The sequence below is a fragment of the Zea mays genome, chromosome 9 (genome assembly GCF_902167145.1).
Source record: "Zea mays cultivar B73 chromosome 9, Zm-B73-REFERENCE-NAM-5.0, whole genome shotgun sequence".
In the NCBI taxonomy this organism is placed as follows: domain Eukaryota; kingdom Viridiplantae; phylum Streptophyta; class Magnoliopsida; order Poales; family Poaceae; genus Zea; species Zea mays.
This window is the reverse complement of record NC_050104.1, coordinates 145,970,002-146,042,090: the sequence shown is the minus strand read 5'-3', so window position 1 is coordinate 146,042,090 and position 72,089 is coordinate 145,970,002.

Genomic DNA, 72,089 nt, shown 5'->3' with positions numbered 1-72,089 from the left:
GCCTAGCACGCTTTCTAATCAAGAAATCTGCCTCCTCAATAGACATGTATTGAATGGCCCGTCCATGCTCATCAAATACCTGACCATCTACAACGCAGATAAGTTTATCTGCCTCCAAGGCTAAAGCACATGCAGTAGCAACCTCGTTGGTGCTGAATTATTGCAAACAACACAAATCAATTTTGTTTAGTATGGTAGCTGCAATATATGCAAAGGAACAAGTTTCAGGAAAATTATTTGCATTCATATGATATTGTGCTTGACTTGGTAGCAAGCATACAACTACACAATTTTGATGTATACATTGTACAATCATACGAAAAAACATAAAAATAATTAAGAAAATATACTTGCAATTTAACACATCTCCTGATGAACTGAAGCCCATGTTGCTGATAACAACTATGCTATCACTATCAAGCCTTTCTCTTATCCGTGAAACGTCTATTTTCGTAACTTCCTCGGTGAATCCGTAGTCAATACCATTAACCACCCCTCTTCTCTGCCAAAGACATACATATATTCAGTATTGTCGTTGTGCAGTCGAGTAAAGTTCAGCAGAACTAATAAATAGCAAAAACAAAGGAAGGAAATGAACACAAACAATAAGCATATTCCTATTTGTGGAGCATCTGGTTTCACTATTGTATGATTTATTATGATGTAATGAAAAGGAAGGAAAGAGAAGTAAGGTTATCTTTCTTCTGAAGAGACATCTGCAAACATTGAAATTCACAAAAATATGCTATAAAAAACGATATAGTAACTACATGGAAGCCAGATATTCAAAAGCTCATGTACTTATCAATACTCACCTTAGCACCAAGGAAATTGCCACTTGCAATGCTATCCACAAGACCATGCCAGCGTCCAATAACACCATGCCTACGAAGATTTAACATTGGAGGACCAGGAGAAAGTTTAGCTTCTATTGTCAATCGTATTCTACCAGCTGCATCCATTGCAGCCTTTCTTGCATCTTCATCAGTAATTCTGTACTGACCAACATACTTGGCCTTATTCCCTACACAAAATTTAATAAGCTAAACACATGCTTTACAGGAAAGTAAGAGACATAGAGATGCATTAAGAATCATCAAACCAACAGATTTTAGCAAAGCAAAAAAAAACAGGATAGTGTAAAAAATAACTCTGTGTGTAACCAAAAGCAACTGGAGGCCTAACAAAGCTTCAGATTTTGGCTAATGTACTTCACCAAAAATTCAAACTATAGCCATGATAGTCTGCAAGCATATTAAATATACTTCCTGGAGCTCTGAGGGCCAAATGTCTAAGACAACTATATGCCAGCATGCCACAACAACTAAATGATTCTCTAACTTTCTTATAATAGGTTTTATATGATTAGTAGCCATCCTATATACTGGTTTGTTTTAAAATCTGGTAGATTTTTATGAGCACAAGCAAGTGCAAACAGAGTGCTTGCTTAAGGATGAATTGTGAAGCTGCCCCATGAGGGTGTTGCACAGCAGCTAAATGATTCTCTAACTTTCTTATAATAGGTTTTATATGATTAGTAGCCATCCTATATACTGGTTTGTTTTAAAATCTGGTAGATTTTTATGAGCACAAGCAAGTGCAAACAGAGTGTTTGCTTAAGGATGAATTGTGAAGCTGCCCCATGAGGGTGTTGCACAGAACTGACCTATTTCTGACAACAGCTTATCAATTTGAATATGTGTTCCTGGAACAAGAACAAATTTAATCCCCAGACCATGGAGAAGTGATATGTTCTGCGTATTTTTAAAAGAAAGTGTGGTTAGGAATGAGGAATCCATGACAACATAAATTCCTCATGACAACAAAATAATATAAAAATGTGGCAAAACACTATAAGCTCATCCTTAGAATAACAGACTGCAGGCAACCCTTTGATTCATGGAGAACATGAAGATTTTTTGCAGAAGCATATATTGTTCATTTAAAATAGCCGAACCAAATTCCTATGAAATGGACATAATTCTTGATTTAATTATTGAAATCTAGAATGCAGGAACATAACCTATGCTGCATATGCTACCATGTGAGAATGTGATCCACACACGTACATGAGTTAGCTTGAAGAGATTAGCAGAAAAAAGGTAGATAGAAACCTATAAGAGGAACATACTTTTGTTATCAGGTCCAAGTACTATACAGTGTATTTTCAATTGATTTAAAAGGGTTTGAAGGAAGCAAATCAATCAATAGTTTTCATGCACAGCTCAGGAAATTGCAAGTTCATGGAAGCGAGCCCCATCCCAAACGCCCGCACGAATCGAGCAGGAGCAGCCCACCACCACCGCACCGTCCACTCCCGGAGACTGTTGAGCCAAAAAAACTCGCAGACGCAACATCGCAATCCAAGGTACCGAAAGATTCTTGCAGGTGCAGCAGAGCAGTGCAGCGAAGAAAGTGGATTGCTGCCAACCCGACTCAAGCGAGCACACCAAAGGACAGGAGAGGAGGAAGAAGCAGCAGCAGGGAGACGTAGAGGGCGCAATTCGGGGGGAGAAAAACACAGCTGGAGGTAGTACCTGGAAACAGCGGCCGCAGCCGAGGCCCCCGCGGTGCTGCCTGGGCCCGCCGGCGGCGAGGAAGCCCCCATTGATCTCGGCGGCCATGGCGTCGTACCCGCACGCTCCGCTGCTACCTGCTTCAGTTATCCATGCCCAACAATTAACCGGACGGACCAATCAAGTGAAGGAAGAAGAAAGGCAGGCACGACTGAGATCTGCTACTACTGTGGCTCCATCGGAGACACAGGCAGAGGCAGGGACCGCTCGATCTGTGCCGGCAGCCGAAGGTACTCGTGCATCAACGCTTACCGTGAGGGGGCGGAGAGAGCGAGGGCGAGCCATGCCGAGTGGGGCCCACGTCGCCGGCGCCGCGGACCAGATGCAGGTGGACCAGCCGCTCCCCGCTGCGGCCGCACACGGCCCCGCGGACGCCAAGGTGAGCGGGTTCCCCCCCTTTTCCGCCGCTGGCGTGTGGCTTCGTCGTCCCGGAGCGGTCGCGCAGGCCTACTGGATCTCTCCGCTCCGGCCCTACGTGCCCCTGCTGCGCGATTTTCTCGTGGGAGAAGGAGCGTCCGGGGAGGAGACACACTGCCTTCCTGATCCTTGCGTGCGCGCTATGCAAGCTTGTCGCCGCCCCATGCTTTCTCCATACCGGGTCTTGCGCGTGGAGCGGAATCGCGGCGGGGGTGGCGGGCGTGCGCGTGATCCGCGGGCGTGTAGCGGAATCGCGGCGGGGGTGGCGGGCGTGCGCGTGATCCGCGGGCGGGAGGGGAATAGGGGCGGGGGCAGTCTACACTCTACTCTTAATAGATAGTAGAGACTAGAGAGGGGAGCCAAAATAACCAACCTGCTCCCCACTCTTCAAACCCTCAGCAATCACTTCACAGACTATTTGTCAAACAGTTTTCGTCAAAATAGCTTTCGTCAGATAGATTCACTTCTGCTAGATAATTATTTAGAATCACTATATTAGAGAATCAACTCTCAAAGCTAGAGAATCATGGAGGTCTGCCAATTGAGCCCTAAATAAGGAACACCAGATTTGCTCCATTCCCTCCCGTCAGTATTAGAGGCGCGAGGAGTCGTAAAAGCCTATTTCCTTCCCAGCAAATCACACACACAAGAACACACGAGACACATGATGTTGGTTAAACCTCTATACTCTTTTTATCTGTCTAATGCAAAATGTACATGTTCCTTATATAGAGATGTGAAACCTCTTAGAGATAATTCGGTATTTGTCGTGGACCATAATTATGGGTACCCTCAAGACTCCTAATTCTCAGCTGGTAACCCCCATCAGCACAAAGCTGCAAAGGCCTGATGGGTGCGATTAAGTCAGGGATCGGTCCATTCGAGGGACTCGATCACGCCTCGCTCGAGCCTAGCCTCGGGTAAGGGCAGCCGACCCCGGAGGATCTCCGTCTCGCCCGAGGCCCCCCTCCAGCGACGAACATACTTCCGGCTCGCCCGAGGCCCAGTCTTCGCCAAGAAGCAACCCTGGCCAAATCGCCACGCCAACCGACCAAATCGCAGAGGCATTAAATGCAAAGGTGGCCTGACACCTTTATCCTGACGCGCGTCCTCCAGTCGACAGAGCCGAAGTGACCGCAGTCACTTCGCCGCTCCACTGACCGGCCTGACAGAAGGACAGCGCCGCCTGCGCCGCTCCGACTGCTGTGCCACTCGATAGAGCGAGGCTGACAGGCAGCCAGGCCCGGCCTCGGGCACCATAGGAAACTCCGCTTCGCCCGACCCAGGGCTCGGACTCGGGCTCAGCCCCGGAAGACGGCGAACTCCGCTCTGCCCGACCCAGGGCTCGGACTCGGGCTCAGCCTCGGAAGACGACGAACTCTGCTCCGCTCGACCCAGGGCTCGGACTCGGGCTCAGCCCAGGAAGACGACGAACTCCGCTCCGCCCAACCCAGGGCTCGGACTCAGCCCTGGCCTCCGCCGACGGTCTCCGCCTCGTCCAGGGGCTCGGACTCGACCTCGGCCTCGGAAGACAGACTCGACCTCGGCCTCGGAGGAGCCTCCACATCGCCCAACCTAGGGCGCGGACCGACCACGTCAACAGGAGGCGCCATCATTACCCTACCCCAAGCCGACTCAGGCTACGGGAAACAAGACCGGCGTCCCATCTGGCTCGCTCCGCTAGACAAGCAATGATGGCGCCCCGCACGCTCTATGACGATGGCGGCTCTCAGCCCCCTTACGGAAGCAAGAGGACGTCAACAAGGACTCAACAGCTCCGACAACTGTCCTTCCGCCAGGCTTCAGCGCTCCTCCGACGGCCACGACACCACACGAACCGGGTGCCAAAACCTCTCCGGCTGCCACAATGGCATGTACTTAGGGCGCTAGCTCTCCTCCGCTAGACACGTTAGCACTCTGCTACACCCCCCGTTGTACACTTGGATCCTCTCCTTGCGCCTATAAAAGGAAGGACCAGGGCCCTCTTACAGAAGGTTGGCCGTGCGGGGAAGAGGACGGGACAGGCGCTCGCGTGAGGCCGCTCGCCCCCTCTCCCGCGTGGACGCTTGTAACCCCCTACTGCAAGCGCACCCGACCTGGGCGCGGGACAAACACGAAGGCCGCGGGATTTCCACCTCCCTCTCTCGCTCCGGCTGCCCTTTCATCCCCCCTTCGCGTTCCGTCTCGCGCCGACCCATCTGGGCTGGGGCACGCGGCGACATTTCACTCGTCGGCCCAGGGACCCCCCGGTCTCGAAACGCCGACAGTTGGCACGCCAGGTAGGGGCCTGCTGCGTGTTGACGAATAGCTTCCCGTCAAGCTCCAGATGGGCAGTCTCCAGCAACCTTTTCAGCCCGAGACGGTGCTCCGTTTCGGGAGTCGTGAGTTCATGTCCCTCGACGGCAGCTACGACATGATACTCCTTCCCCCGTCGTGCGACAGCAACAATGGCGGCCGACAGCCCGCCCATCGGCGGCGGAATCGGCGACGTTTTCCCCGCGTGGTGGAAGAGCGACATTCGAGCTCACCCCGCCCTCTCCTCCGCCGACGGAGGAGGAGGCGGGGCAACCAAGGCCAAGCAGGAGGCGGCACCTCGTCGGCTGTCGAGCAAGTCGACGGCGCCGGCGCCCCAACGGGGGGCGCGTCGAGCATCGACCTCGCGTTTGAGACGAAGACGAGCGCCGTCTCCCCGCGACACGCCAATTCCGAGCAAACGGACGACGCCAGCACGCTCGCGAAAGGCTTGCTGGGCGTCACCCTCGTACCTGAGACGACGGTGCAGTCAGTCCCTGACATGACTTCGTCACCGCCCGTCGACCAAGAGGTACCCACCGGTTCCCATCTCACGCCCTTTGGATTCAGCCTCGACCCGCCAAGCGACTTCGCTTTGGCGGACACTCTCGTAGAGGCGAGTCCAAACCCTCAGGGGTTTCGTATGCGATCACCCTGGGACCGGCTCACGGACGTCTCGACCTACGGGCCCTCGGGGTCCGAGGAAGATGACGAGCCCGACTTCTGTTGGGATTTCTCTGGACTTGGCAACCCCAGTGTCATGCGGGACTTCATGACCGCATGCGACTACTGCCTTTCCGACTGTTCCGACGGCAGCCGCAGCCTCGGCGACGAGGACTGCGGCCCAAGTCGTGAATGTTTCCACGTCGATCTAGGGGGTCCCTCCGAAGGTAACCATCTCGGTATGCCTGAGAACGGTGATCTCCCTAGGCCTGTGCCACACGTTGACATCCTACGGGAGCTAGCTGTGGTCCCCGTTCCGGCGGGGGGTCATGACCCACAGCTCGAGCAAATCCGCGGGGTGCCGGCCAGGCTCGACGAGGGAGCAGGAGTGCTTGAGCCGATCCGCCGGGACGTCGGGCAGGAATGGGTTGGCCAACCTCCGGCCGGAGAAGTGCGCCATCTACCCCAGGGTATCCAGCACCGCATCGCCGACGATGTCAGGGTGAGGCCGCCACCCGCTTCCAGTGGGGACGGCCAGAACCTGGCTGCCGCAGCAATGCTTCTCCACGCGATGCCGGAGCCATGAACCACCGAGGGGCGGCGAATCCAGGGAGAGCTCAAGAATCTCCTGGAGGGTGTCGCGGTCCGACGGGTCGAGAGCTCCGCCTCCCGAAGGCAGGGGTACCCCTCGGAACATCGCGCCGCGACTTCCCGATTCATGCGGGAAGCCTCGGTCCACACCGGGCGCACGCGCAACACAGCGCCTGTGGCCCCGGGTCGCCTCGGCAACGAGCACCATCACCGCGACCGTCGGGCCCACCTCAACGAGAGGGTGCGCCGAGGCTACCACCCCAAGCGTGGGGGACGCTACGACAGCGGGGAGGATCGGAGTCCCTCGCCCGAACCACCCGGTCCGCAGGCTTTCAACCGCGCCATACGACGGGCGCCGTTCCCGACCCGGTTCCGACCCCCGACTACTATCACAAAGTACTCGGGGGAGACGAGACCGGAACTGTGGCTCGCAGACTACCGGCTGGCCTCCCCCTGTTCCTCTCCGACACCGCTCGTGCTTGGTTGGAGCACCTGCCTCCGGGGCAGATCTCCAACTGGGACGACCTGGTCCAAGCCTTCGCCGGCAATTTCCAGGGCACGTACGTGCGCCCTGGAAACTCCTGGGACCTTCGAAGCTGCCGGCAGGAGCCGGGAGAGTCTCTCCGGGACTACATCCGGCGATTCTCGAAGCAGCGCACCGAGCTGCCCAACATCACCGATTCAGATGTCATCGGCGCGTTCCTCGCTGGCACCACTTGTCGCGACCTGGTCAGCAAGCTGGGTCGAAAGACCCCCACCAGGGCGAGCGAGCTGATGGACATCGCCACCAAGTTCGCCTCTGGCCAGGAGGCGGTTGAGGCTATCTTCCGGAAGGACAAGCAGCCCCAGGGCCGCCCACCGGAAGACGTCCCCGAGGCGTCAACTCAGCGCGGCACCAAGAAGAAGGGCAAGAAGAAGTCGCAAGCGAAACGCGACGCCGCCGACGCGGACCTTGTCGCCGCCGCCGAGTACAAGAACCCTCAGAAACCCCCCGGAGGTGCCAACCTCTTCGACAAGATGCTCAAGGAGTCGTGCCCCTATCACCAGGGGTCCGTCAAGCACACCCTTGAGGAGTGCGCTATGCTTCGGCGCCACTTCCATAGGGCCGGGCCACACGCGAAGGGTGGTAGGGCTCACGACGACGACAAGAAGGAAGATCACCAGGCAGGAGAGTTCCCCGAGGTCCGCGACTGCTTCATGATCTACGACGAGCAAGCGGCGAACGCCTCGGCTCGGCACCGCAAGCAGGAGCGTCGGGAGGTCTGTTCGGTGAAGGTGGCGGCGCCAGTCTACCTAGACTGGTCCGACAAGCCCATCACCTTCGACCAAGCCGACCACCCCGACCACGTGGCGAGCCCGGGGAAATACCCGCTCGTCGTCGACCCCGTCATCGGAAACGTCAGGCTCACCAAGGTCCTCATGGACGGAGGCAGCAGCCTCAACATCATCTACGCCGAGACCCTCGGGCTCCTGCGTGTTGATCTATCCTCGGTCCGGGCAGGCGCTGCGCCTTTCCACGGGATCATCCCCGGGAAGCGCGTCCAGCCCCTCGGACGACTCGACCTTCCTGTCTGCTTCGGAACACCCTCCAACTTCCTAAGGGAGACCCTCACGTTCGAGGTGGTTGGGTTCCGAGGAACCTACCACGCAGTATTGGGAAGGCCATGCTACGCGCAGTTCATGGCCGTCCCCAACTACACCTACCTCAAGATCAAGATGTCGGGCCCCAACGGGGTCATCACCGTCGGCCCCACGTACAAACACGCGTTCGAATGCGACGTGGAGTGCGTGGAGTACGCCGAATCCGAGGCCCTCATCGCCGACCTGGAGAGCCTCTCTAAGGAGGTGCCAGACGTGAAGCGTCACGCCGGCAACTTCGAGCCAGCGGAGACGGTTAAGTCCGTCCCCCTCGACCCCAGCAGCGACGCCTCCAAGCAGATCCGGGTCGGCTCCGAGCTCGATCCCAAATAGGAAGCAGTGCTCGTCGACTTTCTCCACGCGAACGCCGACGTTTTCGCGTGGAGTCCCTTGGACATGCCCGGCATACCGAGGGATGTCGCCGAGCACTCACTGGATATCCGAGCTGGAGCCCGACCCGTGAAGCAGCCTCTGCGCCGATTCGACGAGGAAAAGCGCAGAGCCATAGGCGAGGAGATCCACAAGCTAATGGCGGCAGGGTTCATCAAAGAGGTATTCCATCCCGAATGGCTTGCCAACCCTGTGCTTGTGAGAAAGAAAGGAGGGAAATGGCAGATGTGTGTAGACTACACTGGTCTAAACAAAGCATGTTCGAAGGTTCCCTACCCTCTGCCTCGCATCGATCAAATCGTGGATTCCACTGCTGGGTGCGAAACCCTGTCTTTCCTTGATGCCTACTCAGGGTATCACCAAATCAGGATGAAAGAGTCCGACCAGCTCGCGACTTCTTTCATCACACCCTTCGGCATGTACTGCTATGTCACCATGCCGTCCGGCTTGAGGAATGCGGGCGCGACGTACCAGCGGTGCATGAACCATGTGTTCGGCGAACACATTGGCCGGACGGTCGAGGCCTACGTCGACGACATCGTAGTCAAGATGAGGAAAGCCTCCGACCTCCTTTTCCGACCTTGAAGTGACATTCCGATGTCTCAAGGCGAAAGGCGTGAAGCTTAATCCCAAGAAGTGTGTCTTCGGGGTACCCCGAGGCATGCTCTTGGGGTTCATCGTCTCCGAGCGTGGCATCGAAGCCAACCCCGAGAAGATCGCGGCCATCACCAGCATGGGGCCCATCAAGGACTTGAAAGTGCGTACAGAGAGTCATGGGATGCCTTGCGGCTCTAAGCCGCTTCATCTCACGCCTCGGCGAAAGAGGCCTGCCTCTGTACCGCCTCTTAAGGAAGGCCGAGTGCTTCACTTGGACCCCCGAGGCTGAGGAAGCCCTCGGGAACCTGAAGGCGCTCCTCACGAATGCTCCCATCTTGGTGCCCCCCGCTGCCGGAGAAGTCCTCTTGATCTACGTCGCCGCGACCACTCAGGTGGTTAGCGCGGCGATTGTGGTTGAGAGACGAGAAGAGGGGCATGCATTGCCCGTTCAGAGGCCAGTTTACTTCATCAGCGAGGTACTGTCCGAAACCAAGATCCGCTACCCACAAATTCAGAAGCTGCTTTACGCGGTGATCCTGACGCGGCGGAAGTTACGACACTACTTCGAGTCTCATCCGGTAACTGTGGTGTCATCCTTCCCCCTGGGGGAGATCATCCAGTGCCGAGAGGCCTCAGGTAGAATCGCAAAGTGGGCGGTGTAAATCATGGGCGAAGCGATCTCGTTCGCCCCTCGGAAGGCCATCAAGTCCCAGGTCTTGGCGGACTTCATGGCTGAATGGGTCGACACCCAGCTCCCAACGGTTTCGATCCAGCCGAAACTCTGGACCATGTTCTTCGACGGGTCGCTGATGAAGACAGGGGCTGGCACAGGCCTACTCTTCATCTCGCCCCTCGGAAAGCATCTACGCTACGTGCTACGCCTCCACTTCCCGGCGTCCAACATCGTGGCTGAGTATGAGGCTCTGGTCAACGGGTTGCGCATCGCCATCGAGCTAGGGGTCCGACGCCTCGACGCTCGCGGTGACTCGTAGCTCGTCATCGACCAAGTCATGAAGAACTCCCACTGCCGCGACCCGAAGATTGAAGCCTACTGCGATGAGGTTCGACGCCTGGAAGACAAGTTCTACGGGCTCGAGCTCAACCACATCGCCCGACGCTACAACGAGACTACGGACGAGCTGGCTAAAATAGCCTCGGGGCGAACAACGGTTCCCCCGGACGTCTTCTCTCAAGACCTGCATCAACCCTCCGTCAAGATCGACGACACGTCCGAGCCCGAGGCACCCTCGGCCCAGCCCGAGGAACCCTCGGCTCAGTCCGAGGCACCCTCGGCTCGGCCCGAGGCACCCTTAGCTCGGCCCGAGGCACCCTCGGCCCTCGGGGGTGAGGCACTGCGCGTCGAGGAGGAGCGAAGCGGGGTCACGCCTAATCGAAACTGGCAGGCCCCGTACCTGCAATATCTCCACCGAGGAGAGCTACCCCTCGACCGAGCCGAAGCTCGACGGTTGGCGCGGCGCGCCAAGTCGTTTGTCTTGGTGGGGGACGGGAAGGAGCAATACCACCGCAGCCCCTCAGGCATCCTCCAGCGATGCATCCCCATCGCCGAAGGTCAGAAGCTCCTGCAAGAGATACACTCGGGGGCTTGCGGCCATCACACAGCACCTCGAGCCCTCGTCGGAAACGCCTTCCGACAAGGTTTCTACTGGCCGACGGCGGTGGCCGACGCCGCTAGAATTGTCCGCACCTGCGAAGGGTGTCAGTTCTACGCGAGGCAGACCCACCTGCCCGCTCAGGCTCTACAGACGATACCCATCACCTGGCCTTTCGCTATGTGGGGTCTGGACCTCGTCGGCCCCTTGCAGAAGGCACCCGGGGGCTACACGCACCTGTTGGTCGCCATCGACAAATTCTCCAAGTGGATCGAGGTCCGGCCCCTAAATAGCATCAGGTCCGAACAGGCGGTGGCGTTCTTCACCAACATCATCCATCGCTTTGGGGTCCCGAACTCCATCATCACCGACAACGGCACCCAGTTCACCGGCAGAAAGTTCCTGGACTTCTGCGAGGATCACCACATCCGGGTGGACTGGGCAGCCGTGGCTCACCCCATGACGAATGGGCAAGTAGAGTGTGCCAACGACATGATTCTACAAGGGCTCAAGCCTCGGATCTACAACGACCTCAACAAGTTCGGCAAGCGATGGATGAAGGAACTCCCCTCGGTGGTCTGGAGCCTGAGGACAACGCCGAGCCGTGCCACGGGCTTCACGCTGTTCTTTCTGGTCTATGGGGCCGAGGCCATCTTGCCCACAGACCTAGAATACGGTTTCCCGAGGACGAGGGCCTACGCCGACCAAAGCAACCAAGCTAGTCGAGAAGTGAAAGTCGCCTAGAGGGGGGGTGAATAGGGCGAAACTGAATTTTACAAATATAAACACAACTACAAGCCGGGGTTAGCGTTAGTAATAAGAAACGAGTCCGCAAGAGAGGGCGCAAAACAAATCCCAAGCGAATAAGCAAGTGAGACACGGAGATTTGTTTTACCGAGGTTCGGTTCTTGCAAACCTACTCCCCGTTTAGGAGGCCACAAAGGCCGGGTCTCTTTCAACCCTTCCCTCTCTCAAACGATCCACGGATCGAGTGAGCTTTCTTTTCTCAATCACTTGGAACACAAAGTTCCCACAAGGACCACCACAAGATTGGTGTCTCTTGCCTCAATTACAAGTGGGTTTGATTGTAAAGTAGGATCAAGAAAGAAGAAAGCAATCCAAGCGCAAGAGCTCGAAAGAACACAAGCAAATCACTCTCTCTAGTCACTATGGTGTTGTGTGGAATTTGGAGAGGATTTGATCTCTTTGGTGTGTCTAGAATTGAATGCTAGAGCTCTTGTAGTAGTTGGGAAGTGGAAAACTTGGATGCAATGAATGGTGGGGTGGTTGGGGTATTTATAGCCCCAACCACCAAAAGTGGCCGTTGGGAGGCTGTCTGTTCGATGGCGCACCGGACAGTCCGGTGCACACCGGACAGTCCGGTGCCCCCCTGCCACGTCATCACTGCCGTTGGATTCTGACCGTTGGAGCTTCTGACTTGTGGGCCCGCCTGGGTGTCCGGTGCACACCGGACAGGTACTGTTTGCTGTCCGGTGTGCCAGCATGGGCGCGCCTGACATCTGCACGCGCAGAGCGCGCATTAAATGCGCGGCAGAGAGCCGTTGGCGCGGAGATAGCCGTTGCTCCGGAGGCACACCGGACAGTCCGGTGAATTATAGCGGACTAGCCGTTGGAGTTTCCCGAAGCTGGCGAGTTCCTGAGGCCGACCTCCCTTGGCGCACCGGACACTGTCCGGTGTACACCGGACAGTCCGGTGAATTATAGCGGAGTCGCCTCCGAAAATTCCCGAAGGTAGCAAGTTGGCGTTGGAGTCCTCTGGTGCACCGGACATGTCCGGTGGCACTCCGGACAGTCCGGTGCGCCAGACCAGAGGTGCCTTCGGTTGGCCCTTTGCCCCTTTGTTGAATCCAAAACTTGATCTTTTTATTGGCTGAGTGTGAACCTTTGACACCTGTATAATCTATACACTTGGGCAAACTAGTTAGTCCAATTGTTTGTGTTGGGCAATTCAACCACCAAAATTAATTAGGGACTAGGTGTAAGCCTAATTCCCTTTCAATCTCCCCCTTTTTGGTGATTGATGCCAACACAAACCAAAGCAAATATAGAAGTGCATAATTGAACTAGTTTGCATAATGTAAGTGTAAAGGTTGCTTGGAATTGAGCCAATATGAATACTTACAAGATATGCATGGATTGTTTCTTTCTTATATAACATTTTGGACCACACTTTGCACCACATGTTTTGTTTTTGCAAACTATTTTGTAAATCCTTTTCAAAGTTCTTTTGCAAATAGTCAAAGGTAAATGAATAAGATTTTGCAAAGCATTTTCAAGATTTGAAATTTTCTCCCCCTATTTCAAATGCTTCTCCTTTTACTTAAACAAAACTCCCCCTAAAAGAGATCCTCCTCTTAGTGTTCAAGAGGGTTTTGATATACTATTTTGAAATACTACTTTCTCCCCCTTTAGAACACAATAGGATACCAATTGATAAAATTCTTTGAAAACACGAAGTTTTTGAAATTGGTGGTGGTGCGGTCCTTTTGCTTTGGGGCTCTTACTCTCTCCCCCTTTGGCATGAATCGCCAAAAACGGAATCATTAGAGCCCTCGAAGTGCTATCTGCCCCTTTGGTCATAAATAAATGAGTTAAGATTATACCAACGACGAAGTCCTTTTGCTTGGAATTCTCCCCCTAAAGAGAAGCGCGGAGTGGCGGCGAAGGATGAGTTACGGAGTGGAAGCCTTTGTCTTCGCCGAAGGCTCTAATTTCCTTTCAATATACCTATGACTTGGTTTGAGATAGACTTGAAAACACATTAGTCATAGCACATGAAAGAGACATGATCAAAGGTATGTAAATGAGCTATGTGTGCAATCTAGCAAAAGAAATTGCGTGAATCAAGAATATTGAGCTCATGCCTAAGTTTGGTAAAAGTTTGTTCATCAAGTGGCTTGGTAAAGATATCGGCTAATTGATCTTTAGTGTTAATGTAAGAAATCTCGATATCTCCCTTTTGTTGGTGATCCCTAAGAAAATGATACTGAATGGCTATGTGCTTAGCGCGGCTATGCTCGACGGGATTGTCGGCCATTTTGATTGCACTCTCATTATCACATAGCAAGGGGACTTTGGTTAATTTGTAACCGTAGTCCCGCAGGGTTTGCCTCATCCAAAGTAATTGTGCGCAACAATGGCCTGCGGCAATATACTCGGCTTCGGCGGTGGAAAGAGCGACCGAATTTTGCTTCTTTGAAGCCCAAGACACCAAGGATCTTCCCAAGAACTGGCAAGTCCCTGACGTGCTCTTCCTATTGATTTTGCACCCCGCCCAATCGGCATCCGAATAACCAATCAAATCAAATGTGGATCCCCGAGGGTACCAAAGTCCAAACTTAGGAGTATAAGCCAAATATCTCAAGATTCGTTTTACGGCCGTAAGGTGGGATTCCTTAGGGTCGGATTGGAATCTTGCACACATGCATACGGAAAGCATAATGTCCGGTCGAGATGCACATAAATAGAGTAAAGAACCTATCATCGACCGGTATACCTTTTGATCCACGGACTTACCTCCCGTGTCGAGGTCGAGATGCCCATTAGTTCCCATGGGTGTCTTGATGGGCTTGGCATCCTTCATCCCAAACTTGTTTAGAATGTCTTGAGTGTACTTCGTTTGGCTAATGAAGGTGCCCTCTTGGAGTTGCTTTACTTGAAATCCTAGAAAATACTTCAACTCCCCCATCATAGACATCTCGAACTTTTGTGTCATGATCCTACTAAACTCTTTACATGTAGATTCGTTAGTAGACCCAAATATAATATCATCAACATAGATTTGGCATACAAACAAATCATTTTCAAGAGTTTTAGTGAATAGAGTAGGATCGGCTTTACCGACTTTGAAGCCATTAGCAATAAGGAAATCTCTAAGGCATTCATACCATGCTCTTGGGGCTTGCTTGAGCCCATAAAGTGCCTTAGAGAGTTTATAGACATGGTTAGGGTACTCACTGTCTTCAAAGCCGGGAGGTTGCTCAACATAGACCTCTTCCTTGATTGGTCCATTGAGGAAGGCACTTTTCACGTCCATTTGATAAAGCTTAAAGCCATGGTAAGTAGCATAGGCTAATAATATGCGAATTGATTCAAGCCTAGCTACGGGTGCATAGGTTTCACCGAAATCCAAACCTTCGACTTGGGAGTATCCCTTGGCCACAAGTCGAGCTTTGTTCCTTGTCACCACACCATGCTCATCTTGCTTGTTGCGGAAGACCCATTTGGTTCCTACAACATTTTGGTTAGGACGTGGAACTAAATGCCATACCTCATTTCTAGTGAAGTTGTTGAGCTCCTCTTGCATTGCCACCACCCAATCCGAATCTTGAAGTGCTTCCTCTACCCTATGTGGCTCAATAGAGGAAACAAAAGAGTAATGTTCACAAAAATGTGCCACACGAGATCTAGTAGTTACCCCCTTATGAATGTCGCCGAGGATGGTGTCGATGGGGTGATCTCGTTGGATTGCTTGGTGGACTCTTGGGTGTGGCGGTCTTTGCTCTTCATCCTCCTTGTCTTGACCATTTGCATCTCCCCCTTGATCTATGCCATCATCTTGAGGTGGCTCATTTGATTGATCTTCTTCTTCATCAACTTGAGCCTCTTCCTCATTTTGAGTTGGTGGAAATGCTTGCATGGAGGAGGACGGTTGATCTTGTGCATTTGGAGGCTCTTCGGATTCCTTAGGACACACATCCCCAATGGACATGTTCCTTAGCGCGATGCACGGAGCCTCTTCATCACCTATCTCATCAAGATCAACTTGCTCTACTTGAGAGCCGTTAGTCTCATCAAACACAACGTCACATGAGACTTCAACTAGTCCAGTGGACTTGTTAAAGACCCTATATGCCCTTGTGTTTGAGTCATAACCAAGTAAAAAGTCTTCTACAGTTTTAGGAGCAAATTTAGATTTTCTACCTCTTTTAACAAGAATAAAGCATTTGCTACCAAAAACTCTAAAATATGAAATGTTGGGCTTTTTACCGGTTAGGAGTTCATATGATGTCTTCTTGAGGATTCGGTGAAGATATAACCGGTTGATAGCGTAGCAAGCGGTGTTGACCGCTTCGGCCCAAAACCAATCCGAAGTCTTGTACTCATCAAGCATGGTTCTTGCCATGTCCAATAGAGTTCGATTCTTCCTCTCCACCACACCATTTTGTTGTGGCGTGTAGGGAGAAGAGAACTCATGCTTGATGCCCTCCTCCTCAAGGAAGCCTTCAATTTGAGAGTTCTTGAACTCCGTCCCGTTGTCGCTTCTTATTTTCTTGATCCTTAAGCCGAACTCATTTTGAGCCCGTCTCAAGAATCCCTTTAAGGTCTCTTGGGTTTGAGATTTTTCCTGTAAAAAGAACACCCAAGTGAAGCGAGAATAATCATCCACAATAACTAGACAGTACTTACTCCCGCCGATGCTTAAGTAAGCGATCGGGCCGAATAGATCCATGTGTAGGAGCTCCAGTGGCCTGTCGGTCGTCATTATGTTCTTATGTGGATGATGGGAGCCAACTTGCTTTCCTGCTTGGCATGCGCTACAAATCCTGTCTTTCTCAAAATGAACATTTGTTAGTCCTAAAATGTGTTCTCCCTTTAGAAGCTTGTGAAGATTCTTCATCCCAACATGTGCTAGTCGGCGATGCCAGAGCCAGCCCATGTTAGTCTTAGCAATTAAGCAAGTGTCGAGTTCAGCTCTATCAAAGTCTACCAAGTATAGCTGACCCTCTAACACTCCCTTAAATGCTATTGAATCATCACTTCTTCTAAAGACAGTGACACCTATATCAGTGAAAAGACAATTGTAGCCCATTTGACATAATTGAGATACAGAAAGCAAGTTGTAATCTAAAGAATCAACAAGAAAAACATTGGAAATGGAATGGTCAGAAGATATAGCAATTTTACCCAAACCTTTGACCAAACCTTGATTTCCATCCCCGAATGTAATCGCTCTTTGGGGATCTTGGTTTTTCTCATAGGAGGAGAACATCTTTTTCTCCCCTGTCATATGGTTTGTGCACCCGCTGTCGATGATCCAACTTGAGCCCCCGGATGCATAAACCTACAAAACAAGTTTAGTTCTTGACTTTAGGTACCCAAATGGTTTTGGGTCCTTTGGCATTAGACACAAGAACTTTGGGTACCCAAACACAAGTCTTTGACCCCTTGTGCTTGCCCCCAACATATTTGGCAACTACTTTGCCGGATTTGTTAGTCAACACATAAGATGCATCAAAAGTTTTAAATGAAATGTTATGATCATTTGATGCATTAGGAGTTTTCTTAGGCAGCTTGGCACGGGTTGGTTGCCTAGAACTAGATGTCTCACCCTTATACATAAAAGCATGATTAGGGCCAGAGTGAGACTTCCTAGAATGAATTCTCCTAATTTTGTTCTCAGGATAACCAGCAGGGTACAAAATGTAACCCTCGTTATCCTGAGGCATGGGAGCCTTGCCCTTAACAAAATTTGACAATCTTTTAGGAGGGACACTAAGTTTGACATTGTCTCCCCTTTGGAAGCCAATGCCATCCTTGATGCCAGGGCGTCTCCCACTATAAAGCATGCTACGAGCAAATTTAAATTTCTCATCTTCTAAGTTGTGCTCGGCAATTTTAGCATCTAATTTAGCTATATGATCATTTTGTTGTTTAATTAAAGTCATGTGATCATGTATAGCATTGATATGAATATCTCTACATCTAGTACAAATAGTGACATGTTCAACAATAGATGTAGAGGGTTTGCAAGAATTAAGTTCAACAATCTTAGCATGAAGAATATCATTTTTATCTCTAAGATTGGAAATGGTAGCATTGCAAACATCTAGTTCTTTAGCCTTAGCAATTAAATTTTCATTTTCTACTCTAAGGCTAGCAAGAGAAATGTTTAATTCTTCAATCCTAGCAAGCAAATCATCATTATTATCTCTAGGATTAGGAATTGAGACATTACAAACATGTGAATCAACCTTAGCATTTAAACTAGCATTTTCATGTTTAAGGTTGTCAATCATCTCATGGCAAGTGCTTAGCTCACTAGATAACTTTACACATTTCTCAATTTCAAGAGCATAAGCCTTTTTAACCTTAACATGCTTCTTATTTTCCTTAATGAGGAGGTCCTCTTGAGAATCCAAAAGGTCATCCTTTTCATGAATAGCACTAACCAATTCATTTAATTTCTCCTTTTGAGCTATGTTAAGGTTGGCAAAAAGGGAACGCAAACTATCCTCCTCATCACTAGCATTATCATCACTAGAAGACTCATATTTAGTGGAGGAGTTAGATTTAACCTTCTTCCGTTTGCCGTCCTTTGCCATGAGGCACTTGTGGCCGACGTTGGGGAAGAGAAGTCCCTTGGTGACGGCGATGTTGGAATCCCATTCCCGACAAACATGGGCATCGCCGCCCTTCTTCCTGTAGTACCTTCTCTTCTCCTTTCTTCTCCCCTTCTTGTCGTCGCCTCGGTCACTGTCACTAGATATGGGACATTTAGCAATAAAATGACCGGGCTTACCACATTTGTAGCAAACCTTCTTGGAGCGGGACTTGTAGTCTTTCCCCCTCCTTTGCTTGAGGATTTGGCGGAAGCTCTTGATGACGAGCGCCATTTCCTCATTGTCGAGCTTGGAGGCGTCTATCGGTTGTCGACTTGGTGTAGCCTCCTCCTTCTTTTCCTCCGTCGCTTTGAATGCGACGGGTTGAGCTTCGGATGTGGTGGGTTCGTCAAGCTCGTTGATCTTTCTCGAGCCTTCGATCATGCACTCAAAACTTACAAAATGCCCGATTACTTCCTCGGGGGTCATTTTAGTGTATCTAGGATTACCACGAATTAATTGAACTTGAGTGGGGTTAAGAAAAATAAGAGATCTTAAAATAACCTTAACCACTTCGTGGTCATCCCATTTTACGCTCCCGAGGTTGCGCACTTGGTTCACCAGGGTCTTGAGCCGGTTGTACATGTGTTGTGGCTCCTCCCCTTTGCGAAGCCGGAACCGACCGAGCTCCCCCTCGATCGTTTCCCGCTTGGTGATCTTGGTGAGCTCGTCTCCCTCGTGCGCGGTTTTGAGTACATCCCAAACCTCCTTGGCACTCTTCAACCCTTGTACTTTGTTATACTCCTCTCTACTTAGTGAGGCGAGGAGTATTGTTGTCGCTTGAGAGTTGAAGTGCTCGATTTGGGCCACCTCATCCTTATCATAATCCTTATCCCCTACAGACGGTACCTGTGCACCAAACTCAACAACATCCCATATACTTTTGTGGAGTGAGGTTAGATGAAATCGCATTAAATCACTCCACCTAGCATAATCTTCACCATCAAAAGTTGGTGGTTTGCCTAATGGGACGGAAAGTAAAGGTGCATGTTTAGAAATGCGAGGGTAGTGTAGGGGGATCTTACTAAACTTCTTACGCTCTTGGCATTTAGAAGTTACGGAGGGCGCATCGGAGCCGGAGGTTGATGTTGATGAAGTGTCGGTCTCGTAGTAGACCACTTTCCTCATCCTCTTTTGTTTGTCCCCACTCCGATGCGGCTTGTGGGAGGAAGATTTTTCCTTCTTCTCTTTGTGGTGAGAAGAAGATTTCTTCTCCTTCCCTTTGTTGGAGGAGCTCTTCTTCTTCTCCCTCCGTTTGGTGCGGGACTCTTCCGATGAAGTGCTCCCGTTGCTTGCAGTGGGCTTTTCGCCGGTCTCCATCTCCTTCTTGGCGTGATCTCCCGACATCACTTCGAGCGGTTAGGCTCTAATGAAGCACCGGGCTCCGATACCAATTGAAAGTCGCCTAGAGGGGGGGTGAATAGGGCGAAACTGAATTTTACAAATATAAACACAACTACAAGCCGGGGTTAGCGTTAGTAATAAGAAACGAGTCCGCAAGAGAGGGCGCAAAACAAATCCCAAGCGAATAAGCAAGTGAGACACGGAGATTTGTTTTACCGAGGTTCGGTTCTTGCAAACCTACTCCCCGTTGAGGAGGCCACAAAGGCCGGGTCTCTTTCAACCCTTCCCTCTCTCAAACGATCCACGGATCGAGTGAGCTTTCTTTTCTCAATCACTTGGAACACAAAGTTCCCACAAGGACCACCACAAGATTGGTGTCTCTTGCCTCAATTACAAGTGGGTTTGATTGTAAAGTAGGATCAAGAAAGAAGAAAGCAATCCAAGCGCAAGAGCTCGAAAGAACACAAGCAAATCACTCTCTCTAGTCACTATGGCGTTGTGTGGAATTTGGAGAGGATTTGATCTCTTTGGTGTGTCTAGAATTGAATGCTAGAGCTCTTGTAGTAGTTGGGAAGTGGAAAACTTGGATGCAATGAATGGTGGGGTGGTTGGGGTATTTATAGCCCCAACCACCAAAAGTGGCCGTTGGGAGGCTGTCTGTTCGATGGCGCACCGGACAGTCCGGTGCACACCGGACAGTCCGGTGCCCCCCTGCCACGTCATCACTGCCGTTGGATTCTGACCGTTGGAGCTTCTGACTTGTGGGCCCGCCTGGGTGTCCGGTGCACACCGGACAGGTACTGTTTGCTGTCCGGTGTGCCAGCATGGGCGCGCCTGACATCTGCGCGCGCAGAGCGCGCATTAAATGCGCGGCAGAGAGCCGTTGGCGCGGAGATAGCCGTTGCTCCGGAGGCACACCGGACAGTCCGGTGCACACCGGACAGTCCGGTGAATTATAGCGGACTAGCCGTTGGAGTTTCCCGAAGCTGGCGAGTTCCTGAGGCCGACCTCCCTTGGCGCACCGGACACTGTCCGGTGTACACCGGACAGTCCGGTGAATTATAGCGGAGTCGCCTCCGAAAATTCCCGAAGGTAGCGAGTTGGCGTTGGAGTCCTCTGGTGCACCGGACATGTCCGGTGGCACTCCGGACAGTCCGGTGCGCCAGACCAGAGGTGCCTTCGGTTGGCCCTTTGCCCCTTTGTTGAATCCAAAACTTGATCTTTTTATTGGCTGAGTGTGAACCTTTGACACCTGTATAATCTATACACTTGGGCAAACTAGTTAGTCCAATTGTTTGTGTTGGGCAATTCAACCACCAAAATTAATTAGGGACTAGGTGTAAGCCTAATTCCCTTTCAAGAAGACTCACTGGACCAGCTGGAAGAGGCTCGGGACATGGCCTTACTACACTTGGCGCGGTACCATCAGTCCCTACGACGCTACCACGCCCGAGGGGTCCGGTCCTGAGACCTCCAGGCGGGCGACCTGGTGCTTCGGCTGCGACAGGACGCCCGAGGGCGGCACAAGCTCACGCCTCCCTGGGAAGGGCTGTTCGTCATTGCCAAAGTTCTGAAGCCCGGAACGTACAAGCTGGCCAACAATCAAGGCGAGGTCTACAACAACGCTTGGAACATCCAACAGCTACGTCGCTTCTACCCTTAAGATGCTTTCAAGTTGTTCATATACCTCGCTCCCACGCAAAGTTTAGTCATCAAGGAAGGGTCAGCCTTGCCTCGGCAAAGCCCGACCCTCCCTCGGGGGTTAAAAGGGGGGAACCCCCTCTACGTCGAAATTTTCCTCGAAAAAAGATCCTTTCTGCCAGAATGTCTTTCGTGCTTTTCAACTACTTCGAAAGTGGATCCTGAAAACGACGGAGTACACGTAAGCAGCCAAGGCTGACCGAGCCGAGGGACTCCTACGCCTCCGGGATACGGATACCTCACTCATCACCTTCTGTGATAAGTAACTCACGTTCGGATAAGTGATTCCGCGGACCGAACAAGTCTTCACGTTCGAAAGCCCCTCTACCGAAGCGATTCTTCGAGCCTTCTCGACTGTGTCGGTGACAGAACCCTATGGACGGGCAAGAGTACGCGTAAGCGGCAAGGCCGACCGAGCCGAGGGATTCCTACGCCTCCGGGATACGGATACCTCACTCATCACCTTCCGTGAAAAGCAACTCTCGCTCGCACAGACAATTCTGTTACCGACGAAAAAGTCCAGATACTCGAAATGAGAGGAAAAGAAGCGTAGCTTTACAACACGACGAGGGTGTGTTTGGGCCTCAGCGGCCACAGAAAACACACACTACAAGATAATCCGATCCTGCAGGCTCAGATCTTGACGGCTGAAGGGAGCAGCAGCACCCTCGGCGTCAACTACACCTTCGGCGAGGTCCGACCTAGCCTCGGACGGCGACGCGGTCCAAGGATCTCCACTCTGAAGGACGACGTCATCATCTCACCCAGGCCATCGCCGCCAGGGTCTCCCCAAAGAATCCGGCTCGAGCAGGCGGCTCGGCTGGTCACCCCGAGGCCTCGGCCAGTTGTCCCCCGAAGACATCAGCCCGGCCCGAGGTCTCGGCAGATCAACTCCGGCGTCGATCCCGCTAACGGACGACCCGGCCAGGCTCCGGCCGACCAAGTCTTCTTTTCGAGCTAACTCTGCCTCTGTCCGTGCTGACACCGCTACCCCTGGCTTCGGCTCATCGAAGAGCGGCCAAGGGGTTCCTTTAACTAAGCAAGAGAAGCCTCGGACAACAAGGCCGACCGAGCCGAGGGACTCCTACGCCTCCGGGATACGGATACCTCACTCGTCACCTTTGCACGGGGCGACTCACGCTTGGTGAAGCGGTTCAGACAACCAACCGGCGAGTCTTACTGCTCGAAAATGAGGAAAAAACACGGCTCCGTGCCAAAAATACATACATGTTCAGGCCCCGACAACCACAATGAACAAAAGACCGACATTCAAGGTGCCATTACAAACGGAACTCCGGTTCCACCTCCGCAGGTACGAACAACCCCACTCGATCGGGGGGCCTGCGGAGCAACAGAAGACCGACGAACGGCACGCCGTCACCCGCTCCAGCAGCGGCGACGACGACGACTTCTGCTCCGGGGGGCCGAACAGCAGCAGCGATGACCTTAGGGCGGATGCTGCTGCCAGGAGGCCCCCGCCCGTGCCCAAACTCATGAGGCAAGGACGAGCAGAAGGCCGTAGAGTTGGAGGTCGGTCCGTGGGCGGCCCCGGCTATCTCGTCGGCGGAAGAACCTCTTCCAGCTGCCGTGGCGGAAGGCGGCGCCGGGAGCGGCTCCGAAGCCACTCAGGTCCGAGAGCCGGGCACGCGGCAGCTGCCAGCGCCATGAACGGCGAACGCCCTTCCCCCCGATCACTGAGGGAAGGAGCGGGCCACCGCCCACGCAGGGGCCGACCCCAACTCGGCACACTCCCCTCCCCAGCACTAGTGATGAAAATCCTTGAGGCTGAGGGAGGGGCAGAGGCCGCAGCCCGGCTTGCTTTCCCCCGCCATCAAACTGGAGGTCACCGTCTTGGGTGACCGCCGGAGGAGGGGTGCAGCCGGGCTGCATGATGAAAATCCTTGAAGCCGAACGATGGCTGAAAGGTACCAACTCCCACAGAGTTGTGTTCCTCCAACGACAAGGCGGAAGGACTGCGGGCATCCCCCATCCCGGGGCTCGGAAGGTGGAAAGACGCGATGCATAAGGGAGCGCAAAGACATGGTCGCCTTTCAAGGGGGTCACCCTCCTTTTAAAGGCGACTCTCCCTACTTGCGTCCCCAGCCGTCGTGGGCTGAGTCTTCTCCAACACGCTCCAAGGTCCTCCCCCTACGGCGCGGGGGCTGGGTCCCACGCGTCATGCAAGTTGGCCCAGAGCAGAAGAAGCCAAACCACCACGCGCGATGCATGCAACCGCCCAGCGGTTACAAGCATCCCTCCACTTTTGCCCAGACCAGCGGGCGAAAGGGCGGGCAGCCATGCAGGCGGCATGCAACCGCGCCAAATGGGCGCACCTCTCCGACTTCCAACGCGCCCAGCATGGAAGCCCACGCCCACGCGTCACGCAACCGGCGCGCCGGTCGCTACGTGCAAGCAACTGCACCGCCACTCGCGCCACCACCGCGCCTCCTCGATTGCGGAATTAGTACCGCGACTCGAGGCGACCCAGCGCGCGACCCAGCAGCGCCAGCCTGGTGCGACGGTCAATGCAGCCAAAAATGGGCCGGCAGTAATGGCGGTGGCAGGCGGGTGGGAGCAGCGGTCACGTCGTCAGCCAGGCTTACGTCCCATCCTGGGGCAGTGAGAGAACCCTCTCTCACGGCGTGAAGACGGCGCACCCGTGTTCCGTTCCTCGAACGGCTCGCGCACGCGCAACGGCCGCCCCATGAACCACTCGCCCCGTCGCATTAACTCCGCGGCGGGATAAGCGGCGCCTCTGGCAGGGGAAGCGAGCGATGCTTCGCCTCCGCCATAATGACCGCGTCAAAAAAGGTACGCCGCGTCATTCGATTTCTTATCCTTTTCCTTCTCCTCTTTCTCTCTCTTACAATAGGGACCGGGAAAGGGTGATACCCCGAAAAGGATCCTTCTCCGTGAAGGAAACAAGCTCCGAGCCTCCCTACTGATCAGAGGTTCGAAGGCTGGCCCCTCGGAGGGGTTTAACGGCCGCCTCAGAGCGCGTGGGCTCCACACCCACTACTGGTCAGAGGTTCGAAGGCCGGCCCCTCGGAAGGGTTCAACGGCCGCCTCAGGCCACTCGGACTCTGCGCCCACTACTGATCAGGGGTTCGAAGGCTGGCCCTCGAAGGGTTCACAGCCGCCTCAGACACAAAGCGAGGGATGACCATGGGTACGTTCGATACATAACCAAGGCTCGGGCTGCGCTCCCGAGGTACCCTAGGACATTTCTGAGACCAGCGGGAACGATCTTTTAACGGAATCCCATCAGAAGGAGGCATCGAGCCCTCGGACCCCGTCGACAGGGGACCGGGTCCGGTAGATCACCCGCAGGTACTTTTGGGCGCGCCTCTGGGCCTCTAGCCGACCCCTAACAAATGGGGCACGGACGTCCGCTCGGATTACCCGCCAGCAGCTCACCGGAGACACCATGTTCGGCGCCCTCCGAGGGCAACATGGCGCTTTCCCCCCTCCTCCTTGTGGAAAGGCGACGCAGGGGCGTATGTAAAAAAGTCGAGTCTGTCCCTGACCGTCCTCTTGCCCTGTGCAGAGGCTCGGGGGCTGCTCTCGCAAACCCGGCTCCGGCCAAACCGTTGACAGCGTCAACATACCAGCCCGAGAACTTGGGACCCGACCGTGCACCCGGGCTACAGCCAGCTCGCATGAGGGAACGACCAGATCAGCCGAAGCATTGCGCGAGGCATTAATACCTCGGAGGAGTCAAACCACTCCTCCGAGGCCTCGGGGGCTACACCCGGCGGATGCGCTCGCGCGCACCCACCGGAACAAAACGCAACCGAGAAAGGCTCGCCCCCTTGCAAAAAAGTGCGACAAAAGCCTCCAAGCGAGTGTTAACACTCCCTTCGAGGCTCGGGGGCTACTGTCGGGGACCATAATTAGGGGTACCCTCAAGACTCCTAATTCTCAGCTGGTAACCCCCATCAGCACAAAGCTGCAAAGGCCTGATGGGTGCGATTAAGTCAGGGATCGGTCCATTCGAGGGACTCGATCACGCCTCGCCCGAGCCTAGCCTCGGGCAAGGGCAGCCGGCCCCGGAGGATCTCCGTCTCGCCCGAGGCCCCCCTCCAGCGACGAACATACTTCCGGCTCGCCCGAGGCCCAGCCTTCGCCAAGAAGCAACCCTGGCCAAATCGCCACGCCAACTGACCAAATCACAGAGGCATTTAATGCAAAGGTGGCCTGACACCTCTATCCTGACGCGCGTCCTCCAGTCGACAGAGCCGAAGTGACCGCAGTCACTTCGCCACTCCACTGACCGGCCTGACAGAAGGACAGCGCCGCCTGCGCCGCTCCGACTGCTGTGCCGCTCGATAGAGCGAGGCTGAGAGGCAGCTAGGCCCGACCTCAGGCATCATAGGAAACTCCGCTTCGCCCTACCCAGGGCTCGGACTCGGGCTCAGCCCCGGAAGACGGCAAACTCCGCTCCGCCCGACCTAGGGCTCAGACTCGGGCTCAGCCCCGGAAGACGACGAACTCCGCTCCGCCCGACCTAGGGCTCGGACTCGGGCTCAGCCCCGGAAGACGACGAACTCCGCTCCGCCCAACCCAGGGCTCGGACTCAGCCCTGGCCTCCGCCGACGGTCTCCGCCTCGCCCAGGGGCTCGGACTCGACCTCGGCCTCGGAAGACAGACTCGACCTCGACCTCGGAGGAGCCTCCACATCGCCCAACCTAGGGCGCGGACCGGCCACGTCAACAGGAGGCGCCATCATTACCCTACCCCAAGCCGACTCAGGCTACGGGAAACAAGACCGGCATCCCATCTGGCTCGCTCCGCCAGACAAGCAATGATGGCGCCCCGCACGCTCTATGACGACGGCGGCTCTCAGCCCCCTTACGGAAGCAAGAGGACGTCAGCAAGGACTCAACAGCTCCGACAGCTGTCCTTCCGCCAGGCTTTAGCGCTCCTCCGACGGCCACGACACCACACGAACCGGGTGCCAAAACCTCTCCGGCTGCCACGATGGCATGTACTTAGGGCGCTAGCTCTCTTCCGCTAGATACGTTAGCACTCTGCTACACCCTCATTGTACACCTGGATCCTCTCCTTGCGCCTATAAAAGGAAGGACCAGAGCCCTCTTACAGAAGGTTGGCCGCGCGGGGAAGAGGAGGGGACAGGCGCTCGCGTCAGGCCGCTCGCCCCCTCTCCCGCGTGGACGCTTGTAACCCCCTACTGCAAGCGCACCCGACCTGGGCGCGGGACAAACACGAAGGCCACAGGATTTCCACCTCCCTCTCTCGCTCCGGCTGCCCTTTCTTCCCCCTTCGCGCTCTGTCTCGCGCCGACCCATCTGGGCTGGGACACGCGACGACATTTCACTCGTCGGTCCAGGGACCCCCCGGTCTCGAAACGCCGACAGTATTTGACTATATAACCCTAATTAAGATTTCTTAACAAAACCTATAGCGCTACAGAAAGGCGGACTAAACCTAGCCCATTTCTTAAGTTTTCCAGGGAGCATCGCTATCTGTTATGGGCTATATTAAAGCCTGGCAAGGCGGACTAAACCTAGCCCATTCGTCAAACCTAGCACTGGGCCCAAACAGCAATCGTCCGCGTTGGCGCAACCACAATCGCAACTTAATGCACACCAAGGCCCAGAAGGACAGAGGCTCGATCGATCTGTTTAGCACAAAGACACGACTTGTGTCAGGCAGGCTTCTGTGTCATAGAACGGGCTTTCTGCACGGCGGCCTGCCTCTTTGCCCCGTGCTGACAACAGGAACCATCAGTCCATCACCATCGGCGATGATGGATCGCCGCAGACGGAGCACCGCATCATATACTCATTCCGTTCAAAATTAAAATTCGTTTTAATTTTTTATTGGATTCATACAATAATTAATATATGTGTTCTATATATATCTAGGCAGATTTATAATCATTCATATGATTATGAACATAAAAATCTAGAGCTAAAACGAACGAGTACTATTTTAGGACAGAAAAAGTATTATTTATGCCATTACTTCTGTGTTAAGTAGCCTGCCAATCTTTATGATGTCGTTCTTTGAGATACCGGCAGGCGTCTTGAAGAAATTGGATGCTATTCGGTCTAGATTCTTTTGGCAGGGAGAAGGTAGTAAAAGGAAGTATAGGCTGGCCAGATGGAATATCGTTTGTCAACCCAAGGAGTTAGGGGGTTTAGGTGTCTCTAATCTAGCTATAAAAAACACAAGCTTACTCAGCAAATGGCTCTTTAAATTACTCAATGAGGATGGGATGTGGCAACAATTACTTAAAAATAAATATCTAGGCGAGAAATCTCTTTCTCAAGTATCTAGAAGACAGGGGGATTCTCAATTCTGGTCGGGCCTAATGAATATTAAGGACCAGCTCCTTAGAGGGGGGCACTTAAAGTGGGAAATGGTCAAGCTACCAGATTCTGGAAGGACAAATGGGCAACCAGTCGACCTCTTAGTGAGCAATTTCCAAATCTCTTTAATATAGTGCGTAACAAATCTGCCTTGGTTGCATACGTTTTTTCTGATACGAACCTTAATTTGTCTTTTCGACGTACAATCATGGGGAATAAATTAGTGGAATGGCACAACATGCTAAACTTGCTAACTGAGGTTACTCTGTCTCTGTCTAGAGATAAATTTGTTTGGGACGGTCAAAGGAATGGAATCTTCTCGGTCCAATCTATGTACCATTTGTTGATGAATATTCCCAACAACGAACGGAACAAGAAGCTTTGGAAACTTAAGTTCCCCTTGAAAATAAAAGTTTTTTTGTGGAATTTATGTCGTGGAGCAATCCTTACTAAAGATAATTTAGCCAAAAGGCGATGGAATGGTAGCTTGACATGTAGCTTTTGCAATCGAAATGAAAGTTTTCACCGTCTCTTTTTTGACTGTTATATGGACAAAAGCATATGGAGAGTAATTTACTTTGCCTTAAAATTAGAAATGCCCGTTAGCATTAATCATATTATCGGGTCTTGGGGAACAAATAGGGGTCCGGGGTATAAAAAAGTTTTACTCTCTGGAATAGCAACTTTATTTTGGGCTATTTGGCTCAGTCGAAATGAGGTGGCTTTTAATCATAAACCAATTCCATCAATTGTGCAGGTTATTTTCAGATGTACTCACTGGTTAAGATTCTGGAGACTGCTACAAAAGGAGGAATCGCAACAACAAATCCTCATTGCTTCGCACGTTTTGGAAGTGGTGGCGATGGAAGTCTTCGCAAACCATGGATGGCGCTCAAATACAAGAATTGAGTATGGCTAGTGTTAGTCATAGTATTGGAATTTAGTTCCTTTGAGTTAGTATCACTATTCATGCAACAGTTCTTAATTGTAATAATCGACTTGTATTGGTTGTACGCATTATCATGCTAAAGCCGGAACTCTTGTTTCCATTATCAAAAAAAAGATGAACATTAAAATCAATGATACATTTTTCTAATTAAATATATATATATATATATATATATATATATATATATATATATATATATATATATATATATATATATATATATATACACACACATTGTATGAATGGATCTACTAAATTTAGACTTCGATATATGGTTAAATCATCATAAAGTATAATAATATAATTTTTAATCTTCTAGGTTCTAGTTTTTTCCCATAAATATAGGACTTATTTTAATATTATTGTATTACTAGAAATCATTTCACCCAATCAGGAGTTGTCTGAACAAACCTTTCAGTCTCACTCATCAATTCATGTGTAATTTAAGCATATTATTGAATTTAATTGTGGTACCAGTGTTATTGGTTAGATTATAAAATTATATTTCCATTCGTAGGTGGATCATCGAAAACACATTCCGTACGTGACCTAGGAATTTGCTTTACTATGGGATACTCTTGGAATTCAAGATAAACTCAAACTTGATATGGATTGGACCTCCAATTTTACTTGGACACCCTTGCTAACCTCCTAAGATAGTGGCAAAGGAGGAAGACAATCCTTTGGCGTCTGTAGGCTATTCCCCACTTGTTTGGGAGCATGCTCCCACTTGGGTTAGGGCTCCAAGCATGAATGTCAGGCCCATGAAGACGTCATAGTACCCCACAGAAACAACAAAAGGCTGATCTTGTCATTGTGATATTGAGGCGAAATTAGATCTATTTGAAAGCTTATCAAATAAGCTTTTCGTCAATTACTCATGGTCCTCAATTGCACTCAAGCCAATGTTGAGTTTTGATGAGCTTACACTTCATTACTTCAAGGTCAGTTACGTGCATGTTGTATCTATACCCCATTTGTTGTACAGGCTACTGAAAGTGTTTTTCCGAAGTTGATATGATCATCGTCGTCGTTCTTAAGTATATTGAAAGCAGAAGTATTAGATAACGTGAAATTTTTATTTATGTTATTATATAAATATTATTGGAACGAGATAATCAAACACAACCTAAATAGAAAAAAGGCAATTGAGAAAATCCAAATACAAAGAACTTCAAGATTTTGGAAGCTGGATCTCTAGACAAATTAGGAGAATGCAAGAACTAAATAAAGGGCATGTTTGTTTTAGCTTATAGATTATATAATCTGGATTATAATCTAAATTATATAATTCAGATTATAATCTAGATAAATTATAATCTACATGTAGCTGTTTGGTAGTTTAGATTATACAAATGTAGATTATTCACAAAGACAACAATATCCTTATTTGTTTATTTGAGTTGATGAAAGAAGGATGACATGTATTGTAATGTAATTTCTATTTATATAACCATGGGTAGTGGGTCTTTTGCCAAAATAATCTCAAATAAGCTACTCTTGAGGAGATTATGAGATTATCATAATCTAAGCTTTAGATTATATAATCTGAACTCATAATCTAGATGTTTATTTACCTGCTAGATTATTTGCGCCTGATTATATAATCTGGAGAGATTATAATCCGAAATAAACAGGGCCAAAGAGTCCACATAAATTATAATTACTATAAACAGCTAAAGTAAATCTGAAGTTACAAAATTACAGTATTTTGATTTCCACGTGTTCTGATGGACACGTAAATAAATAAAAAGTTCTTTTATTACTGTAAGAATATTTTTTGAAAGACGTCATATCTTTCACTCTCCAGGTCTAAAAACTACCATATTGATAAATGTAAGAGATAGAGAGAGCAATCCATGACAATGTAATAACCGCGTGTGGAACCATCTTTTTCTTTAAACGAACGAAACGCAAGCCCCTAGGCTAGATGGAACAAAACGGTTTTTGTTGAGAAGGATAAAATAAATATCTAAACTAGAGTTAAACTAAAATTCGTGACTGAATGATTAGGATCCACCGCCTGATCGACAGTTGAGAAGCACACATTCTATATATCATTTCTTCTGGGGTCGAAAGCTTAATTAATTGTCTTCATAACACTCGACATGGGAATGTGCCGAAGCTAGATCCCAAGTGCGTTTCTTTGTGCATACATGTACGTATCATTCATGGATCCCCTCAACTATCCTCTGGGCTGGCCGCATTGTGATACATGTGTGGCGCTAGCTGAAAGCGGGTCCTATAGTAAGATATATGGCTGCAGCATTTCAACGCGTCGTTGGGCACCAATTCTAAATATCTTGATCTCAGGATCGCCCTACGAAGGAAAGTGTTAGGAGTGGCTGCCTTGTGGGGCTATTGTCAGGGGGCAAGTGGATTTCTACATCTATAAAAGGACAGTTGTATGGGTTAATAGGGATATCAATTACCAATTATCAGAATACAGACACTATTATCACATATCCTCTTGTCTTCTCCTTCCCTGGACCCTCTCTGCACGTTACTGCTACTTTCTCTCTACCTGCTACCTCTCTAGAAGCTTCTGTGTCGCTAACATTTGGTAAATGTTAGGAGTGGCTGCCTTGTGGGGCTATTGTCAGGGGGCAAGTGGATTTCTACATCTATAAAAGGACAGTTGTATGGGTTAATAGGGATATCAATTACCAATTATCAGAATACAGACACTATTATCACATATCCTCTTGTCTTCTCCTTCCCTGGACCCTCTCTGCACGTTACTGCTACTTTCTCTCTACCTGCTACCTCTCTAGAAGCTTCTGTGTCGCTAACAGAAAGGATCATGGTTTTGTTATAAAAGCAGACGCGTGACAGAAAACCAAATTTGTTTACGCCACCTTATCCAAACTGATGTGACCCCTATGAATGATTTTAGCACAAACACTTCTGGAGTTTATGAACAGCTTTGCTGTTTGGATTTTCTTTTAGCCAGGAGCGGACTCGACGTTATCTGCTTATTTAATTTCACTCGCCTCAACATCTTATATATTATCTTTATAAGGATCATTCCAGACCAATCAGTACTCACTCAGTCCAAATTCATGTATACTCTCGGTCCATCAAATTCATGTATACTAATAAAACCTTAACAGCCCGTTCTCTAGGTCGGTAGCAGCTATGATCCATCGTCGTCGCAAAGATCTGCAGCCATAAACAAGCTCCCACAGGCGGTTGAGTTTAATTTGTTGGTCCTCCGTCCAGCACGAGGGAGCGCGTGATCCGCGAGATCAATAATTTGCCGTGCACGTTGGTGGGTATCTGACTTGTATATTTGTTTGAGATTATAATGTGTACAGATTATATAATATAACTTATTTTAAACTAACATTTTATTTACAATAAGTTATATTATATTATATAAGTTCAAAATAAGTTATATTATATAATTTGAACATGTTATACTCCTAAACAAATAACCCTAGAGTCTGAGACCCAATCCTCTAGGCGCCCTATAACCTCTACCAGAAAAGTCTCACGAGCAATTCACACAATGCGTCGTTATGGACAAATTATGCTACTATCCCGAATTCTCAGGGTTTTTTATTACACGTGGTGCTATTTTTTGTGAAAAGTGACTCAATATTTATGAGAAAAGAGATAACAACAGTTTCACCAAGGGCTTGTTTGATTTGCTCAGATTCTTAGAACCGCACAAAAAAAATCTCAGAGTGCCAAACATGTCTCATTTTTAATTTGTGTATATTTCAGACCAAAATTTGAGTATGAGATGGTGGGCACATTACCTAAAGGTAAAACCTTGGTAATGTGCCCAAACGGTCCGCGAGGTGTATTGTATAGAATATACACCAAGCTACTATAATTTTGTAGGGTCTTGCATTGGGTGGAATTAAGGATGAAAACAAATGGAAAACCTCTCTCGTTTTCGTTTCCACATTTTGTCACCAGAAACGGGACCGGGTCCAGAATAGTTAGGAACGAAAATGGGAGCAGGATAAACAGGTGTGTGAAAAGGAACAGGAATGGAAATATTAAGCGGAAACTTGTAATGTAATATAAACACACATCATATTGAGGGCTAACTGATTGGCAGGGCAATAGCATGAAACAAATAGATGCGGAGAGGCAACATTCTATTGTTTGCTTGCTAGAGGTATAGGCACATCATGATGGGTCCACTAATTATTTTTTAGCTCGAGTATGTAGAGCGCTCCAAATGTCGCAGTGTGAGGCTATGAAGTCTGCTATCAAACCCCTGAACAGAGGTTGTTACTGAGCGATGAGTTGGCATGGAGCTACCTCACCTAACCCATAGAGGGTTGGCTAGGGCCTTAAGCTATATTTGGATACTCTAGTATTCACCTCAATCCATACGGATTGAGGTGTATTAGGGGTGTAAATTAGTTTAAATTACACCTCAATCCACCTTAATACATGTGGATTGAGGTGAATACTTGTGTATGTAAAGAAAGCCTTATGGGGAGCCTCATAAAGGCTCAGAGTTGGTGATCCTTCAAAGGACCAACTGCCCCCTTAGGCTTAATCGATTTGAGCTCATTAAGGGCGCTTGCAAACTAAGAGGTTATGCCTGCATCTATAATGCCCTTAGACTAACAACCGAACCCGGGATGGGGCTTTTCCTTTGTTCAAGTGAACAATAAGAACATAAAAGTGATCTCCTCATTGTCATCCCAAAGATGGCTCAAGAGATTATGGTAGGCTCGAAAGCTCTTGTTGAGCATCAAATATAGGGGTAGACTAAAAGTCCAGGTTAGTGCCATTGTATTCTGATAAACCACTTGATTGATTCTTCTAATTAGCCATGCGCTCAAGGGCTACACCTATCATGTACGCTTGTGCTTACAATATAGTCTATTAATGACATGCTTGGTGGAAATGAGCCTAAAGGATAAGTTATCGCCCAAGTCACTCACACCCAGGGGCTCAACCAGGCTAAAGTGGTTCCCAACCTTAGGAGGCGACAAACGACCAAGGGCCAGAGTGTGCACATTTTCCTTGCTCGGGTTAGGCTAGCTTTCCATCCCAACAACTGACAATATGCCTAAGATTTGCCAGGCATCCAGAGCCTGACACATTGGCAGAGCCATAGGGCACTAGGCTTTGTTAGGGCTCTATTTCCTCATTCTGGTGAGGCCTTGTCGGGCACCCCCATTATAGAGTCACGTGTAGGACGTGTCACCCTACATGCAGACGAGCCCTAGGCATGCAACAAACGCTTGGAGAAGGCATATACTCAGGAAAGATTTATACCAGTAGGCAATGCCTAACGACAAGCTTTAGGATACGACAACAGATGTTAGAGGTTGTTCAAGGCTGTTAGCCATGACTACAAGACAAGGGACGACACCTAGTATCACCACCAAACGAAGATTAGGTCTTGAAACCTTAGAGAAACTCCTAAAACTTAATTTATGCTCCCATCACACTTTAGTATATAAGGCTGGTTACGAGCTTCTATCAAAGGGATCAGACCTATCTTATCTCAAACCGAGCAACTAAAACCCTAGACAAGTAGTATAGTGTTCTCCTACCACTTCGTATATGCACATGATATATTTGTAAGTAGATGCTTCTTTTATAGACAATGTAGGAGCGAGTGGCTATATACATAACTTCTAATACTTATGTGCTAATTTTTTATAAATCATTCATATAATTTTTTAGATGACAGGAGCATACGTGGTAGCTTTTAAGATGACACAGCTCTGGACCCTATCTCTCTCTATCTCTGCTTAAGATGTTGAGCTCATTTAACTGAATGAATTAATGAATTAGTTCTGAAGCATCATGCAAACTGATTAACGTGGCCATGTTCTGATAAACTAACATCGCCCCACTCAAAACGGCCTTATTTAGTGGCGCTCATCATCAGTAACCTTTGGCCGTGTTTCTGTTTGAGAAGTTTGCCACCATATGGAAGCATCGTCGTTTCGAGAACAGCCGGTCATGCAGTCTCGTAGCCCCGTAGCCTCGTAGGGTGGGTGGGCGATAGTCTGGTTGCCTCGTCACAGAAAAAAAAAGGGGGGACGAATCGATTTCGACATGCGGCAAGCAGCATAGAGATTACTGTTCGATCTGAAGATATTTGGCAGCTGAACAGCAGTAGCGCAGTGGCCGTTTTGCGCGCGCCTTTGCGTGCGTGGACAACAGTGACACCAGAAAAGAAAAGAAAAGAAAAGGAGCAGCAGACTGCAGAAGAAGCAGCGTAGAGGAGGAGATCGGGAACCCCGAAAAGATATCCGGCACGGCATCATGTCTACAGCGTTCAGACTTCACGTTTCGGATCATAAATGTTCAGACTCTAGACGTCGTAGGCTGTACGTTGGATCCTTCCAAAACTTGGGGAAACTGACAGGAAGCTAAAAGGTTCGTTCAGCTTGTGGCTGCGCCCATGCATTCTCTCTGCCTGTGTCTGCGAACCCGTGGTCATCCTGGGCTAAGCTAACGCGCGCGACGCTGATAATAGCAGGGGCAAAAGTCAGGGTCGGAGGAGCACAGAAAGAACCAACGCCACGCCCGCTAGGGACAACCGCGTCGCGTCGTCGATCCATCTCATCTCAGGCCAGCTTGGCGCTGCCCTGCTGCCACGCCACTCTGGAGGAGTCGATCGGGCTCGTCGCCCGTCGGTCACCAATCATCACGAGCGGCAGGTTCTATTGTTCTACTATTGCATTTCGACCCATTTCCAGCAGCTTTCAGGGCATTTATTACCCGGCTCACCACGTGGAGGGCGAGCTTTTTGTTTAAGTTTTTCTTCTTCCAAATGGGGATCCGTCGCTCTGCACCCCCCCATCGAATCCGTCGCTCATTCAATCCCGCGCCTGTACACAATGCAAGTGGCTTCAGCACTGCTTCGCTGCTGCGCACCACGGCACCAGCTGAGCTCTGAGCGGGGTAAGGGTAAGGTAACCATCAGCAGGGGCCATGCCTGGCAGTGCTTTTGGCAATGCGACCAGTGTTCTTTCGGGCTCCGGCGATCGATCGGCTCGCAACCGTGGACTGTGTGCCTCAACCAATGATCAGTGGAAGAATCGTCGCCTGCTGGTGCTGGGGACGGCGAGATGCATGCATGAACGGACGGGTTAGTCCGTGTCGCGCGAGAGCTGAAAAGTCTTATGTGGCCGACCGACTTTCTATTAACTTTTTCAACGCGTATATTTGTTGTGTCCTCGCCCGTCGATCGAAGTTGCTGATCTGAACATGAACAGCGGCACAGTTCTTCGATCTGCAAGCGTACGCCATCATATCATATCGAAACTGGGCAGAAAAAACCCACATCTTATGTTAGGTAGAGGGCAGTACGTTGCGCGCAACTAGGTTTGGAGCCACATGCATGTATACATGTCCAATGGGCCGTGCTGGGCCACGAGGGGCACCAGTCCAAGCCCGGCACGATTCGTATCGTGCCGGGCCGGGCCGACCCGCGGGCTAGCTAACGCGGCACAGTCCCGACACAGTTATTCTTACATGGGCCGTGCCGGGCCGGGGGTACGACGGGCCTGTCGTGCCGGGTTGAGCCCGGTCCCATAAACAAAAAACACTCCAAAATTCAGAATTTAAAGGTAATATTCAAATTTATTTTAAATTTAATTAATTATATTTATAATTTTAGATACATATTTAGATAAAGAATTTCAGATACACATATAAACACGTATCACAAGTCAGAATACTCTCATATAATAACATATCATAAGTATTATAGCTAAAAATAGACTAGCTGTTACAAAATCAATCCCTCAAACGGGCTGTGACCGTGCCTACCAATTAACCGTGTCGGGCCCATACCTGCACCGCGGGGCCGACGGCCAGCCCAAGCCCGGCACAGCTATTGAACCGGGCCGGCCCGAGCACGCCTCTAGTCGGGTCGGGCCGTGCTCGTGTCGAGCCACGACCGTGCCGGGTCACGGGCCCACTGCCGGGCCGGCCTGTTTGGACATGTATACATACATGATGGCTAGCAGATGCATGCCACACACACTCCACTCCTGAAACTGAACAATAAGAGACATTGTAAACGAGACTCGCATTGGTTATGTGTGCACTTGCAGAAGCTGGAGATGTATGTCTACTACTGTACTGCTGAGTGTAGTACGTGTGAACAGATTGTTGGGACAAAGGCTGGACCAATGGCGAGTAAAAAAATTTGGTGCAACCGGCTGCAAAGCAGGATGTTTATAGCCCCTCACATAAAAAAAGGATTGACCCCATCTGCAGCAGCAATAACACAACTAAAACGTTATCTGGTGGACCTGCAGGTGAGGTCAATCTCCTTTTTTGTGAGGGACTGCAAACATCCTGGTTTGCAGCCGGCTGCACCAAATTTTTTTCCAATGGTGAAGTCATCACCAACGGGAGTGGGACGTTGTCGTGAAGACGTGAAGGCCCTTCCGGGCGAAGGTTGTGAGGGCGGAGGATGCGCTCGCACGCGTGGACCAATGGTGACGCCGGAGACGACCCCACCTATCAATGTAAATTAGTGGGTATAGTTGTGCGTGTGCGCGTAACCAGTGGGGGTTGTGTCATTTTAATTACCCCGTCGAACAGTTTACAGTGTAAGAGTACGACACCGTTGAGCGGGAGCCAGTGATGTTTAGATGTATGCTAACACAATTCTCTTGAACTGTTGCTATCTATTTGGTTGTTCGTTAGGGTACTTATTTTCTTAGAACCAACGAGTAGCTACACTTATGAAGTATTTTGCATTGATATTATCCATCCATCGTTGAATAATCGCAATGTGAAATGTTTATTCTGCAACGTTTCGCTTTGATATTTAGTTGCTTAGATGTGCAACTGCCAATTTTTGAGTGTTGCGCATCTTGTCACAAGGAAGAGACCATTCAACACCTCTTCTTCGAATGCCGGCTAGCCCTGTCGGGGACCATAATTAGGGGTACCCTCAAGGCTCCTAATTCTCAGCTGGTAACCCCCATCAGCACAAAGCTGCAAAGGCCTGATGGGTGCGATTAAGTCAGGGATCAGTCCATTCGAGGGACTCGATCACGCCTCGTCCGAGCCTAGCCTCGGACAAGGGCAGCCGACCCCGGAGGATCTCCGTCTCGCCCGAGGCCCCCCTCCAGCGGCGAATGTGTTCCCGGCTCGCCCGAGGCCCTGTCTTCGCCAAGAAGCAACCCCGACCAAATCGCCGCACCGACCGACCAAGTTGCAGGAGCATTTAATGCAAAGGTGGTCCAACACCCTTATCCTGACGCGCGCCCCCCAACCGACAGAGCCGAAGTGACCGCCGTCACTTCGCCGCTCCACTTACCGGCCTGACAGAAGGACAGCGCCGCCTACGCCACTCCGACTGCAGTGCTACTTGACAGAGGGAGACTGACAGGCAGTCAGGCCCGGCCAAAGGCGCCATCTGAAGCTCCGCTCCGCCCGAACCAGGGCTCGGACTCGGGCTAAGTCCCGGAAGACGACGAACTCCGCCCGACCCAGGGCTCGGACTCGGGCTAAAGTCCCGGAAGACGGCGAACTCCGCTCCGCCCGACCCAGGGCTCGGACTCGGGCTAAGTCCCGGAAGACGACGAACTCCGCCCGACCCAGGGCTCAGACTCGGGCTAAAGTCCCGGAAGACGGCGAACTCCGCTCCGCCCGACCCAGGGCTCGGACTTGGGCTCAGCCCCAGAAGACGATGAACTCCGCTTCGCCCGACCCCAGGGCTCGGACTACGCCCCGACCTCAGCCGACGGTCTCCGCCTCGCCCGACCCGGGGGCTCGGACTCGACCTCGGCCACGGGAGACAGACTCGACCTCGGCTTCGGAGGAGCTTCCACATCGCCCAACCTAGGGCGCAGACCAGCCACGTCAACAGGAGGCGCCATCATCACCCTACTCCGAGCTGACTCGGGCCGCAGGGAACAAGACCGGCATCCCATCTAGCTCGCTCCGCCAGATAGGCAATGATGGCGCCCCGCATACTCTGTGACGACGGCGGCTCTCAGCCCCCTTACGGAAGCAAGAGGACGTCAGCAAGGACTCAACCGCTCCGACAACTGTCCCTCCGTCAGGCTCCAGCACTCCTCCGACGGCCACGACATCACACCAGCAGGGTGCCAAAATCTCTCCGGCTGCCACGACGGCATGTACTTAGGGCGCTAGCTCTCCTCCGCTAGACACGTAGCACTCTGCTATACCCCCCGTTGTACACCTGGATCCTCTCCTTACGCCTATAAAAGGAAGGACCAGGTCCCTCTTAGAGAAGGTTGGCCGCGCGGGGACGAGGACGAGACACGCGCTCGCTTGAGGCCGCTCTCTCCCTCTCCCGCGTGGACGCTTGTAACCCCCTACTGCAAGCGCACCCGACCTGGGCGCGGGACGAACACAAAGGCCGCGGGATTCCCACCTCTCTCACGCCGGTCTCCGGCCGCCTCGCTCTCCCCCCTTCGCGCTCGCCCTCGCGCTCGACCCATCTGGGCTGGGGCACGCGGCGACATTCACTCGTCGGCTCAGGGACCCCCCGGTCTCGGAACGCCGACAGTTGGCGCGCCAGGTAGGGGCCTGCTGCGTGTTGACGAACAGCTTCCCGTCAAGCTCCAGATGGGCAGTCTCCAGCAACCTCTCCAACCCGGGACGGTGCTCCGTTTCGGGAGTCTTGAGTTCGTGTCCCTCGACGACAGCTACGACATGATACTCCTTCCACCGCCGCGCGACAACGACAATGGCGGCCGACAACCCGCCCGACGGCGGCGGAATCGACGACGTCTTCCCCGCATGGTGGAAGAACAACCTTCGAGCTCACCTCGTCCTCTCCCCCGCCGACGGAGGAGGAGGCGGGGCAACCAAGGCCAAGCAGGAGGCAGTGCCTCGTCGGCTGTCGAGCGAGTCGACGGCCCCAGCGCCCCAACGGGGGGCGCACCGGGCGTCGACCTCACGTTTGAGACGAAGGCGAGCGCCATCTCCCCGCGACACGCCAATCCCGAGCAAGCGGACGACGCCAGCACGCTCGCGAAAAGCTTGCTGGACGTCACCCTTGTACCTGAGATGACGGCGCAGTCAGTCCCCGACGTGACCTCATCGCCGCCCGTCGACCAAAAGGTACCGATCGATTCTCATCCCACGTCATTTGGATTCAGCCTCAACCCGCCTAGCGACCCCGCTTTGGCGGGCGCTCTCGTAGAGGCGGGTCCAAACCCACTGGGGTTTCGTATGCGGTCACCTTGGGACCGGCTGACGGACGTCTCGACCTACGGGCCCTTCGGGTCTGAGGAAGACGACGAGCCCAGCTTCTGTTGGGATTTCTCTGGACTTGGCAACCCCAGTGACATGCGGGACTTCATGACCGCATGTGACTACTGCCTCTCCGACTGTTCCGATGGTAGCCGTAGCCTCGGCGACGAGGACTGCGGCCCAAGTCGCGAATGCTTCCACGTCGATCTAGGGGGTCCCTCCGAAGGCAACCATCTCGGCATGCCGGAGGACGGTGATCTCCCTAGGCCGATGCCTCGCATTGACATCCCACGGGAGCTAGCTGTGGTCCCCGTTCAGACGGGGGGCCATGACCCACAGCTCGAGCAAATCCGCGGGGTGCAGGCCAGGCTCGACGAGGGAGCAGGAGCGCTTGAGCCGATCCGCCGGGACGTCGGGCAGGCATGGGCGGGCCAACCCCCGGCCGGAGAAATACGTCATCTACCCCAGGGCTTCCAGCACCGCATCGCCGACGACGTCAGGGTCAGGCCACCACCCGCATCTAGTGGGGTAGGCCAGAACCTGGCCGCAGCAGCGATGCTTCTCCGCGCGATGCCGGAGCCATCAACCACCGAGGGGCGGCGAATCCAGGGAGAGCTCAAGAATCTCTTGGAAGGCGCCGTGTTCCGACGGGTCGAGAGCTCTGCCTCCCGAAGGCAGGGGTACCCCTCGGAACCTCATGCCGCGACTTCCCGATTCATGCGGGAAGCCTCGATCTACACCGGGCGCACGCGCAACACCGCGCCTGCGGCCTCGGGTCGCCTCGACAACGAGCACCATCACCGCGACCGTCGGGCCCACCTCGACGAGAGGGTGCGCCGAGGCTACCACCCCAGGCGTGGGGGACGCTACGACAGCTGGGAGGATCGGAGTCCCTCGCCCGAACCACCCGGTCCGCAGGCCTTCAGCCGGACCATCCGACGGGCGCCGTTCCCGACCCGGTTACGACCCCCGACTACTATCACAAAGTACTCGGGGGAGACGAGACCGGAACTGTGGCTCGCGGACTACCGTCTGGCCTGCCAACTGGGTGGAACGGACGATGACAACCTCATCATCTGCAACCTCCCCCTGTTCCTCTCCGTCACCGCTTGCGCCTGGTTGGAGCACTTGCCTCCGGGGCAGATCTCCAACTGGGGCGACCTAGTCCAAGCTTTCGCCGGCAATTTCCAGGGCACGTACGTGCGCCCTGGAAATTCCTGGGACCTCTGAAGCTGCCGACAACAGCCGGGAGAGTCTCTCCGGGACTACATCCGGCGATTCTCGAAGCAGCGCACCGAGCTGCCCAACATCACTGACTCGGATGTCATCGGCGCGTTCCTCGCTGGCACCACCTGTCGCGACCTGGTGAGCAAGCTGGGCCACAAGACCCCCACCAGGGCGAGCGAGCTGATGGACATCGCCACCAAGTTCGCCTCCGGCCAGGAGGCGGTCGAGGCTATCTTCCGGAAGGACAAGCAGCCCCAGGGCCGCCCTTCGGAAGATACTCCCGAGGCGTCAACTCAGCGCGGCGCCAAGAAGAAAGGGCAAGAAGAAGTCGCAAGCGAAACGCGACGCCGCCGACGCGGACCTTGTCGCCGCCGCCGAGTACAAGAACCCTCGGAAGCCCCCCGGAGGTGCCAACCTCTTCGACAAGATGCTCAAGGAGTCGTGCCCCTATCACCAGGGGCCCGTCAAGCACACCCTTGAGGAGTGCGTCATGCTTCGGCGCCACTTCCACAGGGCCGGGCCACCCGCGGAGGGTGGCAGGGCCCACAACGACGACAAGAAGGAAGATCACCAGGCAGGAGAGTTCCCCGAGGTCCGCGACTGCTTCATGATCTACGGTGGGCAAGCGGCGAATGCCTCGGCTCGGCACCGCAAGCAAGAGCGCCGGGAGGTCTGCTCGGTGAAGGTGGCGGTGTCAATCTATCTAGACTGGTCCGACAAGCCCATCACCTTCGATCGAGACGATCACCCCGACCATGTGCCGAGCCTGGGGAAATACCCGCTCGTCGTCGACCCCGTCATCGGCGACGTCAGGCTCACCAAGGTCCTCATGGACGGAGGCAGCAGCCTCAACGTCATCTACGCCGAGACCCTCGGGCTCCTGCTTGTCGATCTGTCCTCCGTCCGAGCAGGCGCTGCGCCCTTCCATGGGATCATTCCCGGGAAGCGCGTCCAACCCCTCGGACAACTCGACCTTCCCGTCTGCTTCGGAACACCCTCCAACTTCCGAAGGGAGACCCTGACGTTCGAGGTGGTTGGGTTCCGAGGAACCTACCACGCGGTACTGGGGAGGCCATGCTACGCGAAGTTCATGGCCGTCCCTAACTACACCTACCTGAAGCTCAAGATGCCGGGCCCCAACGGGGTCATTGAAAGGGAAATGTGCCCTTGGGCCATTTCTAAGTATTTTGGTGATTGAGTGCAAACACAAGGGCTTAAATGTGAAAATATGCTCATGGATGAACAAAGTGCAAATCACAAGTAAAGGTATGTTTCTAAGCCTTAGTACATTAGTTTTGTGTACTAACATCTTGTCTAAGTGTTAGAAACAGGAGAAAGAAGAAAAGAAAGGAAATGGAGAGTGGCTGTGTAAAGCCAAAGGCTGTTTCGGGCTGGGGCACCGGACTGTCCGGTGTGCACCGGACAGTGTCCGGTGCGCCAGACCAGCGCAGCGCAAACCAGCCGCTCTCGGGTTTTTCTCCGGCGACTTCGGCTAAAATTCACCGGACTGTCCGGTGTGCACCGGACTGTCCGGTGAGCCAACGGTCGGCCGGGCCAACGGTCGGCCGCGCGATCGGCGCGCGACACGTGGCCGAGCCAACGGTTGGAAGGAAGCACCGGACTGTCCGGTGTGCACCGGACTGTCCGGTGCGCCAGATCTGCAACGGTCGGCAACGGTCGGCTTCGCTATTTAAGGAAATAAATCGGGCACCGGACAGTGTCCGGTGTGCACCGGACTGTCCGGTGCGCCCGATGACAGAAGGCAAGGATAGCCTTCCAGATGTGTTCTCAACGGCTCCTAGCTGCCTTGGGGCTATAAAAGGGACCCCTAGGCGCATGGAGGAGAACACCAAGCATTCCTACAACTCTTCTAAGCACCAAGACATCAATCTCACGCATTTGTTTCATTGTGATAGCATATAGAGCTCTTGTGGAGTTGTGAACTCTTTGTGTTGCGTTTCGAGCTCTTGTTGCGACTTGTGTGCGTGTTGTTGCTCTGATTTTCGAGTCTTGTGTGCGTTGCTCATTCCCACCTTACTCCGTATTTCTTTGTGAACTCAATTGTAAGGGCGAGAGACTCCAAGTTGTGGAGATTCCTCGCAAACGGGAAAAGATCAAAGGAAAGAAAAACACCGTGGTATTCAAGTTGATCATTGGATCACTTGAGAGGAGTTGAGTGCAACTCTCGTCCGTTGGGACGCCACAACGTGGAGTAGGCAAGTTTTGTACTTGGCCGAACCACGGGATAACCACCGTGTCAACTCTGTGATTGCTTTCTTGTGGTTATCGTGTTTTGAGTTCTCTCTAGCCACTTGGCCATACTTGTGCTAACCCTTAACAAGTTTTTGTGTCTTAAGTTTTGAACTTTTACAGGATCACCTATTCACCCCCCCCCCTCTAGGTGCTCTCAATTGGTATCGGAGCCGTTCTCTTCAAGAAAGGGACTAACCGCCCGAAGAGATGGATCCTAAGGGGAAGGGAATTGTGATCAACGACAAGGAGAAGGAGTCCTTCGTCAACGAGCCAAGGGATGACAAGTCCAATGACTCGGGCTCGGGCCACAAGCGAAGAGATGGGAAGAAGAAGAAGACAAGACGCATCAAGGAGATCGTCTACTACGACAGCGATGAGTCCTCTTCTTCTCAAAAGGACGACGACCACGACAAACAAAGGAAACCGGTTAATTCTAACTTTTCTTTTGACTACTCTCGTATTCCGCAAAGTTCAAATTCACATTTGCTTTCCATTCCACTCGGCAAGCCCCCACACTTTGATGGGGAGGACTACGGATTTTGGAGCCACAAAATGCGTAGTCACCTATTCTCTCTCCATCCTAGCATATGGGAGATTGTAGATAGTGGAATGCACTTTAATAGTTCGGATAGTCCAATATTCATTAATGAGCAAATCCATAAGAATGCACAAGCTACTACTGTTCTTCTAGCCTCATTGTGCAGGGATGAATATAATAAAGTGAGTGGCTTGGATAACGCCAAGCAAATCTGGGATACCCTCAAGATCTCTCATGAGGGAAATGACGCTACCTTGCTCACCAAAATGGAGTTGGTGGAGGGCGAGCTTGGACGGTTCGCGATGATAAGGGGCGAGGAGCCAACTCAGACATACAACCGGCTCAAGACCCTTATCAACAAAATAAGGAGCTACGGAAGCACGCGATGGACGGACCACGACGTCGTCCGACTAATGCTCAGGTCCTTTACCGTTCTTGATCCTCATTTGGTGAATAATATTCGTGAGAATTCCAGGTACACCAAAATGTCGCCCGAAGAAGTCCTAGGAAAATTCGTCAGCGGGCGAATGATGATCAAGGAGGCAAGGTATGTGGACGACGCCTTGAATGGACCGATCAACGAGCCGCAACCTTTTGCTCTCAAAGCCACAGGGAACAAGGAGGCGCTACCCAGCAAGGTGGCGCAAATTGAGGCGGCCGGTCTTAATGAAGAAGAAATGGCCCTCATTATCAAGAGATTCAAGACGGTGCTAAAGGGTCGCAATGGACAGCCGAGCAAGACTAAGACCAAGGGGAAGCAATCATGCTTCAAATGCGGTAAGCTTGGTCATTTTATTGCTAACTGTCCCGATAATGATAGTGACCAGGAAAAGGGAAACAAGAGGGAAAAGAAGAAGCATTACAAGAAGGCAAAGGGCGAGGCGCATCTAGGCAAAGAGTGGGACTCGGATTGCTCCTCGTCCGACTCCGACAATGAAGGACTCGCCGCCACCGCCTTCAACAAATCAACCCTCTTCCCCAACGAGCGTCACACATGCCTTATGGCAAGGGAGAAGAAGGTATGTACTCGCAACTCTACCTATGCTTCTTCAAGTGAGGACGAATCTAGTGATGAGGATGAAGTAGATTATTCATGTTTGTTCAAGGGCTTAGATAGGTCTAAGATAGACAAAATTAATGAATTAATTGATGCCTTGAATGAAAAGAATATACTTTTAGAAAAGCAAGAGGATTTGTTGTATGAAGAGCATGATAAATTTGTTGAGGCACAAAAATCCTATGCTTTAGAAGTTAAAAGAAATGAAATGCTTTCTTTTGAACTATCTACTTGTCATGAAACCATTTCTACTTTGAAAGGTGTCAACAATGATTTAAATGCTAAATTAGAAGTAGCAAATAAATCCAATTCTTGTGTAGAACATGTTGAAATTTGTACTAGGTGTAAAGATTTTGACATTAATGCTTGTAGTGAACACCTAGTTTCAATTTCCAAGCTTAATGATGAACTGGCTAGTCTTAATGCTCAACTTAAGACTAGCAAGAATGATTTCGATAAGCTAAAATTTGCAAGGGATGCCTACACAATTGGTAGACACCCCTCAATTAAGGATGGACTTGGCTTCAAGAGAGAAGCTAAGAACTTAACAAGCCATAAGGCTCCCATTCCCGCCAAGGAGAAAGGGAAGGCCCCTATGGCTAGTAATGTGCAAAAGAACCATGCTTTTATGTATTATGATAGGAGACAAACTAGAAATGCTTATAGGAGTTATAATGCTTTTGATGATTTTGACTCTCATGCCATGTTTGCTTCTAGTTCTTCCTATATGCATGGTAGAAATATGTCTAGGAGAAATGCTATTCATCATGTGTCTAGAAAGAATGCTATTCATGCTCCTAGGAAAGTAGTGAATGAACCTTCCACAATTTATTATGCTTTAAATGCTTCCTTTGCTATTTGTAGAAAGGATAAGAAAATTGTTGCTAGGAAGTTAGGGGCAAAATGCAAGGGAGACAAAACTTGCATTTGGGTCCCTAAGGATATTTGCACTAACCTTGTAGGACCCAACATGAGTTGGGTACCTAAGACCCAAGCCTAAATTTGCCTTGCAGGTTTATGCATCCGGGGGTTCAAGCTGGATTATTGATAGCGGATGCACAAACCATATGACGGGGGAGAAGAAGATGTTCACCTCCTACGACAAGAATAAGGATTCCCAAGATTCAATCATATTCGGTGATGGGAATCAAGGCAAGGTAAAAGGGTTAGATAAAATTGCAATTTCTAATGAGCACTCTATCTCTAATGTGTTTTTAGTAGAGTCACTAGGATATAATTTACTATCTGTTAGTCAATTGTGCAATATGGGATATAACTGTCTGTTTACAAATATAGATGTGTCTGTCTTTAGAAGAAGTGATGGTTCACTAGCTTTTAAGGGTGTATTAGACGGCAAACTTTATTTAGTTGATTTTGCAAAAGAAGAGGCCGGTCTAGATGCATGCTTAATGGCTAAGACTTGCATGGGCTGGCTGTGGCATCGCCGCTTAGCACATGTGGGGATGAAGAACCTCCACAAGCTTCTAAAGGGAGGACATGTGATAGGTCTAACCAATGTTCATTTCGAAAAAGATAGACCTTGTGCAGCTTGTCAAGCAGGGAAACAGGTGGGAGGAGCGCATCACAGCAAGAATGTGATGACCACTTCAAGACCCCTGGAGCTGCTGCATATGGATCTCTTCGGACCCGTCGCCTATCTAAGCATAGGGGGAAGTAAGTATGGTCTAGTTATTGTTGATGACTTTTCCCGCTTCACTTGGGTGTTCTTTTTGCAGGATAAGTCTGAAACCCAAGGGACCCTCAAGCGCTTCCTCAGGAGGGCTCAAAATGAGTTTGAGCTCAAAGTGAAAAAGATAAGGAGCGACAACGGGTCCGAGTTCAAGAACCTTCAAGTGGAGGAGTTCCTTGAAGAAGAAGGGATCAAGCACGAGTTCTCCGCTCCCTACACACCACAGCAAAATGGTGTGGTAGAGAGGAAGAACAGGACGCTCATCGACATGGCGAGGACGATGCTAGGAGAGTTCAAGACCCCCGAGTGCTTTTGGACGGAAGCCGTTAACACTGCTTGCCACGCCATCAACAGGGTCTACCTTCATCGCCTCCTCAAGAAGACGTCGTATGAGCTACTAACCGGTAACAAACCCAATGTATCGTACTTTCGTGTATTTGGGAGCAAGTGCTACATTCTAGTGAAGAAAGGTAGAAACTCTAAGTTTGCTCCCAAGGCTGTAGAAGGGTTTTTGTTAGGTTATGACTCAAATACAAAGGCGTATAGAGTCTTCAACAAATCATCGGGTTTAGTTGAAGTCTCTAGCGACGTTGTATTTGATGAGACTAATGGCTCTCCAAGAGAGCAAGTTGTTGATTGTGATGATGTAGATGAAGAAGATGTTCCGACGGCCGCTATACGGACCATGGCGATTGGAGAAGTACGGCCACAGGAACAAGATGAACGAGATCAACCTTCTTCCTCAACTATGGTGCATCCCCCAACCAAAGATGACGAACAGGTACCTCAAGTGGAGGCGCTTGATCAAGGGGGAGCACAAGATGATCAAGTGATGGAGGAAGAAGCGCAACCGGCACCTCCAACCCAAGTTCGAGCGATGATTCAAAGGGATCATCCCGTCGATCAAATTCTGGGTGACATTAGCAAGGGAGTAACTACTCGATCTCGATTAGTTAATTTTTGTGAGCATTACTCCTTTGTCTCTTCTATTGAGCCTTTCAGGGTAGAAGAGGCCTTGCTAGATCCGGACTGGGTGTTGGCCATGCAAGAGGAGTTAAACAACTTCAAGCGCAATGAAGTTTGGACACTGGTGCCTCGTCCGAAGCAAAATGTTGTGGGAACCAAGTGGGTGTTCCGCAACAAACAGGACGAGCACGGGGTGGTGACGAGGAACAAGGCTCGACTTGTGGCAAAAGGTTATGCCCAAGTCGCAGGTTTGGATTTCAAGGAGACCTTTGCTCCTGTGGCTAGGCTAGAGTCAATTCGAATCTTGCTAGCATATGCCGCTCACCATTCTTTCAGGTTGTACCAAATGGATGTGAAGAGCGCTTTCCTCAACGGGCCAATCAAGGAGGAGGTGTACGTGGAGCAACCCCCTGGCTTCGAGGATGAACGGTACCCCGACCATGTGTGTAAGCTCTCTAAGGCGCTCTATGGACTTAAGCAAGCCCCAAGAGCATGGTATGAATGCCTTAGAGACTTTTTACTTGCTAATGCCTTCAAGGTTGGGAAGGCCGATCCAACTCTTTTTACAAAGACATGTGATGGTGATTTGTTTGTGTGCCAAATTTATGTCGATGACATAATATTTGGTTCTACTAACCAAAAGTCTTGTGAAGAGTTTAGCAGGGTGATGACGCAGAAATTCGAGATGTCGATGATGGGCGAGTTGAACTACTTCCTTGGGTTCGAAGTGAAGCAACTCAAGGACGGCACCTTCATCTCCCAAACGAAGTACACGCAAGATCTGCTAAAGCGGTTTGGGATGAAGGACGCCAAGCCCGCAAAGACTCCGATGGGGACCGACGGACACACCGACCTCAACAAAGGAGGTAAGTCCGTTGATCAAAAAGCATACCGGTCAATGATAGGTTCTTTGCTTTACTTATGTGCTAGTAGACCGGATATTATGCTTAGCGTATGCATGTGTGCTAGATTTCAATCCGATCCTAAGGAGTGTCACTTAGTGGCGGTGAAGCGAATTCTTAGATATTTGGTTGCTACGCCTTGCTTCGGGCTCTGGTATCCAAAGGGGTCTACCTTTGACTTAGTTGGATACTCAGACTCCGACTATGCTGGATGTAAGGTCGATAGGAAGAGTACATCGGGGACGTGCCAATTCTTAGGAAGATCCCTGGTGTCATGGAACTCTAAGAAACAAACATCTGTTGCCCTATCCACCGCTGAGGCCGAGTACGTTGCCGCAGGTCAGTGTTGCGCGCAACTACTTTGGATGAGGCAAACCCTCCGGGACTTTGGCTACAATCTGAGCAAAGTCCCACTCCTATGTGACAATGAGAGTGCTATCCGCATGACGGAGAATCCTGTTGAGCACAGCCGCACAAAGCACATAGACATCCGGCATCACTTTTTGAGAGACCACCAGCAAAAGGGAGATATCGAAGTGTTTCATATTAGCACCGAGAACCAGCTAGCCGATATCTTTACCAAGCCTCTAGATGAGAAGACCTTTTGCAGGCTGCGTAGTGAGCTAAATGTCTTAGATTCGCGGAACTTGGATTGAATTGTAGCATACATGTGTTTATGCATTTGATCAGGTTCATTCTGCATTTTGTTGCTTATTGTGGTGCTCAAGTTGTACCAACACTCCCTGGACCTCACAAGTCCGTTGCAAAGTGATGCACATGTTTAGGGGGAGATGTGTTACAACTTGACCCTTTGAGACTAACCATTTGCTTGAGTTTGCTTGATTGAGTCTCGAAGGAGGATTGAAAGGGAAAAGGTGGACTTGGACCATGAAAGACTTCCACTGCACTCCGATGAGAGGGTAACTAATTCCAAGTTCATCTCATGAAATCTTATTGCCATTTGCTCTTAATTGAAGACTTTGGTGAGGCAATGGGGTTAAAAGGCCAAGATTGATCCCGTTTTGGTGCTTGATGCCAAAGGGGGAGAAAATAAAGGCCAAAATAATAAATGGATCAGCTACCACTTGAGAGATTTTGAAAATAGTAGAATAGAGTTTTTGTGAGTTTTTGTTTTGTCAAAAGCTTTTATTGTCTCTTATTGTCTCTATTTTCAAAAGTTGGCTCCTTGTGGGGAGAAGTGTTGATTATGGGAAATAGGGGGAGTTTTTGAAATCCTTGATCAATCTCTTTTGGAATGACTCTCTTTATGCCTCAACATGTGTGTTTGACATAGAAATAGAGATTTGAGTTTGATTTGCAAAAACAAACCAAGTGGTGGCAAAGGATGATCCATATATGCCAAAATTGAATCAAAACCAATTTGAGTTTTTATTTGAAGTGATTTTGCACTTGTTCCACTTGCTTTATGTTGTGTTGGCATAAATCACCAAAAAGGGGGAGATTGAAAGGGAAATGTGCCCTTGGGCCATTTCTAAGTATTTTGGTGATTGAGTGCAAACACAAGGGCTTAAATGTGAAAATATGCTCATGGATGAACAAAGTGCAAATCACAAGTAAAGGTATGTTTCTAAGCCTTAGTACATTAGTTTTGTGTACTAACATCTTGTCTAAGTGTTAGAAACAGGAGAAAGAAGAAAAGAAAGGAAATGGAGAGTGGCTGTGTAAAGCCAAAGGCTGTTTCGGGCTGGGGCACCGGACTGTCCGGTGTGCACCGGACAGTGTCCGGTGCGCCAGACCAGCGCAGCGCAAACCAGCCGCTCTCGGGTTTTTCTCCGGCGACTTCGGCTAAAATTCACCGGACTGTCCGGTGTGCACCGGACTGTCCGGTGAGCCAACGGTCGGCCGGGCCAACGGTCGGCCGCGCGATCGGCGCGCGACACGTGGCCGAGCCAACGGTCGGAAGGAAGCACCGGACTGTCCGGTGTGCACCGGACTGTCCGGTGCGCCAGATCTGCAACGGTCGACAACGGTCGGCTTCGCTATTTAAGGAAATAAATCGGGCACCGGACAGTGTCCGGTGTGCACCGGACTGTCCGGTGCGCCCGATGACAGAAGGCAAGGATAGCCTTCCAGATGTGTTCTCAACGGCTCCTAGCTGCCTTGGGGCTATAAAAGGGACCCCTAGGCGCATGGAGGAGAACACCAAGCATTCCTACAACTCTTCTAAGCACCAAGACATCAATCTCACGCATTTGTTTCATTGTGATAGCATATAGAGCTCTTGTGGAGTTGTGAACTCTTTGTGTTGCGTTTCGAGCTCTTGTTGCGACTTGTGTGCGTGTTGTTGCTCTGATTTTCGAGTCTTGTGTGCGTTGCTCATTCCCACCTTACTCCGTATTTCTTTGTGAACTCAATTGTAAGGGCGAGAGACTCCAAGTTGTGGAGATTCCTCGCAAACGGGAAAAGATCAAAGGAAAGAAAAACACCGTGGTATTCAAGTTGATCATTGGATCACTTGAGAGGAGTTGAGTGCAACTCTCGTCCGTTGGGACGCCACAACGTGGAGTAGGCAAGTTTTGTACTTGGCCGAACCACGGGATAACCACCGTGTCAACTCTGTGATTGCTTTCTTGTGGTTATCGTGTTTTGAGTTCTCTCTAGCCACTTGGCCATACTTGTGCTAACCCTTAACAAGTTTTTGTGTCTTAAGTTTTGAACTTTTACAGGATCACCTATTCACCCCCCCTCTAGGTGCTCTCAGTCATCACCGTCGGCCCCACGTACAAACACGCGTTCGAATGCGACGTGGAGTGCGTGGAGTACGCCGAGGCCCTCGCCGAGTCCGAGGCCCTCATCGCCGACCTGGAGAGCCTCTCGAAGGAGGTGCCAGACGTGAAGCGTCATGCCGGCAACTTTGAGCCAGCGGAGACGGTTAAGTCCGTCCCCCTCGACCTCAGCGGCGACGCCTCCAAGCAGATCCGGATCGGCTCCAGGCTCGATCCCAAATAGGAAGCAGTGCTCGTCGACTTTCTCCACGCGAACGCCGACGTCTTAGCGTGGAATCCCTCGGACATGCCCGGCATACCGAGGGATGTCGCCGAGCACTCGCTGGACATCCGAGTCGGAGCCCGACCCGTCAAGCAGCCTCTGCGCCGATTCGACAAGGAGAAGCGCAGAGCCATAGGCGAGGAGATCCACAAGCTAATGGCGGCAGGGTTCATCAAAGAGGTATTCCATCCCGAATGGCTTGCCAACCCTGTGCTTGTGAGAAAGAAAGGGGGAAATGGCGGATGTGTGTAGACTACACTGGTCTCAACAAAGCATGTCCGAAGGTTCCCTACCCTCTGCCTCGCATCGACCAAATCGTGGATTCCACTGCTGGGTGCGAAACCCTGTCTTTCCTCAATGCCTACTCGGGGTATCACCAAATCAGGATGAAAGAGTCCGACCAGCTCGCGACTTCTTTCATCACACCCTTCGGCATGTACTGCTATGTCACCATGCCGTTCAGCTTGAGGAATGCGGGCGCGATGTACCAGCGGTGCATGAACCATGTGTTCGGCAAACATATTGGTCGCACGGTCGAGGCCTACGTCGATGACATCGTAGTCAAGACGAGGAAAGCCTCTGACCTCCTTTCTGACCTTGAAGCGACATTCCAATGTCTCAAGGCGAAAGGCGTCAAGCTCAATCCCGAGAAGTGTGTCTTCGGGGTGCCCCGAGGCATGCTCTTGGGCTTCATCGTCTCCGAGCGGGGCATCGAAGCCAACCCGGAGAAGATCGCAGCCATCACCAGCATGGGGCCCATCAAGGACTTGAAAGGCGTACAGAGGGTCATGGGATGTCTCGCGGCTCTGAGCCGCTTCATCTCACGCCTCGGCGAAAGAGGTCTACCTTTGTACCGCCTCTTGAGGAAGGCCGAGTGCTTCACTTGGACCCCCGAGGCCGAGGAAGCCCTCGGGACCCTGAAGGCGCTCCTCACAAAGGCGCCTATCTTGGTGCCCCCAGCTGCCGGAGAAGCCCTCTTGGTCTACGTCGCCGCGACCACTCAGGTGGTTAGCGCCGCGATTGTGGTCGAGAGGCAAGAAGAGGGGCATGCATTGCCCGTTCAGAGGCCAGTCTACTTCGTCAGCGAGGTACTGTCCGAAACCAAGATCCGCTACCCACAAGTTCAGAAGCTGCTGTACGCGGTGATCCTAACGCGGCGGAAGCTGCGACACTACTTTGAGTCTCATCCGGTAACTGTGGTGTCATCCTTCCCCCTGGGGGAGATCATCCAGTGCCGAGAGGCCTCGGGTAGGATTGCAAACTGGGCGGTGGAAATCATGGGCGAGACAATCTCGTTCGCTCCGTGGAAGGCCATCAAGTCCCAAGTCTTGGCGGACTTCGTAGCTGAATGGGTCGACACCTAGCTACCGACGGCTCCAATCCAACCGGAGCTCTGGACTATGTTCTTCGATGGGTCGCTGATGAAGACAGGAGCCGGTGCAGGCCTACTCTTCATCTCGCCCCTCGGGAAGCACATACGCTATGTGCTACGCCTCCATTTCCCGGCATCCAACAATGTGGCTGAGTACGAAGCTCTGGTCAACGGGTTGCGGATCGCCATCGAGCTAGGGGTCCGACGCCTCGACGCTCGCGGTGACTCGCAGCTCGTCATCGACCAAGTCATGAAGAACTCCCACTACCGCGACCCGAAGATGGAGGCCTACTGCGATGAGGTTCGGCGCCTGGAAGACAAGTTCTACGGGCTCGAGCTCAACCACATCGCTCGGCGCTACAACGAGACTGCGGACGATCTGGCTAAAATAGCCTCGGGGCGAACGACGGTTCCCCCGGACGTCTTCTCCCGAGATCTGCATCAACCCTCCGTCAAGATCGACGACACGCCCGAGCCCGAGGCACCCTCGGCCCAGCCCGAGGCAACCTCGGCCCAGCCCGAGGTACCCTCGGATCAGTCCGAGGCACCCTCGGCTCGGCCCGAGGCATCCTCGGTTCAACCCGAGGTACCCTCGGCCCCCGAGGGCGAGATGTTGCACGTCGAGGGGGAGCAAAGCGGGGTCACGCCTGATCAAAACTAGTAGACCCCGTACCTGCAATATCTCCACCGAGGAGAGCTACCCCTCGACCGAGCCGAGGCTCGGCGGGTGGCGCGGCGCGCCAAGTCGTTCGTCTTGCTGGGTGATGAGAGGGAGCTCTACCACCGCAGCCCCTCCGACATCCTCCAGCGATGCATCTCCATCGCCGAAGGTCAGGAACTCCTGTGAGAGATACACTCGGGGGCTTGCGGCCATCACGCAGCGCCTCGAGCCCTTGTCGGGAATGCTTTCCGACAAGGCTTCTACTGGCCGACGGCGGTGGCCGACGCCACTAGAATTGTCCGCACCTGCAAAGGGTGTCAGTTCTATGCAAGGCAGACCCACCTGCCCGCTCAGGCTCTGCAGACGATACCCATCACCTAGCCTTTCGCTGTGTGGGGTCTGGATCTTGTCGGCCCCTTGCAGAAGGCACCCGGGGGCTACACGCACCTGCTGGTCGCCATCGACAAATTCTCCAAGTGGATCAAGGTCCGACCCCTGAACAGCATCAGGTCCGAGCAGGCGGTGGCGTTCTTCACCAACATCATCCATCGCTTCGGGGTCCCGAACTCCATCATCACCGACAACGGTACCCAGTTCACCGGCAGAAATTTCCTGGACTTCTGCGAGGATCACCACATCCGGGTGGACTGGGCCGCCGTGGCTCACTCCATGTCAAATGGGCAAGTAGAGCGTGCCAACGGCATGATTCTACAAGGGCTCAAGCCTCGGATCTACAACGACCTCAACAAGTTCGGCAAGCGGTGGATGAAGGAACTCCCCTCGGTGGTTTGGAGTCTGAGGTCGACGCCGAGCCGAGCCACGGGCTTCACGCCGTTCTTCCTAGTCTACGGGGCCGAGGCCGTCTTGCCCACAGACCTGGAATACGGCTCCCCGAGGACGAGGGCCTACACCGACCAAAGCAACCAAGCTAGCCGAGAAGACTTGCTGGACCAGCTGGAGGAGGCTCGGGACAAGGCCTTACTACACTCGGCGCGGTACTAGCAGTCCCTGCGACGCTACCACGCCCGAGGGGTCCGGTCCCGAGACCTCCAGGTGGGCGACCTGGTGCTTCGGCTGCGACAAGACGCCCAAGGGCGGCACAAGCTAATGCCCCCCTGGGAGGGGCCGTTCGTCATCGCCAAAATTCTGAAGCCCGGAACGTACAAGCTGGCCAACAGTCAAGGCAAGGTCTACGGCAATGCTTGGAACATCCAACAGCTACGTCGCTTCTACCCTTAAGATGTTTTCAAGTTGTTCATATACCTCGCACCCACGCAAAGTTTAGTCGTCAAGGAAGGGTCGGCCTCGCCTCGGCAAAGCCCGACCCTCCCTCGGGGGCTAAAAGGGGGGGGGACCCCCTCTGCGTCGAAATTTTCCTCGAAAAAAGATCTTTTCTGCCAGAATGTCTTTCGTGCTTTTTGACTACTTCAAAAGTGGATCCTGAAAACGACGGAGTACACGTAAGCAGCCAAGGCTGACCGAGCCGAGGGACTCCTACGCCTCCGGGATACGGATACCTCACTCATCACCTTCTGCGATAAGTAACTCGTGTTCGGATAAGTGATTCTGCGGACCGAACAAGTCTTCTCGTTCGGAAGCTCTTCTACCGGAGCGATTCTTCGAGCCTTCCCGACTGCGTCGGTAACAGAACCCCAAGGACGGGTAAGAGTGCGCGTAAGCGGCAAGGCTGACCGAGCTGAGGGACTCCTACGCCTCCGGGATACGGATACCTCACTCATCACCTTCCGCGAGAAGCAACTCTCGCTCGCACAAACATTTCTGTTACCAATAAAAAGTCCAGATACTCGAAGCAAGAGGAAAAGAGACGCAGCTTTACACCATGGCGAGGGTGTCTTTTGGCCTCGGCGGCCACAGGAAACACACGCTACAAGACAATCCGATCCTGCAGGCTCGGGTCTTAACGCTGGAAGGGAGCAGCTGCACCCTCGGCATCGACAACACCTTCGGCGAGGTCTGACCTAGCCTCGGACGGCGACGCGGTCCGAAGATCTCCACTCTAAAGGACGACGTCATCGCCACGCCCGGGCCAGCGCTGCCAGGGTCTTCTCGGGAATCCGGCCCGAGCAGGCGGCTCGGCCGGTCACCCCGGGGCCTCGGCCAGCTGTCCTCCAAGGACGTCAGCCCGACCCGAGGCCTCGGCTGGTCAATTCCGGCGTCGGTCCCGCTAACGGACGACCCGGCCAGGCTCCGGCCAACCAGGTTTTCTTTTCGAGCCAACTCCGCCTCTGTTCATGTTGACACCGCTACCCCTGGCCTCGGATCATCGGAGAGCGGCCGAGGGGTTCCTTTAACTAAGCTAGAGAAGCCTCGGACAACAAGGCCGACCGAGCCGAGGGACTCCTACGCCTCCGGGATACGGATACCTCACTCGTCACCTTTACACGGGGCGACTCACGCTTGGCGAAGCGGTTCAGACAACCAACACGCGAGTCTTAGCGCTCGAAAATGAGGAAAAAACACGGCTCCGAGCCAAAGCTACATACATGTTCAGGCCTCGACGGCCACAATGAACAAAAACACTGGCATTCAAAGTGCCATTACAAACGAAACTCCGGTTCCACCTCCGCAGGTACGAACAACCCCACTCGATGGGGGGGGGCCTGCGGAGCAACAGAAGACCGACGAACGGCGCGCCGTCGCCCGCTCCAGCAGCGGCGACGACGACGACTTCTGCTCTGGGGGGCCGAACAGCGGCAGCGATGACCTCAGGGCGGATGCTGCTGCTAGGAAGCCCCCGCCCGTGCCCAAACTCGTGAGGCAAGGACGGGCAGAAGGCCGTAGAGTTGGAGGTCGGCCCGTGGGCGGCCCTGGCTATCCCGTCGACGGAAGAACCTCTTCCAGCTGCCGTGGCGGAAGCCGGCGCCGAGAACGGCTCCGAAGCCACTCGGGTCCGAGAGCCAGGCATGCTGCAGCTGCCGGCGCCACGGACGACAGCCGCCCTTCCCCCCGATCACTGACGGAAGGAGCGGGCCACCACCCACGCAGGGGCCGATCCCAACTCGGCACACTCCCCTCCCCAGCCCTGGTGATGAAAATCCTTGAGGCTGAGGGAGGGGCAGAGGCCGCAGCCCGGCTCGCTTTCCCCCACCATCAAACTGGAGGTCACCGTCTTGGGTGACCGCCGGCGGGGGGGGGGGGGGGTGCAGCCGGGCTGCATGATGAAAATCCTTGAAGCCGAACGATGGCTGAAAGGTACCAACTCCCACGGAGTTGCGTTCCTCCAACGATGAGGCGGAAAGACGGCGGGTATCCCCCATCCAGGGGCTTGGAAGGTGGAAAGACACGATGCATAAGGGAGCGCGAAGACGTGGTCGCCTTCCAAGGGGGTCACCCTCCTTTTAAAGGCGACTCTCCCTGCTTGCGTCCCCAGCCGTCGCGGGCTGAGTCTTCTCCAACACGCTCCAAGGTCCTCCCCCTATGGCGCGGGGGCTGGGTCCCACATGTCATGCAAGCCGGCTCAGAGCAGAAGAAGCCAAACCGCCGCGCGTGGTGCGTAAACCGCCCAGCGGTTACAAGCGACTCTTCGCTTTTGCCCAGACCAACGGGCGAAAGGGGCAGGCAGCCATGCAGGCGGCATGCAACCGCGCCAAGTGGGCGCACTTCTCCGACTCCCAACACGCCCAGTATGGAGGCCCAGGCCCACGCGTCATGCAACAGGCGCGCCGAATGCTTCGTGCATGCAACAGCACCGCCACTTGCGCCACTACCGCGCCTCCTCGACTGCGGAACCAATACCGCGACTCGAGGCGACCCAGCGCACGACCCAGCAGCGCCAGCCTAGCGCGGCGGTCAATGCGGCCAAAAATGGGCCGGCGGTAATGGCGGTGGCAGGCGGGCAGGAGCAGCGGCCACGTCGTCAGCCAAGCTCATGTCCCGTCCGGGGACAGCGAGAGAACCCTCTCTCACGGCGTGAAGACAACGCGCCCGTGATCCGTTCCTCGAACGGCTCGCGCACGCACAACGGCCACCCCGCCAACCACTCTCCCCGTCGCATTAACTCCGCGGCTGGACAGGCGGCGCCTCTGGCAGGAGAAGCGGGCGACGCTTTGCCTTCGCCATAATGACCGCGTCGAAAAAGGTACGCCGCGTCGTTCGATTTCGTATCCTTTTCCTTTTTTCCTCTTTCTCTCTCTTGCAACAGGGACCGGGAAAGGGGGATACCCCGAAAAGGATCCTTCCCCGAGAAGGAACCAGGCTCCGAGCCCCCCCTACTGATCAGAGGTTTGAAGGCTGGCCCCTCGGAAGGGTTCGACAGCCACCTCAGATCGCGTGGGCCCTACACCCACTATTGGTCAAAGGTTCGAAGGCCGGCCCCTCGGAAGGGTTCCACGGCCGCCTCAGGCTACTCGGGCTCCGCGCCCATTACTGATCAGGGGTTCGAAGGCTGGCCCCGAAGGGTTCACAGCCGCCTCAGACGCCGAGCGAGGGATGACCATGGGTACGTTCGATACATAACCAAGGCTCGGGTTGCGCTCCCGAGGTACCCTAGGACATTTCCAAGACCAGCGGGAACGATCTTGTAACGGAATCCCATCAGAGGGAGGCATCGAGCCCTCGGACCCCGTCGCCAGGGGACCGGGTCCGGCAGATCACCCGCAGGTACTTTTGGGCGTGCCTCTGGGCCCCTAGCCGACCCCTAACGAACGGGGCACGGACGTCCACTCGGATTACCCGCTTGCAGCTCACCGGAGACACCATGTTCGGCGCCCATCGAGGGCAACATGGCGCTTTCCCCCCTCCTCCTTGCGGAAAGGCGACGCAGGGGCGTATGTAAAAAAGCCGAGTCTGTCCCTGATCGCCCTCTCGCCCTGTGCAGAGGCTCGGGGGCTGCTCTCGCAAACCCGGCTCCGGCCGAACCGTTGACAGCGTCAACATACCAGCCCGAGAACTTGGGACCCGACCGTACACCCGGGCTACGGCCAGCTCGCATGAGGGAATGACCAGACCAGCCGAAGCATTACGCGAGGCATTAAGACCTCGAAGGAGTGAAACCACTCCTCCGAGGCCTCGGGGGCTACACCCGGCGGGTGCGCTCGCGCGCACCCCCCGGAACAAAACGCAACCGAGAAAGGCTGGTCCCCTTGCAAAAAAGTGCGACGAAAGCCTCCAAGCGAGTGCTAACACTCCCTTCGAGGCTCGGGGGCTACTGTCGGGGACCATAATTAGGGGTACCCTCAAGGCTCCTAATTCTCAGCTGGTAACCCCCATCAGCACAAAGCTGCAAAGGCCTGATGGGTGCGATTAAGTCAGGGATCAGTCTATTCGAGGGACTCGATCACGCCTCGCCCGAGCCTAGCCTCGGACAAGGGCAGCCGACCCTGGAGGATCTCCGTCTCGCCCTAGGCCCCCCTCCAGCGGCGAATGTGTTCCCGGCTCGCCCGAGGCCCTGTCTTCGCCAAGAAGCAACCCCGACCAAATCGCCGCACCGACCGACCAAGTTGCAGGAGCATTTAATGCAAAGGTGGTCCGACACCCTTATCCTGACGCGCCCCCCCAACCGACAGAGCCGAAGTGACCGCCGTCACTTCGCCGCTCCAATGACCGGCCTGACAGAAGGACAGCGCCGCCTGCGCCACTCCGACTGCAGTGCTACTTGACAGAGGGAGACTGACAGGCAGTCAGGCCCGGCCAAAGGCGCCATCGGAAGCTCCGCTCCGCCCGAACCAGGGCTCGGACTCGGGCTAAGTCCCGGAAGACGACGAACTCTGCCCGACCCAGGGCTCGGACTCGGGCTAAAGTCCCGGAAGACGGCGAACTCCGCTCCGCCCGACCCAGGGCTCGGACTCGGGCTAAGTCCCGGAAGACGACGAACTCCGCCCGACCCAGGGCTCGGACTCGGGCTAAAGTCCCGGAAGACGGCGAACTCCGCTCCGCCCGACCCAGGGCTCGGACTTGGGCTCAGCCCCAGAAGACGACGAACTCCGCTCCGCCCGACCCCAGGGCTCGGACTACGCCCCGACCTCAGCCGACGGTCTCCGCCTCGCCCGACCCGGGGGCTCGGACTCGACCTCGGCCACGGGAGACAGACTCGACCTCGGCTTCGGAGGAGCTTCCACATCGCCCAACCTAGGGCGCAGACCAGCCACGTCAACAGGAGGCGCCATCATCACCCTACTCCGAGCTGACTCGGGCCGCAGGGAACAAGAGAGGCATCCCATCTGGCTCGCTCCGCCAGATAGGCAATGATGGCGCCCCGCATACTCTGTGACGACGGCGGCTCTCAGCCCCCTTACGGAAGCAAGAGGACGTCAGCAAGGACTCAACCGCTCCGACAGCTGTCCCTCCGTCAGGCTCCAGCACTCCTCCGACGGCCACGACATCACACCAGCAGGGTGCCAAAATCTCTCCGGCTGCCACGACGGCATGTACTTAGGGCGCTAGCTCTCCTCCGCTAGACACGTAGCACTCTGCTATACCCCCCGTTGTACACCTGGATCCTCTCCTTACGCCTATAAAAGGAAGGACCAGGGCCCTCTTAGAGAAGGTTGGTCGCGCGGGGACGAGGACGAGACACGCGCTCGCTTGAGGCCGCTCGCTCCCTCTCCCGCGTGGACGCTTGTAACCCCCTACTGCAAGCGCACCCGACCTGGGCGCGGGACGAACACGAAGGCCGCGGGATTCCCACCTCTCTCACGCCGGTCTCCGGTCGCCTCGCTCTCCCCCCTTCGCGCTCGCCCTCGCGCTCGACCCATCTGGGCTGGGGCACGCGGCGACATTCACTCGTCGGCTCAGGGACCCCCGGTCTCGGAACGCCGACAAGCCCGGTCAGCCTCGAGCGTGTTTCTGATGGCCACTGAAATGAACCAACCATAAAATGTGGACCATATGTTTGGGGATTGGCTTCAAGGTTTTAATAGTGCGCTGAAACCAATGCTTCTACTTGTAGCGGCGCTGTTATGCTGGGCGCTCTGGATCTGTAGAAATGACTTAGTTTTTGAGAAAAAAACTCTTGTGTTCTCCTTGCATGTTATTGATTTGGCGTCACAGAAGCTCTCATGTTGGGCCATCCTTCAGCGAGAGGAGTTGTGGCCGTTGGTTATGGAGGGTTCGCGACTCTTGGTGCGAACGACCACAGTCTTTTTTTTCCCCGGGTGCATGGGTGACGATTTAGTATTCGGATTGACTGTCGCTAGCTTGAGGAAGCTGTTGCGTTTATGTTTGTTTGTTTTTTCCTTTCTTTTAGGTTGACTATGTGCATTAAACATAGGCCAGAAGTTTGTGTACCAAGAATATGTATCATCTTGATTTATCGCTCTTGGTAACCTTTAATATAAAGCTTCCTTTATCGAAAAATGCACAATCATTTCTGGCAATGGTTTGGCCATGACCAGAACATTGTTGACCAAAGTATTTAGTATAAGTAGTTATTTACTTCCTTTCAAATGGAGCCTATGTCGTACAAAAGTATTACTAAACACGCTTATGTTACTGTCGCTTCTGTTTGTCGCATTGCCATTACACTGCTATGGTTCAGAATGGCAACGGAGAACAGTACACATCAAATGACTAACACGTTAGGTGTTGTGTCCGTTCAATACTAGCGGTAGGTGTTAACTAGCTCTATAAAAATGTATTACAAAGTGTGCACTAACATTATTTTTTTGGTCAGTGGAAAGTGCTGTCTTCCAAACAAAACTGCAGGACGTCCAGATCTAGGGCGCCTACTGTTCTAGTACAGATCATAAGCGATCGATCCTTTTAGAACAGGCCGCGCGCGCGGATCTCCCAGAGGCGATAAACAACAACACCGCGGTCCGCGGCTGTGCCATCACCAGCATAACAGAACCGACGACGGTTAGGCTGCGGACGACGACTTCCAGCGAACGTGACGTCGCGTTGCGTGCCCGTGCCCGTGCCCGTGCCCTCGCCGAGGGTCGTCGTCAAATTATTGCTGCAGTGATGCACGCACATTATTTATTAGCATCGCATGTGTATGTACTTACGTATGGTGTGATGCACACACGCACGCACACCAGCGCGTGTTACGGAATTGTTTTTTTTGTTTTGTTTTTGTTTTTGTTTTTAGTAACTCTCACGTTTACTTTGGTCTGCCTATACCTATATGCGTGCGTTGTCGCTGAAATCGGCAGGGAATCTCGTCCGTGTACGTGTTCAGACCTGGAGCAGCCAGAGATGGCAATGGGTACCCGCGACCCGATACCCGATGGGTATTTACTCCATTAGGGTATGTATGTGGGTTAAATATTCTACCCGTGGGTCTGTTATTGGGCAAAAATCTTCACCCAATGGGTAAACGGGTATTAGAACGTTCCGCCTTCACCCATACCCGTTAACCCGTGGGTATAAAATACCCAATATAAACTTAGCCCAAGCATGAACTTGGACTTTAGTCATCCATCTTTTTTACTATTTAACAACATTTTAGACCATAATGTCATAGAAAGCTTAACAACAATTTAATGACCATGTAATGGAACATGTAATGTGCTATGTAGTACTATCCTAGTGTTACTATTTTATCCAATTATCTTTGGTGTGTTGAATGGATGGTTAAATGATGCTAGAAAATTTTGTAATGGTATTTATATGGATATACTTGACATTTGTATAGTATAATATTTTGATAGATGTTTAATTTTTGTGGGTACGGGTGACCCGATGGGTGACCCATACCCACATGGGTATGGGGGTAAATCCATACCCACCAGTGTATATGGGTGACCCGGTGGGGTTATTTTTGTGTCGTGGGTATGGATATGGGGTAGTAATACCCGGTGGGTATTTACCCGTTGCCATCTCTGAGCAGCCCCGCATGCTAAATAATAAGTATACGGAGTGGTTTGTTGGTGGCGCCACCATCCATCCCATTTCCCATGTGCGTGTGAAACGCGCAGACGCCACCTGCACCTGCATGCGTGCTCTGTACTGCACATGAAGGACGCGCAGGCTAGCTAGGGACGAAGGGGTCGATTTAGGGGGTGTTTGGTTGCTCCTGCTAAAGTTTAGCTCGGGTCACATCAAGCGTTTGACTTTTAAATAGGAGTATGAAATATAGACCCAACCAACTGGACTAGATTCGTCTCGTCTTTTAATCTTCGGCTGACAAATTAGTTTTATAATCCGATTACATTTAATACCCGGAACGGATGTTCAAACATTTGATGGGACAGGGGCTAAATTTTAGCGGGGTGTAACCAAACATCCCCTTAAGAATGATTATTATAAACGATTCGTTCAAGGACTAGTACATATGTCGCCATTTCGCACACGTGCTTTAAAAGACATGAGTAATAACTAATATAACCCCCTTTTCCATTGCTTGCTCCCCCAGCCTCTCCAGGATAAATAATAGCTAGCTAGCAAGGCTGTGCTGCTGTGATATAATCATATAAACTCCAGCAGATTTTGTTGTAGCTCCCTTGTAAAGTCACTGTTTCCCGCCAACAGTACGTAGGAGTATGCTGAAACGTTTTGGAACTTTGGGAGTATAATAATTCTGTTGGTGCTGCTTCCTGCCTGCCAGGCAGGCAGCAAAAGTGGACAGCTAGCAGTGCACAGGAGTGGTGCCACCAGACGGACGTGTGTGTGTGTGGCGGCTGGTGAGCTGACAGTCCAACGCACGCACGCTCCAAGCTGCCGATTACTGGTGAGCTGACTAATTAGGTCGATCGATCTGGGTGATTATGCGGATGCGCGCATGCAGCGCTCTGGACCAGCTCCTATTTGAAATAAACAAAAAACGAACAAGTGCACACAAATATAATGGCTGGCATGGATTAGTCACTGGCCGCACGCCATAGCTTGGTGTGCTGTCTTCTGAATTATTGAGAGCCCCCCCCCCCCCCCCCCCCCCCCCCCCCGCGGATGGCTCCGTCCCCTGCATCTCGTTCATGCGCCAGCAGCCAGCCGTTGTTATCTTCGTTTCCCAATGATTCTGCGGTTCTGCCCAAGAGACAATCCGAACCAGACTCCCAACTCTTCAAGAGCCTGCCGCTCTCGAAACCATACACATACGGAATTCGCACACCGCACTTACGACGTGTTTGTGTTTCTGCTAGTGGTAGCTCGCAGTCGCAGGCAGCTCTCTCAAAAGTTTTCAGAAGACGAAGAAACTCCTGGCAAACTGATAGTAATTCTCGCCGTCGTCTGGCCGGGAGCGCGAGCGACCGTACGCGTTGTTGCATGGCGGCGAGGTACTCCGCGCCGCGGGCTGGGCTCAGGCACGGTTTACAAAACCGTTCTGGATGCAAAAACCGCCCCCCACCGGTAACGGTTTACCAACGGTAAACCGGTAAAAACCGACCGGTTTGACCAATTCAAATCAATTTGAATTTGAATCGGTTTACCGGCAAAAACCGGTGAAAACCCGGCGAAAAACCGCCGGTTAATCGCGAAACAAATCGGTTTTGCTGTTTTTTACAGAAAAAATGAAAAATTTTGACAAGATTTATCTGTAGTTTGCTCAATTCACATTGCACAGTAAATATTAATTAATCCACACGACATGTGTTTACCAAAATAACATATAACATACATATGCAACCACAAACTCCAGTTCTCATGCAACAAACAATCAGCGAACTTCGCAATACTCAAATACAAGTTCTTTTACAACTCTCCAACGAGGCAACGACACGCAGGTTGACTTATTTCACAGTACTCACATGTTTATCTCGAGTCATAGTGATAGTACTCAGGCATGTTGGAAGGATCGTGATATTGTTCTAATCCGTTAGCGATAGTGATAGGTCTATACAAAATATATGAGATACATTAGCAAGAAAACAAGATCGGTAAATAAATATTTATCCATAAAGCAAAAAAACATATCGGTATGTGTGTTCGGTGTTTGTGTATTGCATGTGCACCTAACCAAGTGTTAGACTTTTCTCCTGATCAACAAATCTTATGAACACATATAGAAGAACTGGAACTAAGGGTTCTAGATTGAGTCTTGTCTAGATGGATAGTTATTAGAAGAACTGAAACTACTTGATTTACGGACTCCATCTTGATCAGAAAATGAAATCGAAATTGACCACTAAATGTCTAAACTGGACTTGAGCTATTGGTTTATCTTCACATATAACATATAACATCTTTACATATAACATATAACAGTAAACAACACTAATATACCTAAATTGACCACTAAATACTCAGTTTTGATATTAAATCCGATTTTTCGGCAAAAATTGGCGGTTTACCGGTTCCAGAAAACGGTTTACCAGCGGTTTTAGGTTTTTATGATTTTTTTTTCAAATTTTTTAATTTAGAATGAATTTTGAAAGAAAAACCGGTGGTTTACCGAAACCGCACCCCAGCGGTTTCGGTAAAATGACCGGTTTACCGCCGGTTTTTACCGGTTTTGTAAACCTTGGGCTCAGGACAGGAGGTTGGAGAAAGCCCGCATTTGGCTTTTTGGCCAATTGCCGCTATAGACGATGTACGTAGTACGTACGTACTCCCTCCAGTGCAGTAAAAGAAGTCATCCTGCGCGTGAGCGAGAGTGCACAAAAGAAGTCGTAGCGCGCGTGGGTCTGAGATTTTTGACGTCGCTGCCCCTGAGTAATTGCATCGGGAAAAAAAAAGCTACGCTCAAAGGGAATCGAGCTTGAGACCTCCAGTCTAGAATGCTTCGGGAGGTGCTACAGCAACCAATCGAACTTGATTGTTTTGGTGATGTTAATGCACTCATATCCCTATTTAATAAGGGCAAACATGGAAAACTCCATGATAATTAATCACTCCTTGGTATGCGCAATCATGTCCTAAATGACTACCTTTACTGCACCGGAGGGAGTACATGGTTTGGTCTTAGGACCTGCATGCGCTATACAGTGCAATTAATACGGCAAAAGGCTGCCTGCCTGGCACATACAGTATATATTATGTTGTCGTGCGATGCGGTGCGTCGCAGCTCACTGGCAGCGGAGGAATTATTGGACGCCTGCCCGGCCCGGCCGGTGCGCTTGAATCTCACGCAGCCGTGTCCGTGGTACTGGTTTCGTACTAGCGGCCAAAGATATTTGGGCTTTTGTTGGCCGGTTGCTGCTGCTGCTGACCCCTCCACACTTATCATGACTTCCACGCAGCATGGCGTGCCGCCTAACCTTTTGTTATATATAGCGCCGCTAAAGTGCCTAGGTTTAGCGAGGATTAATTAGGACGTGTACGCGTGATGATGCCTGGTAAGGTAATACAGGCTTGTAGTAATTAGCATGAGGCCCAAGCCTAGTTAGCAGGTCTACATTTTTTATATCAAAACGTGGCATACACTTCCTCTCGTTGTCTACAAAATAAAAAAAATCAGACCTAGCTAGCTAGACCTGCACATGCTACCTAAACCCCAAGCAAGCATGACTTGGCCTAATGCTCTGCCACTCCTTACCGTCCTAGACAAAATCTGATCACAGCGCGCGGTAGTTTTCTGTACTTACAAACTACTAGTGAAAATGGAAATGATAATGACTAGTTATCGCACTAGCGTAGCCTCTCAAAAACAAAAAAAAAAAAACAAAAACTGCCACCGACGAAGCACGCGTCCATCTGCTAGCTAGCGGAATCCTTGCCATAACTATGTGTCAGGTATCTCGCCGGATCGGCCTTGCCGGAGTCCCGGAGACGCCAGATATTTCGAGAACCGCTAGCTCTAATGAAAAGCACACAGCCAGAGCCAGCGCTAGCGCAGCGCCATCCACCCCGCCCCGGCCCGTCGCATCCGTTCCATGACGACGGCGTCGGCGAGCGCCCCCCGTCCCGGCGCACATGCAGCAGAATCCAACCATGCCGTACCGCAGGCTCGGCAGCGGCGCGACAGCGCAGCAGTGCCGCCGCAGGCCTGGCCACGCACCACGAAGGACGGGGACCAACGCCCAAGCCCAAGCAAAGCCATCCTCCCACCACGGTCCACGCCACGCGCCAGCGAACGGGTGGCGCGGGCGCGCGCTTGCCACGACGCGCGCGCCGCAGCCACCCAACGCGGGGCGCCGGCAGATACGCCGTACGCGTGTGCCCGCCTGATGTGATGTCAACCCCCGCAGGGCCGGCGCAGGCATCCGAGGCCCCCGCGCTCCTGCGCCGACCAATGGCCGGAGCGAATCTGCGCCGTGCTGCTCTCTCCCCGTTGGCCCGGCCGTACGACTCGACGGCGATTTTACCCCGCCGGGAGCTTTCAGCTCTGTCTCCTCGTCCCGAGGACCGCGACGGGACACTGTTTCGACCGGGAGTTAGTTTTTTTAAAAATTTTTTGTGTTTGTTTTTGTTTCCGGGATTTATTCCTTTTTTAGGATCACGATGGGCGTATTACGCGATGTGTTCTGTTCCGGGGGTACTGACGCGCGTCGGCCCGTGCGCCAGGCGAAAATAGGTGGTTTTCGGACGCCACGTGGGCAGCCGTCAAGGGGGGCGCATTACCAAATGATTTGCTCCAATAATTGGAGACACCCAAATGATTTGTGTGCCGCCTTCCACGCCAGTGGCAGTAATCCGTCCCCCGGCGTCTCATTGACCATTCCGAGGTCCGACTCCCCGTCCCCCGCCGATCAAGAAGCACGCGTGCTGGCACGGGCGAGCCGGTAAAATTTCTGCACGCCGGAGTTTCGACAAGTGTGATCTCTCGCGCAGGAAAAAAGATCGACAAGTGTTGGCTTGGCTCGACGGGAAGTCGTGTCAAAGAAATGGAGGAGACCGTTTCTCTTCTCTGGGACTGGCAGAGGGGAAGTTGAAGAGGGCAAATGCGTTGTTCAGAGACGAAAAGCGGCGCAAGCTTGCTGTTCGCCTGTTGCTGCGCGCGCCCGCCTACACTACACAGCGACAAGTCACAAGAACTCGTTCGCTTCACCCGCCGATCCAACCATTCCAGATTTTCCGTGCCCACACTATCCCTGTGCGGCTGTGCGATGACGATATTCCTGCGCGCGCGGTTTACTGCCAGCCACAGTAAAACCGCCTCCGGCCTCCCCATTGTTCCAACCCTCATGATTTTTTTTCTTCTTCTCAATATTCCTTCGGTCGCTTGCTCGATTATCGTCTATATATTTTAATAATCGGCGCAGCAGTGATCGATCCGCTACCATCACATAATTGCTGTCTTCTTGCCGTGCCCATGTATGTATCTTGGGACAAGTTTGTGTGACCAAATAATTTGCATCAGGACACACGTCACGCCGGGTGGCAACTGGCAGGGCCATTGCCCGATCAGGTCGTCTGAACAGCTATCCTCATCATACTTTAATGCCTCGTACATAATACGGAGTACGCATCTGTATTTACGTCAGCGTTATTGCAACGCGCTCTCTCTGACTCTGTGGTCTCTTCTTCTACATACTATAATGGTAGTACATTAGTACTAGCAAACATGGCGGGGCTCATATAATCTTTACTACTTATTAAGACTGTAAGGGTAGTCTGCCTCCTACCGTTCTGCCGTTCTGTCGTTACGCAATCTCAGCCGTCTGTTGTACCATTATGCAATCTAAGTCGTCCGATTCGCCCAGAACGATCCCGCACGTCCAAACCAATGCCCCGATCCCACCGCAAGGCCGCAACCCCTAGCCCCGATCCCCGCAAGGCTGCAACCCCTAGCCGTGATCCCCCAGCAACCCTAGCCCCGATCTCACCACCTCCGCCGTCGACGCCCTAGCCCCGATTTCACTGTCGCCAACGGCGCACCGGCCCAGGTGTCAACGCGCCAGCCCCAAACGTCGCCCCCGCCCCGAAGCTCGCCGGAACAGACGATCGGATGCCACGGCCATGATCCACCACCACACTCCAAAACAAACTACACGCATCACTCATCTCCAAGTTGAACCCCCATGGGTGAGGAGTTCGTACTGCCCTTCTCGGACTTCCCCACCTCTGATTCTGGCACCCTCATGCTCACGCCACTCTCCCTCTACCTGACCAACACCGGCTTTGAGGTCGCCTCACCGGGCCACCGCGACGTCGTCGGCTTCTCGGCCATCGCGAACGCCCACGCCGGACGCTGCAAGGTAACAATGGTCCTTATTTTGGCATGGACTCTACGGTCGCATTAATTCCATCTGCAATGTCTCAGCGTCATGATTTGATCTGCTGCACCAGGTCCGCGATTGTTTTTCTAGATCTTCGATGCTGCTGCTTCACCAAACAATGAAATGCTCATGACACATGATGGAAGAGGATAAATCTACTTCCTTCTTCTGAGCCAACCAGGTGTTTCCTCTATTCATTCATGCTGTTATACCCTCAAGTGGAACTTCCTTCTTCTGAGCCCGCAATCTGAGGTGCCATGCTACACCCACACAGACACATGTGTTTATTTTCATCCCTTGTCGTTTTGGGCAAACTGAAGTTTTTCAACACCGATCTAACTATCGTGAACGTTACTTTGCTTGTCCCTAACTCCCTATTCTCAAATGCCATAACTATGCTTATATCATATAATTGTTTTTAATGCACATGTCGTTCTTGCAAAGGTCCTCATATGCACTTATAATTGTACTTCAATTAACTCTACATGTATAGTTTGTATTAATCAGTTGCTACTTATATTGCTTTCACATTGGCTGTCACATAGGTGCAAACATAATACTATGTCATTAAACATATATACTCTCAAACTATTATTGTGGTTTCAGCTATGTAATATGTTTGAATTATGATGGTGGCATGCCACACTAACACAGACACAGGTATTGTTTTTCATCGTTTGTCGTTTTGGGCAAACTGAAGTTTTTAAACACCGAACAAACTGATCCGAACAATCGGTTTAAACCATCTGCCCAATTGACTTGTCATAAGTACAGAAGTTCTTACCCTAAGATTTAAAAATAGATTTAAAAATAACCCCAAAAGCATAGATAAGCTTTAGCAAAACACTAGATTAGAGGATGTCATGTCTCCAGCACTGACCTAGCCGCACTCAAAGTTAGAGTTTCACAGCTTGCAGCGAATTTGGGTTCTTTTTAATTTGTTGCTTTAGTGTTGAATTAATGTATGATCATTGTGGTTTATGGTTCGCATTGGAATTTATGTGTTGTTGGTGCTTGATGAATTTGCTCCAAAAGAACAAGGGAGACAATGAGAGGTGTGTAATATGAACTATACCTAATGCCTTGTTGCTCTACAAAATGTCCCATATGTATTCTTCTGTACTCTAATCTTGTTTGTTGTTGTTAGTAATCCTTATACTTTCCCCCACTATTGCAAGGCGCTGTTGAAGCTGTCGATCCCGCGAATAAAGCTGCTGCGGAACCGGTGGGAGATGTAGCTGCGCCATCGCCAAGGCTGGCTAGGAGGCTACTACATGGATCATGGTGCCCTCCTCGGTGTCAGGGGATATGCTTGGATCAGAGTAGGGGCAGGTGAGGGTGAGGATTGTCCATTTATCGCCTTCAATTTCTTCAATACCATTGATATTTAAGTCCTCTCATCGAGCTTCTTTATATATTATTCCGCAACTTAATCTATTTTCTTGTCCCAAAAATCATCACCACATCCAGTTACCTTATGTTGTTTTGATTTGTTGGTCGTTGCTCCCTGGAGAACGTTCATGCTATGGACACAAACTCAAGTGGACATGGTGTTCAACAATTCAAAACATACCTATTGCATAGATTGGAAAAGGTATGCTTAATGGTTGGATCTAGATTGGATGCTCTTAATAGTTTGGTTGCACGCTTGCACCAAATAAGTGATTTTACAGGATATGTTTGACAATCAATGTGCATTGTCCATTACTAAAGACTTAACCGCATCGTTATGTCAATTGTCAAATACTCTTTCTGCCATCTAACCAAAAATAAACTATAGTTGGTTTGTTGATGTTTGCCCCTTTTTGTCTGGTAGGATGAACAAGAGACAAAGAGCAAGCTTCCTAGAACTAATGCAATGGAAATACAATTTTTCTATTACCAATACTGTAGAAAATATCTACATAAAAATGATGAAAAAGGAAACTGTAAGAATGGTTATTGTTTAGCTGTATTAGCAATATTACAAATTATCATACTATACTACATTGACTTACTTTTTGTTGAGTGATGAAGGGAGGAAATGGGTAGACACTTCCAGATTGCATCTGTCCTACTTGATGTTCTGAAAATTGTTACACCAAATAAACTCTATCCATTTATTACATCACCGTATAACATGCTTTTTCATCTTAACCCCATTTTTAATACCATGAAATGACATTGCTTTGATCTTTTGCTTATAAGTTGGTTGTTCAGTTCCCTAGATTAAAGAAAAAAGGGTGTCACCGTACACAAGATGAATTAGTTGACTGTATCATATCAGAATCCGATGGATTTGATCTTATTTTAAGTTTGACGTTTGCCATTAGTATTGAACATAGTTCTACCGTGCAAGTACTCCACCTGCATTGCACTCCTTTATGTCCATTTTCGGGAACATTGAGATGGTTATTGAGGATAGGCTAGAAACCAAGGACACTTCAATTTTGAATGTATGTGTGAATTAGAAGTTTTGTAATAAGATAGGCTACTGGCAATTGCTATATTTTGTGAATGGTATCGTGTTTTTAACAAATATTTTGTTCACCTATTGTAGGTTCATTTTCTCAACTTTGTTCTTTGCCCACAACAAGTGAAATCCATCATGATTGATCTTGGGACAAGTGGGTGGATGGAGTTGGTCTTACTATGGAGGGTGCTGGCCACGGGGAGCGATGTCGCTTATGCTGACTCTGCGATGACACGCTGATATGTTTTTAGAGCCATGGATCGAATTTGTTGGCTTTGAAGGACAAGATCAGATTATTGACTGATAACTTGGCTTTGAATTTGGATGCCAGCCTGCATGATCTTCATCCAGCCTCCTGGTTTGTTCTATGTTCCTTTTATTTGGTGATATTATAATTCAACAGCAGCTGAGCAATCCCATTCCCTTGGGCATTGGATTCATCAAAGCAGCTCATCAGATGGGGTTGCTCAGCTGCTGTTTTACCAATCATAGGCCTACAATCTTACAATGCCAAAGTAAAGGACTGACATACCACATGATACAAAGATGCCAACTAAAATGATTAGTGCAGATTCAAGGTACAACTTGATGCCTGAAACAAGATATGTGTTCTTATTACATGATTTGATGTTTCCATGCTTCATTTTTCTGTTTACTGGGATGAACAGGCTTGATTTGTGTTTGCAAAGCATATCATACTAGATGGGATACTAAAAATGGTTGGAGTTTTTGAGAAACTAAATCATACCTACTTGGGTCATATCTATTAGAGCAACTCCAGTAGTTATATAAATTTTAACTCTCTAATTCACATATTTAAGGAGTTGCTAAATAACTTTGGTAGTAAAAAACTGTGAGTTCTCCAATAGCTCTCTAAATATATGTTGTATTTTTGTTTTGAATCTATCCATATAAAAAGTCACACATGTCAACAGCCACCTTCATTACATACATAATGTAACCATTTTTTTGTTTAGGAAGTTAGTGAATGGTTGTCGAATGTGGATTGCTGGGTTCTTGGGGCCCAGGTGAATGTCCTCATAGTAAGTCCTTGCCATGTGGGTTGCTTATTAAGTGGCAAAGTAGCAGTAGGTTGCTCCATGTTTATTGATCACTATTAAATATATGGTTCTCCAGATCAATGCGTTTTAAAACTATTGTACTTAACTCTTCTCTTGTTATGTAGGCAGAGTGGTGACTGCTATAGCTCTTTGTTAGCCAGGCCACTGATACTCATCCAATGGATCGAAACCAACAACTGGCAATGCTTGGTTACAAGTTA